This window comes from Trichosurus vulpecula, chromosome 1 (genome assembly GCF_011100635.1).
Source record: "Trichosurus vulpecula isolate mTriVul1 chromosome 1, mTriVul1.pri, whole genome shotgun sequence".
NCBI lineage: Eukaryota > Metazoa > Chordata > Mammalia > Diprotodontia > Phalangeridae > Trichosurus > Trichosurus vulpecula.
Window position 1 is genome coordinate 137,862,616 of NC_050573.1, and position 67,035 is coordinate 137,929,650.

At 39.5% G+C, this 67,035-nt stretch overlaps 1 protein-coding gene and 2 pseudogenes across 1 annotated transcript; 2 read left to right on the plus strand and 1 right to left on the minus strand.

The window, feature by feature from the left end:
* The first annotated feature begins 38,250 nt into the window (after positions 1–38,250).
* Positions 38,251–48,736, plus strand: ABRA (actin binding Rho activating protein). Its single transcript, XM_036742766.1, has 2 exons — positions 38,251–39,023; positions 47,144–48,736. Exons 1-2 carry the CDS (start codon positions 38,305–38,307, stop codon positions 47,619–47,621), a joined length of 1,197 nt encoding a protein of 398 aa, XP_036598661.1. The 5' UTR covers positions 38,251–38,304; the 3' UTR covers positions 47,622–48,736.
* Positions 48,737–56,031: 7,295 nt separating this feature from the next.
* On the plus strand, positions 56,032–56,646 carry LOC118833598 (annotated as a pseudogene).
* A 9,042-nt stretch (positions 56,647–65,688) lies between these two features.
* LOC118834319 lies at positions 65,689–66,395 on the minus strand (annotated as a pseudogene).
* Positions 66,396–67,035: the final 640 nt, after the last annotated feature.

Sequence of the window (67,035 nt, forward strand, 5' to 3'; positions counted from 1 at the left end):
CATCAAAGGAGAGACTGGAAACCAGTTCTCTCTAACTTCCAAGTCCAAGACTCTTTGCTCTATACCCTAATGCCTCATAGTCAGCATGAATCAATCCTCTAAGATCTAATTGTGACAATATATGACAAAATTGACTTTCTGAGCCTACAAAGGTGAGGTGAATCGCTTCCATTTGAATTGTCTTAGGAAGATTCTGAAGCTCGCCTGGCAGGATAAGATACCAGACACTGAGGTCCTTTCTCTAACTAAACTGCCAAGCATTCAAACTCTACTGCAGAGAGCTCAACTATGATGTGCTGGCCATGTCGTTCAAACGCCAAACATACATTTGCCTAAATGACCATTTTATGGAGAGCTCAGACCAGGCAAGTGTTCACATGATGGTCAGAAGAAGCAGATACGAGGACATCCTCAATGTCTCTTTTAAGAACTTTGGAATTAAAAAAAAAGAACTTTGGAATTGATTGTGTGACATGGAAGACACTGGCACAGGACCACTCATCATGCTGTGCCCTCATCAGAGAAGGTTCTGTGCTCTATGAGCAAAGTAAAATTGAAGTAGCTCAAAAGAAACGCAAGATATGCGAATTTAGAGAACCTACCCCGAATGTTCACGTGGACTATTTGTGCCCAACCTGCGACAGGGCATTCCAAGCTCACATTGGTCTGATCAGCCAGTTGGACACGCTGTAACTTGACTCTAACTTAGTGATGTCATTTTGGTCCTCTTTGAGAATGATGGGCAACAACCAAACTGAATTGCAAAGGGCTCTAAGATCTGAGGGTAGGGATTGTCTTTTGCCTCTTTTGTGCCCCCCAGCTTAGCACAGCTCACTTAATAAATGTTTATTATATTTAAGTGAACTGTGTATGAGTGAGATAAAGTGTTGTCTATTCCCTTTCAAATAAAGTACTAGTCTACATTAAGGGAAGTGACTTCATTGTCTAAACAAAGTAACTATGTAAGCTGTTTATAGCTTGTTAAAAGGTCAGCATATGAATTCACATGCAGACAACTTAGACACTGAAAGTTCAACACAGGGTAAAAAAAAATTAACTTATCAACCTACTTCTTCAATAGGGCTGAAGCTGGGGGCAGGAGGTAGGGGGCGAAGCGGAGAGGACAACTGCTCAAAGAGAAAAGGTGGGGGTATGAAGGAGCGGGGAATTGAGGGATCCAAATCATAATGCAAGTGAAGGTAAACAAGAAGAAAGCCTGGGATAAGAAGCCAAAGTTTCTCATAAAGACCAAAATCCAAGGGGCTTCAAGAGGAATGAGAAAAACAAAGGCTAGAATGAAGACATTAAGGGTCAGATGGCCAGGAGCACCAGGAAAATGACTTATGTGATGCAATCCACTGCTCTTAGTAGAGAGTGGATAGTGAAGGCACTAATAATAACTTGGCTGAAGACAGGTTTTTTGGCACTGCAGCTAAGCCTCAAAAGAACCTGGGGACTCTGCTCAGAGAGGTTAAATAACTACCCCTGGGGACACACAGCTAGTAAGATTTTAGTAGGGAGTGGAAAACGCATAAACCTGTCATCATATTCCAGATGAAAAGAATTCAGAGGTGTCAGTTCCAAGTTCTTAGTAATGATGATTCAACAAACCATGAGTGTCAGTTTCCCCATCATGTTACAGAGTACAGAATTTCAAGTAAGAAGACCTAGGTGCAGACCTCAGCTCCTCTACTGTACATACTACTTGTTCAACATCGGACAAGTCACTTGTGCTGGATGGACCTTAGTTTCCCCAACTCTAAAATAAGGGGGTTCGATTAGATGATTTCTAAAGTCTCTTCCAGCTCTAAATCCTATAACCCTCTCTGCTCCTAGTAAAATGCCATAGTGACCATGTAGGTTTCAAAGCATACTGAAGGCTTATTTTATCTCGCATTGGCAGGATCCACACATGCTCCCATAGTGACTCATCACACTCGTCATCCAGCTAGGTCTCTATCTCTTCCTGGGGTTAAACTTTAGCACAGTGAAGTTGCATTCCTCCACTCACGCTTCATCAAGACTTCCATGTGGGATAGAGGGTAAAAAAAACATTCATCTTGTCTAACAATGACCACTCGCTTTATTGAGCAGCATAGCTTGCTTCTTGCTAGTTCATCAAAACACAGTTAAAAGGTGTATACATAAAAACTCTATTTGGCATAAGTTGACAGTTTGATACACATATTAGATGATAGGTTAAAAGACTTATACAAATGGGTGACTAATACGTAGACATGTAGAATCTCAGGGCTGAGACCCTAGAGGTCATCTAATCCAACCATTTTATTTTGCTAGCAATGAAACTAAGGACCAGGGAGGTTAAGGACTTACCAAAGGTCACACAGATACCCAAATGATCCCATGATCTCATTAATCTGGTTGTTTCCTTCAATGATACAGATCACAATGCACCATTCCTGCCCACCCTAAATCACTCTCAACAATGTCCTCTCGTAATTTCACTACAAAAAGTCCGCTCAAAAGACTGGCTGCCTTCCTCCCTTCTTCCTGACATAATAAAGACAGTAGTGGAGCCACTCAGTCTGCCCATCAGTCGCCGTGCCTTGCTCTTAGCACATAAACTGCTCATCTTTTCAATCTCAATGGCATTTTTTTTACTCTGATTTTTCTTCCAAGTCCCTTATTTATGATATGTGGATGCTTGCTTAGATTTTCCATTTCCCCCTCCTGCATCCTCTATGTGATACTTACTTTTAATTCTTCAGAAGCTTCAGTGTTCCATGACTTGCACCTATACAACACTAGTAGAATATTGGTATTAAAATAGGGTGCCTTTTTTCAGAGAGAAGTTTGGGATGATTAAAAAACTGCAATTTCCTTAAGGCAATCCAGCCTGCTAGCTCCTTGTGAGCTTGTTGGCTATTATGTGTACTCCTTTCTCCAGGAAAAATCCTATACATTAGGTTGTCTTGATTCCTTTCATACAATTTCAAAATGGGATGAATGTTGAGACCTATTTCCTAGAGAATAGGAGTTGTTTCATTCACTGTCTTTGCATCCCCCAGTGCCTAACATCTCTGCCTGACATATTAATAAATGCTGATTGGTTGATTAATCTCAAGTTAGCATCTCTGAGAAAGTCTTCGAGACCAATAATAACATTTGTAGTGTTCACTGAGTTCTCAGCTTCCTCTTTCGAGAAATTTCAGCCTTGAAATGGGAGCCATTCCATCACATGGGAAGTTTAAGGTAGATCTTAACTTTACTATATAAAATGTTGCCTTAACCATTAGTGTGAGATTTATTAGTACAGAAATAGAGAAGTCCGAACCATCCTGGTGAATTGGCAAGCTGACCTCTTATCAGGCCACTCCCTACTCCAATGCATCATAGGATTTATTTAGCATTGCTTGTCTTTGCTTATTTTCCAAAGAGCCAATGGGCAATGTGATTCCTGTGTGTTTGCGGCCAATTTCATCATTGTTTGTAAAGCCTGTAACTATGTCACTAATCTCTGGCATCCTCTAAGAAGTCATCCTGAAAATATTCCTGCCCTTCTCTAAGGGCATTTTAAAGTATCTGTGGTGCCTGGACTTCTTTTTCAATCTCTGTTTCCTGTACAGCAAAAGATTTAACAGCAGACATTAAAATCACTTGCTGATTTTTTTCTCTTACTTTTTTCAGTAGTTTCCTGGCCAATATTTTTAGAAAAAGCACTACTTGTACCCAGGTCTCATAATATTGCACAAGAGGGCACAGGCCTGGTCAGCGGAGGGGCTGATCTTAGATTCCCACATTGACCATGTTCCTGAGGCAAATCATTTGACCTCTGAGTTTTTAACTCTATAAATCACTTGCTGATCTCACTGACCTTACTTACATAGGAGGAAATGATCATCTTTAGATCTCTGAAGCCTTCACATAAAACCAGGAGAAGTACTATTTTCAACCTTGCAATTCATTTTTTAAATTCATTTGACCAAATATTCCTTGACCACCTCATCTGCAGGAAACATTGTCCTTTTTTATTTAATATATTTAGTTGTCAGCATTGATTTTCACAAGAGTTTGAATTACAAATTTTCTCCCCATTTCTACCCTGCCCCCCACTCCAAGATGGCATATATTCTGGTTGCCCTATTCCCCAGTCAGCCCTCCCGTCTGTCACCCCACTCCCCTCCCATCCCCTTTCCCCTTTCTTTCTTGTAGGGCAAGATAAATTTCTACGCCCCATTGCCTGTGTATCTTATTTTCTAGTTGCACGCAAAATTTTTTTTTTTGTTTTTGAACATCTGTTTTTAAAACTTTGAGTTCCAAATTCTCTCCCCTCTTCCCTTCCCACCCACCCTCCCTAAGAAGTCAAGCAATTCAACATAGGCCACATGCATATCATTATGTATAACCCTTCCACAATACTCATGTTGTGAAAGACTCACTATATTTTTCTCCTTCCTAACCTATCCCTCTTTATTGAATTTTCTCCCTTGACCGTGTCCCCTTTCGAAAGTGTTTGTTTTTGATTACCTCCACCCCCATCTGCCCTCCCTTCTATCATCCTCCCTTTTTTATCTTCTTCTTCCTCTTTTTTTCCTGTGGGGTAAGTTACCCAATTGAGCATGTATGGTATTCCCTCCTCAGGTCAAATCTGATGAGAGCAAGATTCACTCATTTCCCCTCAGCTGCCTTCTCTTCTCTTCCTACAGAACTGCTCTTTCTTTCTACTTTTATGCGAGATAATTTACCCCATTCTATCTCTCCCTTTCTCCCTCTCTCAATATATTCCTCTCTCATCCCTTAATTTGATTTTATTTCTTTTAGATATCTTCCCTTCATCTTCAACTCACCCTGTGCCCGCTCTCTCTCTCTCTCTCTCTCTCTCTCTCTCTCTCTATATATATATATATATATATATATATACATATATATATGTATATATATGTGTGTGTGTGTGTGTGTATATACACACATACATATATACATACATACACACTCACATATACATATATATACATAAACATATATATACATATATATATGATATATGCATATTCCCTTCAGCTACCCTAATACTGAGGTCTCATGAATCATACACATCATCTTTCCATGTAGGAATGTAAACAAAACAGTTCAACTTTAGTAAGTCCCTTGCAGTTTCTTTTTCTTGATTACCTTTTCATGCTTCTCTTGATTCTTATGTTTGAAAGTCAAATTTTCTATTCAGCTCTGGTCTTTTCACTGAGAAAGCTTGAAAGTCCTCTATGTTATTGAAAGCCCATATTTTGCCTTGGAGCATGATACTCAGTTTTGCTGGGTAGGTGATTCTTGGTTTTAATCCTAGCTCCATTGACCTCCAGAATATCATATTCCAAGCCCTTTGATCTCTTAATGTAGAAACTGCTAGATCTTAGGTTATTCTGATCGTGTTTCCACAATACTCCAATTGTTTCTTTCTGGTTGCTTGCAGTATTTTCTCCTTGATCTGGGAGCTCCGGAATTTGGCAACAATATTCCTAGGAGATTTCTTTTTGGGATCTATTTGAGGAGGCGATCAATGGATTCTTTCAATTTCTATTTTGCCCTGTGGCTCTAGAATATCAGGGCAGTTCTTCTTGATAATTTCTTGAAAGATGGAAGCATTGTCTTAAACCTCTTTACCTATATCATGTCAACCAGAACCTAGCACTAAGTTCCAGAATCTCAGGACTGGCATCTCAGAGGCCATCTTAATAAAAACAGGGCCTACAAAAAGAATCTTCCTCTACAACCTACCCCATAAGTATTTATCCAATATTTTGTTTAAAGTATATGTCTGTACTCCCTCCCCAGGCAGACCATTCCACCATCAGGGGACAAGTAAAACAAATCTAAACTCTCTTCACACTGCATCCCTTCAAATACTCGTACATAACTAACATATGCTCCTCTTTCTAATCCCCACCTCCAGCCAAGTTCTCTCATCTCCAGTTGAAACATTCCTAGTTGTTCCAACCAACCTTCATGTAACGTCGTCTCCAGGCCCTTCACCATTCTAGTTAACCTTTAGTTCTACACCTTAATCTTACTAAAGTGTAGTGCCCAAGAGTCAAGCATAATTCCCTAGACAAGCTCTCTCCATGGCAGAGTACATACAGAAGGATTTTCACCTCCATAGTCTTGGACAACCTACGTCTCAAATTCAGTCGAAGATTATATTAGGTGTTTTTATCTGCTGTGTCGCACTGCTGGGTGTCTATAGTATACTGGATAAAATGCTAGGTGGTATCCTGGATAAAATGTTAAACCTGGAGTCAGAACAAGCTGAATTAAAGTCCTGCCTACAACATTTAATAACTGTGTGACCCTGGGTAAGTCCCTTGACCTCCCAGAACCTCAGGTTCCTCATCTATAAAACAGGGATAATAATAGCATTTACCTCACAGGGTTGTTATGAAGGCCTAATGAGAAAATACATAAAATATTTTAATTAAAATCACAAAATAAATGCTAGCTATAATTACTACATTAAATTCCTACACCATTTGCACATTGACTGCTATCTAGCCATGTCTTTCCCATCTTGTAATAATGAAGTTGATTTTTTGAACTTATATTTATAAGACTTTTACATTTGTCCTTACTAAATCTTATCTCATTAGATTTGGCTCAATAGTTTTGCCTGTCAAGATCTTTTTAATCCTTTAATTTTTTCATCCAACATGTTGCTATATCTCCTCTTCTCTCTCTCTCAATTTTGTCTTTCTGCAAAAATAAAAATCCATCTAGGCATTTATCCAAATCAATTGGCACAGAGTCCAACAAAAAGCCCCAAGGCACTCCATTGTTGACATCAAACCATAAATGGCAATTTTTTGAGTCCAATGTCTGAACTAGTTTTGAATCCAATTGACTATACTATTGCCCAGTCCACATCTCTCCATCTTTTACACAAAAATTACATAAGGGTCTCAGACAACTGATTTTCCAAAGTCTAGTAAAATTATATCTAAGGTTTTTCTCTAGTCTACCAATCTGATAGCCCTATTCAGTGCAAAAATAAAAGGAAATAAGTATTATCTAGCACGACCTGTTTTATTTAATTTTTTTATTTAATCGATGCCTTTTCTTTTTTTATACCATAGTAATTTCCATATCTATGCCCCCTCCAAACCTCCTTCTTTTAACCAACAATGCCTGACATGACTGTGCCTGACAATATATACAGCATTGTATTCCTACTGCACCCTCTTCTACCCTGAGAAACAAAGCATAGATCATCACCTATTCTCCAGGACCAAGAAGGATCATGAATTTTATGAATTCAGCAGCCTCTTGGAATAATTGTAGTCATTGTGCACATCAATTTTGGGGTCTGATTTTTGCACTCCACATTAGTTCAGGTAGGGCAACACTTATTTTTGATGAAGCTATGTGTTTCTGATCATCATTTCCTTTTCTCAATGTTCACTAACAATCCCCTTAATTAATAAATTCTGAAGTTTTACCAGGAATCTGGCAAAGGTTGAGATAATCAATGCTTGTGAAAATAATATTTTAAAAGAAAATAACACCAAATAGCATCTGAATTCTAATTAAACGAATTGGCTATTCTTGAGCATCCACATCAAGTTCTAAGATAACCATTGTTTTTTCTTCCTCATCAGAATTGTTTCGCTTTGTTTCTCCAGAATTTCATCCTTCCCATCCCTTCTTGGCTGACTCCTCTTGTAGAATTTTAGTCCATAAGATTCTACCTATCCTGTCTCTAAGGCTTTGAAATTCATTCTACTAAAATCTTGGATGCATATCAGTTAACATCAGACTGTCTCCTCACTGCTCATCAGAAAATTAAGAGGTTTCCTAGCTGTGAACCTACCACAAAAGAGAGCTTCACAATACTCTTTTGTCTGAAAGTTACAAACTAGAAATTGTAAGGACTTCATCATGTTTTGAGTATTGCTAAGGTTTACAACCATAACTAGCGAAATGTGGGAGAATTAAATTTACAGAACTTGGGAAATTTTTTAATAAAGACTTTCACTGAATAAGGTTGGAAAGCTTATCATTTTCAAGTCAATTGATTTTCTTTAAAGCTGACATACCCTCTCCCAAGTCAGGAAATAATACTTTCAATTACTAGCAAGCAATGGAAAGTTTTGGTTTCACACCTAGGTCCAAGCTAATGAAAGTACACTCACATGGTTTAGTTTGCTTATTGCCTTCAGTGCATTTAATTATATTGATGTCATGTAGATCTGGTCTGTCTCATCCCATTGGACAAAACTTCTTGAATGATAGCCACAGAATTACATTTTGCTGTAGCAAACAAAACAAAAGAAAAACACTGGAAACAAAGTGAATACACATCAAATGGGGAGTGGCTATACAAATTTCAGCACATGCATCTAATGGTGCATTGTTGTGCTGCAAGAAACAACAATTTTGAAGAATTCAGAGAAATATAGGAAGACTTATATGAACTGATGAAGAGAATGATAGCCATAATAGCCACAAAAGTATAAAGGAAAAATATGCTAAACTACATTTGAATTCTAATTAAGTGTAATGGTTAATATTGTTCCAGAAAACTAAAAACAAAACACCCTCTTCTTGAAAGAGACAATAGAATATAGGGTACAGAATGAAGCTTATGTATTCTACCACAGTCACTGTGCTGGTTTGTTGTACTTAAAACTTTTTTATTATTACAAGAAAGGTTTCTATGGAAGAAGAATTATTGAGAAATGACAGTCATGTAAAAAATAATCAATAAAACATTAAACAAAACTTCCTGAAGAGCAGATTGTTACTATTATCTATCAAGACCCCACAATGTCTAACATGACAGTTTACTATATATAGGTGTATATGTACAGATATTTATATGTTACTGTAATATTATACTTACATATTATACATAATCAACTTTATGAATATATTTATGTATGCATATTCAAGAAGATAAACAAATCCCTGACCTCCCAGACTTTACTATCTAGGATTTCTTTAAAATTTTCAAAGTATCATTTTCTTTACTGTAATTTTTTTCCAAAATATTCCATCCAGGCCTTAGGCTGTGTCTACACACATAGATCAAGTTGGCCACATTCAGATTTTGGAGAGGTAAAGGAGGTTCAGTCAAATTCAGCCAAGCAACATTATTGTTCTTTGTGATAGCAAATTTCTAGTGTGGCTGTGTTTCTCATTTTTCAACCAGTTCCTTTGGCGTGGTACACACAAAGACCCAGGCCCCTGACATGATTCCTAAAACAATATTTCTACTTTTTTTTCTTTTTAGAAAGCAAAGCCAGTTACTTTTGAATGGATGAAAAATATACGCCTGATCATTCCCCCTGAAATGCAAATATAGGAACAGAGAGTTTTCAATATACTGATACTTGCTTCCTCAGCATGGCTGGGATGAGAATAAACCCATTTGCATTGACAACAAAGCTTAAGCTATTTTAGTTGATAAAGGAATGAGGAGTTAAAGCATGGACCATGGGAGATAAAACTGCTTCTTTATCACACTATTTAATGGCTTAGAAAAGGTTGCTGAGGGGGGAAGGCAAGGTTGTGGGGATTTGGCTCCATTTACCAAGGATGATTTATGATAGTTCCATTGTAAGGGGACCATGTTTGTGAACTATTTGCAAAGCACCAAATATGAATACCTTTGGCATAATGGGAGAAAACTCTCATGAATCCACATCAAGTTTGAAAACAAAGAACGACACCAACTCTGGCCCCCAACTCTAGGTGTCTCAAAAGGGCAATTTAATTAAATGTTTCTGAACCACATTTTAAAATATAATATGCAAGGTCAACCCAAGAGAAAGACTAATGGAGGAAGTTATTGACAAAGACGGACAGGGACATTCAGAAAGATGTGGCCAGTGGGTTGCCATAGGTATATGAAGCGTCTTGCAGGAACTCAGGCATGACAAAAGAAAGGCTAGAATTTGTTTCCCATCCTAATTTTTATTGTCATTACAAGTGCCCTCCTGACTCTCTTTTTAAATGCTTAGAGACTCGCTATTGTCTACATATTATTTCTACCTATATCAGGAGTAATATTGGTCTATAGTCAGGACATAGTTTCAGCCACTGAGGAAAAAAGATGATGGTTTCATGATCAATGGGACCCTTCCCAAGTAAAACACAGGAAAAAGAATCAGAGAAGGGACGTCTTGGGAAATGTCTACAGGACACAGTACATCTTTTAAATGAACTTTTGTTTTATGTCAGGTAACCTGTAGAGTGAGTAAAATCCATATTTGGGTCAACATACCTGCAGTGTAGTTGCATTTATGAATTTTTTCCAGGGATCCCAATCTGTGATTTCATCAATATGCATATGAGAAGTCTTTCCACTAATGTAGATCAACCACTCATCTGCAGCTATCTAGGCTACGTGGCACAGTGGATAGAGCACTGGACGTGGAGTCAAGAAGACCTGAGTCCGAATCTGGCCTCAAATGCTAACTAGCTATATGATCCTGGGTAACTAATTTAATCACCCTCAACCTTAGTTTTCTCATCTGTAAAATAAGGATAGTAATAGCACCTACCAACCAGGCTACTGTGAGGAGATATATATATATATAGATATATATGTATGAATGTATACATGTATATGTATATATGTCTGTGTTTGTATATATACATATACATATAGATGGACATATCTGTAAAGTTTTTTGCAAACCTTAAAGTGCTATAAAAATTCTAGCAATCATAATTATCATCATCATTGTCATTGTTATCATCATCACCATCATCCTTTAAGAGTACCAGAGAAGTACCTGAAGTTTTCTCCAACTGCTCTAGTAATAGTAACTTATGTCTACTCAAGATCCATTTCCATTCAATGACTTTTATTCATTTTAGAAATGCTCTTGAATATAAGCCAACCTGCTCCCAATGTTTTTTCCCCAGATGTGGGTGGTCTGGACCTGCAATTTTATCCTTCTGGAAAACAACATGTGTGAACACTCATTGCAGAGATGCAGGTCAGTAATTCAGCTATAACCAAGTCTTGGAGTTACCTGGGACATTGAGAGGTTAAACAACTTTCCTCTAGTCATATAGTCCACATGTATCAGAAGCAGAATTTGATCTCAGGTTTTCTCACTCCAAAGCTAACTCTGTATCCACTATACTATACAGGTGTCATATAAAGCAAATACACGGTCACTGAAAGATTCTGTTCCTTCTCCTGATGTTGCTAAGAATAGGAACTGACAAACATATAGTGTTTTAAGGTTCACTAAGCACATTATCTCAGTCAAGCCTCAACAACAGACAAATGAGAATGATGAAACCAGTTGTGGTTATTTTCTTCTCCAGAGATTTTTTAAACCTCTAAGGATATAAACCAGTTAAGCACATCTTAGCATTTTGTGCCTACAGTGGATTCATTCACCTGGTTTCACATTCACATAGTTCTCACACCACCTTTTATTTGAGGCAAAGTTCCTCCTCCTGTCCCTCCAGTGTCAGGGTCACTTTCATTGAATTCAGTTCAAGAAACATTTATTGGTACTAGCTGTCTGACCCTGAGCAAGTCACTTAACCCCAAGAAGAAGAAGAAGAAGAAGAAGAAGAAGAAGAGAGGGTGGGGGGAGGGAGGGAGGAAGGAAATAAGGAAGAAAGGAAAGAAGGAAGGAAGGAAAGAAGGAAGGAAGGAAGGAAGGAGAATCTATTAGGTAGTGTTTTTTGCAAGGCACTATACTAGCGAATGGGGAGTCAAAGATCAAAACAAAACAGTACCTGCCTTCAAAAAGCTTGTTGTTGTGGTTGTGGTTGTTGTTGTTGGTATTGCTGGTCCTTCATTTTCTACAAAGACCAATGACATCATGAATTAGTGACGTCTTGACTTGCAAGTGTATTAGATTTCAGTAAGGCAGAGTTGTGCAAATCACCTGCCTCATTCGCTCTTCCAGAGTCATCAAAGTCTAGTGGCAAGACAAACAAACGTCAGGGCTACTGGCAAGGACCTGAGATGCAGTGGATGACCTTGGCATCTTCGATGTCTTCTCAAGCCCTAAGTGCTCCACAGAGCCTGCTTCTGCCGCCTTTATAACTGTTTGGAACAAATTATTCTCATCTGCCCATTCTTCCAAGAGAAGTCTTCCTATGCCTCACCGACAAGTTGGACACCTGTCAACTACCCTCAAGCCCGTTTAGCCCATCTGTGGATACAGTTACCAGGGTGTGGCCAGTGGGTACTACAGCTTCTTGGGGCCACATGTGAGAGCTTATGATTGCAATAATAAACTGGTCCCAGAAGGTGGAAGAGGGTTTGTGACTAATTCTTTCCCACTAAAGGAGCTCCTATCTCTGGACCCACAACATATGAACCTGAGTTCAGTCCTAGGGGAGCCTGACTTTCAAAGAGAGGAATCAGGCTCTTTTTCTCATTATCTCTAGTTGTGCCTCATACTAGAGGCCCCAGGGAAAATCACTTAAAGCTAAGGTTTGGCTCATACTTGGAAACAAAAAGATAATCAATGTACAAGGCACATTAGGTATAGAGAATCATTTATTTCTCCAAACAAAAGAAATGATTAAGATGTAAAAGATGCACATTAGGTACAGAGAATCATTTATTTCTCCAAACAAAAGAAATGATTAAGATGTAAAAGATGCATAAGCACTTATTGACAAAGTTTTAAAGTATACATAGTAACCCATAATTGCTATTATGTTCCCCCAGGAAGTTGATACTCAAAACAATTAAAATGTTAATAGGACTGCTGAAGAAGCATTACATCTTCACCTGCTCTGAACTGTGTGAACAACTCTGGCCAGCCAGGCCAGGTCTTATCATCCTTTTGTGGTCAACTCCTCTTCTGAAAACTACTACAGTAGTTACAAGGAGCTCCTCCCACAGTGGAGGGGACCCAGAGGCTTCCAAACTCTGCAACTTATGAGGTTATTTCTTAGGCTGGAAATATCCCTTCCAAGATTCCTGCTTAGTCACGTAAACACAGGGAAAGAAACACAAAGCAGAAGAAGGAGCCATGTCCTTGAGATCTTCACGGGGACTCATCTAGCCAAACACATGGTCTCACTGCTATGTATAAATAGTCGCCCTTGCTGCCAGAGTGAGGAAAGAGAAGAAATCCTCTGCACCGGCTTATTGGCAGTCCTTGAGAGTCACCTGCCACATGATTTATTATTTTTAATATATAATATGTTATTTTCCCTTAATTACATGTTAAAATAATTTTTTTAGCATTTGGAGTTTTTTTTATTAAGTTGTGAGTTCCAAATTCTATTCTTCCTTCCCTTTCTTCCCTCCCTGATGTGGCAAGCAAACAGGTATAGATTATACATGTGCCACATGTTTTAGAGGGAGGAAGACAAGAATAAGCGCAGAAGCTGTCTCTCCTTTTAAATCTGACTGAGGCAGTGAAGTGGCACGGTAGTTATAACACTGGACCAGAAGTCAAAAAGACCTGAGTTCCAATTCTGTCTCAGATACTTGCTAGCTATGCTGACCCGGAGTAAGTCACTTAACCTTTACCTCCCCCAGTTCAGTCATCTGTAAAAAATGAAAATAATAATAGTAGAACCTACTTCCGAGGGTTGTTGATAAAATGCAATATTTGTAAAGTGCTTTGAAAACCTTGAAGTGCTATATAGATGCCAGCTATTATTATTATTACTGATCGTCAGCTCCGCTTGTAGGGCCACTAGATTGTTAGGCCTGAAGTCAGGAAGATTCATCTTCCTGAGTCCACTGGCCTCAGACACTTACTAGCTGTGTGATCCTGTGACCCTGAACAAATCACTTAACCTGAAAAAATGAGCTGGAGAAAGGAATGGGAAACCACTCCATTATCTTTACCAAGAAAACCCCAAATGGGGTCAGGAAGATTCAGCAGAACTAGACAACAATGGTTCTACTTGGCTTGGTGGTCAATCTTCTCCGGTATATCCCCTTTCCCTGCTACTGCCACAGGGACCAAGGGATTAGGCATTACCCCAAAGTACCATGTCCTTCAACACTCAGCCAGAGCCAATGTGGCCCACCGGAAGTGACCTAGGATCTGGCCAAGCTAGGAGCTCACTTGTTTACCCTTGTTACACCTTCTCTTGGGGGGAAACAACTTATTTCCCAGTTCTGCCATTTACTACTGTGTCAACAACCCGACTGGCAGCTTCTGTGGGGGTATAAGATTCACCCACAGCCAACACCCAGAAAGCTGCCAACAGCACAGGTTCTTTCAATCTGCTTAATTAAGGAAAGCAAGGTGAAGGGGTTGACAAGCTTACTTTTAATTCAAATATCATTCAGTTAGTTCAGGGGAAAAAAAACCAGCACCCTGAACTTCAAAACAAAATGCAAATTACAGACATCAATAGACTTTGTCTGATTCAAGTCCCAACAGATAGTTACCACAGTTCAACAAAGTTTCAACATCCGGATTTACAAGCTGGAGGGCTCCTTAGCTACAGCTGCCCAGAGTCTCCTCATCAACACCATCTCCAGAGCCCCGCACCAATAGCTCTGTCCTCCCTTCTTATATGGCTTTAGACATCATCAGACATCATCTGAATCACCAGAGCTCAGGCTCTGGTGATTGGTTCTTGAGTTGGCCCCTCCCCTTAGGACCCTGGGATGTTCACATCCACATGGATTACATTAATACCTAATGGGGTTTGGGCCTGGGGCTTAGCACCTAGTAAAGCTCACTGAGATAAATTGAGTCACTCAAAGAAAACAAAGGCCATTCTGGTTACATTCCACCCCTTGTTCTAGGATACATAATCTAATCAGCCATGTATCCTAGAACATACATTGTGATCCAATTACAAAAGGAAACTAAAACATATCATTCATAATAAAGCAAAACATATCATTCAGTGACATTCCCAAATATTGGTTTACAATTCAAATGTGACCCACCCCAAGGTCCCAGCAAGATAATTTCTTCAATCAATCATTCCCAAAATAATTGTTAACTATTCAAATGTCCACCCCTAGGTCAAAGCAAGTTAATCTCTTAAGCTCATAAAGTGTCCAAAGAAAGTGCTTCTTCAGCAGCACACTGGCATCGCAGGCTTCCACGTGGCACCCAAAGTCCCAATTTCAAAGAAAGAGTCCAAACAAAGTTCTTTTAAGGTCTGTTCTCCCCATTAAGTTCCAGTCCCCAGTTCCAGGTCTGGAGGGTCTGCTGGGCAATAAAGCCAACAGGGTGGGGTCCCTGGGAGTCCAAGGCACTTCCCCCACCCCAACAAAAACAAATCCATGCCGCCCTCCTGGATCCCAAGCAGCCCAAGCTGAAGGGACCAAAAAGGCAGACTCAGTGCCTTGCTGCAAAGTTTTCATCTTGCCCCAGGGCTGGATTTCAGGCTCCTGGGTTCCAGCTCCAGCTGGCCTCACCTGGCTTCTCCTGGAATCCTGATGTAGGTGGCTCCCCATCTTTGTGCTCACCTCACCAAAGTCAGCTGGAAAGCAGCTCACTGCTCTCACCTTTCCAAAGTTCTTATGCAGGCAGTCTCTTGGATCAATATTTTGGCAGCCACTGTCTGCTTCTTCTTTCTCCTCACCAGCCCCTCCTGCCAAATCTGTAGGAAGGCCATTCTCCAACTCTCCAAGGCCATTCTCCACTCCTGTTTCAAAACTCCATATACAATATAATCTCAAGACTTTCACCCTTTCAGCACAGTCCTCCAGGGCCAGGCTTATCAGCTTAAGCCCTGGGAAGAAGGGATTATCTCCTGTTCTGGGCCCCTGGGAAACCATGCCCAGCACTTCCACCAGCCTGTTTTCCTTCAGGACTTCGTTGCTCCTGAGGCTGCACAGAACCATAGCCACTCCAAGTACAAAGAGCAATCCAAAAACTGGGAAACATTCAACCAACCTAGTACCCCAACACCCCATGCTTCCTTGTTAAAGCCAGATCCTACCGACTACGCCATATGTGTCAACAACCCGGCTGGCAGCTTCTGTGGGAGTATAAGATTCACCCACAGCCAACACCCAGAAAGCTGCCAACAGCACAGGTTCTTTCAATCTGCTTAATTAAGGAAAGCAAGGTGAAGGGGTTGACAAGCTTACTTTTAATTCAAATATCATTCAGTTAGTTCAGGGGAAAAAAAAACCAGCACCCTGAACTTCAAAACAAAATGCAAATTACAGACATCAATAGACTTTGTCTGATTCAAGTCCCAACAGATAGTTACCACAGTTCAACAAAGTTTCAACACCCGGGTTTACAAGCTGGAGGGCTCCTTAGCTACAGCTGCCCAGAGTCTCCTCATCAACACCATCTCCAGAGCCCCGCACCAATAGCTCTGTCCTCCCTTCTTATAGGGCTTTAGACATCATCAGACATCATCTGAATCACCAGAGCTCAGGCTCTGGTGATTGGTTCTTGAGTTGGCCCCTCCCCTTAGGACCCTGGGATGTTCACATCCACATGGATTACATTAATACCTAATGGGGTTTGGGCCTGGGGCTTAGCACCTAGTAAAGCTCACTGAGATAAATTGAGTCACTCAAAGAAAACAAAGGCCATTCTGGTTACAACTACTGATCTGATGTTTGCCAAATCCCTTAGCACTACTGTGGTGTGACTTTACCAGTAAAAATAAGAGAACTAGGCTAAATGATTTCTAAGATTCCTTCCAGATTTAAATCTTTGACTCTATGTACATAAAATAAAATATGATATAAATAAAAAGGTAATTTCTGGGAAGATGGGAGACATAATATAAAGGGAAGTTTGTCAATAGTAGAATGTGAATCCAAAGGGTACAATGGGAGGGGATGGAGGATCAGGAAAGGAAAACAGATGAGACCATCTTATGTCCACACTACTATACAAATGATGTGAGGCTCAGTGATGATGGTATTATTTGGGGGAGCATTTGGGGTGAGGAAGGATGGTATTATTTTGAAGAACTTATAGGGGTGGGGAGGAAGTATAGACTTGTCATTTTCTCAGAATAAAGAATTGCCTCAGTATTGGTCACAACTGTTCTGCAACTCATAATCTTATAGAGCTTCCTGGGGCATTAAGAGGTTAAGTGACTAGTCTGTGTTCATACAGCCATTATGTACAAAAGAAAACTCAAACCCAGATCTTTCTGACTGGTTCAACAACCTTACTATCCCCTACACCAGAGCTGTCCAAAACACAGCTCGCTGCCCACAGTGGGATTTATGTGGCCTGCCTACAAGCATAGAAATTTACATAAATGCTATAGTAAAGGAAGCCGACCTACCACAGAGCTCTTACTAAAATGGCGAATCAAAATATATTGTCTATTGTGTCAATAAAAACCTAAGGTTGGACAGCTCTGCCCTATGCCATGCTGCTGCTCTATGGTGATAAGTTTTTGCTCTGAGAACAGATAAAATTTTTAGTTGATGAACTAAGTATTTCTACTAAATGGAGAAATTTGCCATTTATTTAAACATCCACAAGAAGATATTTCACCAAATAGAGTGAGTCTCTTCTTCAGACCTACTGTAAAAAGAATTATTTCAGGTCTTTTGTTATTCACAAAAAGGTCAAAAAGTTGAAAAGAATTTCTGTGGCAGTAATCTCTCCAAGACAGGATGCTGCTATCTGCCTCCTTTTAAAATGCTGCTCAGATCCTCACAACTTAAATTTAGCTCCATGACAGCCTCCCCCTTCTCCCTGTGAGGTACAAGTCGTTTGAGATGACTGACAGATGTTAAATGAAGATACCTTGCCACATGGCTCTCTTTGGCTCTTAGAGCAATCGCTAATCTCTAGGGGGGAAAAAATCTGAAGATAAACCTGACAGGGCTTTCTGAAATTAACATAGCTCAGACCCCCTGCTAGTGTCTTAAGCCTATTTGTCTTCCTAAAAGTGGATTTCCAGTTGCCTGCCAGCCAGCTTCAAGAGTTTTTGAAAGAAAAGCCAGTGATTCAAGATCCCTGAAATCCTTGAGTAGTTTCCTTTGGCTATTTGTGGAAAGTTAAAGCAGAAGGGGAAAGATAAATGGTTCCCTTGAAAATTAAATATTGATGTGACAAGCTGACAACTTCCTGGTCCAAATTGCCGCATGTGATAACAGCAGTGAGCTCATTTCTTCAGAGTGGCTGGTCGGGACAAAGCTGTCCGTCAGAATATCGATAGGCACATCTTGCAGAATAAAGAAGGCAAAAGTGGAGTGTAATGTGATAATCAAATGAAGGTCAGTTAGAAATCCTAGCGAGAGAATTGGGAAAATACAGTCTGAAGCTACGTCTCTGTCCCCTGCCTAGATAATTTGGGATGCAGCCGTGGGAGCATAAAGAAAGCTGCAGAGAGTGACAGTTGTAGAGATCAGAGACTTGCAAAATCATGGACACAGAAGGCACCTTGTTGGCCATCTAGTGGAACCCTTATTAGAGCAAGAATCTCTTTTAGGACTAATGGTCATTCAGCCTCTGCTTGAAGCCCTCCAATAAGGGGAACCCCACCCCCACATCTAAGGCAGTCCATTCTACTTTTGGCTGGCTCTAATCGTTAGGGAATTTTTCTTGACATCAAGTCTAAATTTGTCTCTTTGTGACTTCCACTCATTGCTCCTGGTCCTGACCTCTGGGACCAAGTGAAAGCAATCTAATCTCTATATCACGTTGTCCCTTCAATATTAGAAGGCAGTTATCATGTTCTTTCTAAGTGTCGTCTATTTCAAGCTAAACATACCCAGGTTTTTCAATCAATTTCCATGTGGAATAAATGTGAGGCCCTTAACCATCTTTCAGCTTCAGGGAAACAGGGAACCTGGGCACAGTTCCATGGTGGAAAAGAGTATTTGATTGCCAGGCCAGGAGAGCAGTGATCAAAATTTACACAGCCCCAGAACTGGCTCAGAGAGCAGCAGGAGGAAAAACCTGAAGATTTGGACGCTGCACTCTCTACCCCGAGAGCAAAGCCCAACTTTAACATAGTGTTAAAAGTCAAGAAAATAGGATGGAAAATGAACAAACAACAACACAAAAAGAATCTGACCATAGAAAGTTATTATAGTGATATGGAAGATCAAAACACAAATGATGAAAAGTGTCCTCAGAACAGTCCTCAGGCCTGACTGAGGATGTTCTTTGAAGCCCCATATGTGTCTAAGAATAGAATTAATAACTAAGATACATACAGCATCCTCTGTCTCTGTCCCTTGATATTCAAACTTACATTTCCCACCTCTTTTTTCCCAAGGACTCAAAAGATCATGGAATCATAGAGTTAGAATGAGAAAACCATCAAGTTTAATCTCTTCCTTTTACAGATGATGAAACGGAGAACCATAGAGAGGTTAAACAACTTTCACAAGGTCACACAATTAGTGAATTTTGAACTTAGGTATTCAAGACCAGTGCCCTATCTATTACACCACATTACCTCATCAAAAATTGCTGCCTTACTGACCTCCTGACCCATTTATGCCCTTGTGTTCCATAGGTGCTATGAGAGCAACATACTTAACATAACATTAAAAGGCAAAAACCTAAGACCTCTGATCACTGGTGCCACATGCATTTAGATGGGACCTGGTAAATCAGAGTAACTACATCATTATATCCAATTATAACCCAAAAGAAAAACATAACCCTATGTTAAAGTAGGACTTTGCTCTCAGGGCAAGGGGAGGAGGGGCACTGTCCCAATCTTCAGGTTTTTCCTCCTGCTGCTGTCAGAGCTAATTCTGGGGGTTATACTCCCGTAAAAATAGTGTCAGGAATACTAAGCACAGAATGAGTGGACTAGCTGAGAACAATGAAAAGGGTTAGGGGAAGGTTGCTTAATCTGTTCTGAGGGAAAGCAAAGGCCTAAAAGATTTCCAACCAGTGGAATCAGTGATAACAACAGAAAGTTGAAAGAAGGCAGAACTGTTCAAGTCTTAATTTGCTCTTTTTGCCAAGTATAATCACATGTGGACTGGAAAGAATAAAGCAAAACATGGCTAATAGAAAGTTGAAATCTAAAATAAGTAAGGTAATAACAAGAGTGCACCTAGCAGCCAAGGAGAGCACCTAGCAGTTGAACTCCCTTCCAGGTAACTGTGATTCAGAGATGTCACCTCCCCCTTTTACCTACTTCTACACTCCATTCTTTCATCTTCATCTACCTGCACCCAATCCCAAACCAGTCACTGTCCTCCTCTGACATCTATATTCACTGTGCCCTCCTAGATTTCTTCTCTTAAGAACCATCTGCTCATATCTTTAGACCACTTGTGAGCTAGGGAATTGTTCCTAATCTTGGCAATTTGAATATATCACTCTGCATCTTAGAAAACAGACCTTTATCATAGAAACTTGCTGCTAAGATATTTTTCCCAGGTAATTGTTACCTTTTAATATTAACTATCGGATTTTTGTGCAAAAAAAATTTTTAATTTTATGTAATCAACACTATTCTCTACAATGCCAGTTGTTCCTTCTCATTGTCCCTTTGCACATTGGGCCAGCAGGATGAATAGGCATATTTCTTGCTGCTCACTGCCATTTCTGGAACTTTCCCACGCCACCATCATGTTGTTGCTTCTTGTCCTTTGAGGTTCACTTATCTGTCCCTATCACCCTGTCCAGACCCTTTGTATATTAATCTACTGATTTCCGGGTCATTCCTTTCTTTCTCAAGTAGTTCAGTGCTTGACTCACAGTCTTTCTCTCCCCACTAGCCAATATCCTCATACTTGAGGCTATCGATATGCATGTTGATATCCCTTCAAATATAGTGACCTACCAGTTCATCAATAAATGGATGAATGAAAGTGAACTGAATCAAATGAACAAAAAATATTTACTGTGTGTTTTCTATGTAAGCTCCTTGAGAATGGTTGTCTTTTGCCGTAGCACTGAGCATAGTGCCTAACATATATTAGGCACTTAATAAATGCTAGTTGATAGATTTACGACTAAATACTGAGGATACAAAGCTCACATTCTAATTGGGGAAGATAATACAATATAGAAAGGTTCAGTTATGGGGCAGAATAAAAGTCCCAATGTTGCTTTTTGACTCCATCTTCACTATATCTCAACCACTCATAGGAATGGTCATATCTTAGATAGCATCCTAACTGTGCTACCTGTATGAAAACCAAACTCTGAAACTATCCTCTCTGAGCATAACCTTGTATTCTTCCATCTCTCCCTTTGCTCTTTCTTTATCTTCATGGTTCCTGTCCCCTTCAAATTCAACACCTCTTGCTCTGGTATTTTCTTCCCTATATATTCTTGACCCCTATAGTTAACCAATTTAACCACTCCCAAATCATCTACCCTTGAATCCCTTGCTGTCCTATCCCACTTCATAATTTGCCAAACCTTAGATCCAGGTCCCCTCCTTCAACTATTTTCTCCACTTCTACTCAAGCTCCCTAAAGTCCAATCTAATACTCATAGGAGTACCTCATTCCTTCATTCCTTACTTCCAATTTTCCCAAGAAAATGGAAGCCATTTGTTGTGGACCCCCTCTTCTCCCCTGCTTCTCTCCTCAGCAAAGTCCATGACATTGTCACCTTACTTTTCCTTCTTTGCTCAGGTCTCTGAGGAAGAGATGGCTTTTCTCTATATCAAGGCCAACTTCTCTACTGACAAATTGGATCCTATCCCTTCCTACCTCCTCTGGAAGGTCACCCCTTCAGTCAACCCTGTTCTGCTCCTTTCGCCCCACCCTCCTCTTCAATCTTCCTAACAGCATGTTTCATATTGCCCACAAACACACCCAGGCTTCCCTAGTCCTTAAAAATCTTGCTTGGCCCTGTAATCCCCTCACATTATCATCCTATATCTCCTTCCTTTCACAACTCAATTCCTAGGAAAAAAGCAGTGCATACTCATTGCCTCTGCTGTCTTAATTGCACTCAACTCTCAACTCCTTGCAGTCTGGTGTCCTACTTATATTTAATTAAAACTGCTTAATTCGGGCAAAATAACCATATGATACATTATTTGTTATATCTGATGACTTTTTTGCAAATCTTATCCTTCTTAACCCCTCATTTGCTTTTGTCATGTTTAACTATCTTCTCCTAAGTGATCTCCTCTTGACTTACATGAGAATGCTTTCTGCAGGTGTTCCTATTACATTCTCATCACTCCTCAGTACTCTTTGCTGCAACAATCTTTTCTTCTCACATCCTAACCATAGATATTCCAAGGTTCTTTCCTGGCCCCTTCTCTCTTCTCCCTCTCTATTTTCTCAATTGGTGAGTTCATTAAGGCCCATGGATATAATTAGTATCTATATATAGATGATCTATGTCTATATTTCTGTTGTTCAGTCACTCTTCAGTTGTGTCTGATTCTTCATTACCCCATTTGGGGTTTTCTTAGCATAGATACTAGAGTGGTTTGCCATTTTCTTCTCCAGTTCATTTTACAGATGAGGAAACTGAAGCAAAGAGTTAAGTGACTAGCCCAGGGTCACACAGCTAGTAACTGTCTGAGGCCAGCTTTGAACTCACAAAGATGAGTCTTCCTGACTCTTGGCCCAGCACTCTATTCACTGCGCCACCTAGCTGCACCGCTCATGTCTAAATATATATCCCCAGTCTTTGTCCTAAATTCCATTGTACATCAAAAATTGACTTCTGGACATGTTCATCAGGATATGCAAAATGGAACTCATTATCTCCCCCAAAACCTTAATAATTAATCTCCTTGCTTTTAGTTTCTCCCTTTCAAATATATCCTCTGTACTGACTCTAAAAGAATCTCCCTATAGCTCAAGTTAGAACATATGACTCCTCTACCCAAAAACCTTTAAGGCCTCCCTATTGCCTTTAAGATAAAATACAAACTCCTGAAATTATATTTAAAACTTTCCACAATATAGTTCCCATCTAATTTTTTAAATCATGAATGGTTTCCAGATCATAACATAGACAGATAGGTTGAAGGAACTGATGATATCCGATATACAGAAAAGGAGATTTAGGAGGAGAATTATTCAAAATATTCACTATTTGTAGGGTTTGAAGGGTTATCATGTGGATAAAAAGATTTGACTTATTCTGCTTAACCTCAGAGGTTAGAACAAGGAAATGTATAGAAACAGATTTTAAGTCAATGTAAATGCGGCAAGGTTTTAGGAGTTGACCACCCTTACGTGTTTCCATGTTTCCTCCATTGGATGGTCACCCCTAAGCCCATACTATTGAATTGTTACCACATTCATTCTCATTAGCCCAAATTCTAAGGTACACCAGGAGTATCTTTGGATATTTTTATTAATTATGAAAAATGCAAATGAATTATTAATAATTAATTGGTTAACTTTGAGTTTCTATCCTAGTGTTTTAAGTATTATTTGTTTAATAAGCTGGAGAAATCTTTTTCCATAGATATTTGCTCATTCCTCTCTCTTCTCTCTCTCATAAATAAAATTATATACACATACACACACATATATACATATAGTTGTATATATGTATACATGTGATATATGTATTATATATGTTATATATGTATGTATATTTATGTATAAACCCCTAATCTCCTAGGCTTAAACATCATAATTACTAGGTATATATATAAAATTTATTAATAGGATAATGAATAACACAGACATAAAATTTTATTTACATTACTTTAACTGTGAGAAAGATCACTGCCACAATCACCTTCACTTATTACTTCTAGTCTTGACTTCTCCTCACTTCTGAAAAACAGACCCATCATTCAGTTTCTCTGAAGAGTGGCCAAAGTCTCTCTAGGATACTCTTCCTATTTTTCATAAGTATCAAAGTCAAACTCAGTCCTCTCAGAAATTTTTTTCTGTCCTCTAACAGCCTCTCTCTAAGCGATGACAGGTAACTTTTCAGAACAGCAGCTCAAACTCTTCAATCTCCTCATAGCCTCCTCAAGAAATTCACTTTAATAATGTTCCTTCCCAATAAAAGGGTTAAAAACAGTTCAATCAGGAAAGAAATTTTCTTCATTCTCTTTATTCTCTTCCACTTTTACCCTTAATAGACTCTCTAGAATGCCATAATGTCATAAACTGCCAGCCTACCATGAACTCCTCATAGAAGGATAGTTAAACTGCTACTGTCCAAGATTCCAAAGCTTTTTGAAGAGACAGTAGCAATTTCTAGTCTTGATAAGCAAGGCTATTGAAACTGGTACTACACAAAGAATGGTATTGTAAAATATAATAGCCGTCCAAATGCTGCCTCAGGATAAACACTTTTTGGTGAGGCTATATGTTGCAACAATTTGGCTAGCAGCTGCTGTGGGGGTGAAAAACCAGCACAAGCCCAACAACAAGAACACTGCTTTTTGATCTGCTTTACTGAGGAAAGCAACGTTAAGAGGTTAACAATCTTATTTCAATCCAACATACAAATATCATTCGCATAGTTCAAGGGAAAAAGCCAGCACCCTGAACTTCAGAGCAAATACAAACAAATTACAGATATACATTATAAACAGACCAAATACAATTCATAGTTACCAAGAAGGCATAAATATCTGGGTTCACAAGCTGGAGGGCTCTTAACTACAGCTGCCCAGGGTCTGCACATCAACACTCCTCCAAGAGTGAGAGCCCCAAGCAAATACCTCTGTTCTCTTTTTTTATACAATCTTTAGGCATCATCAAATGTCATCTGAGCCACAAGAACTTACGTGCATCCTTTTGGCTCTGGCCTTAGCAACTCCCCTTAGGTCCCTGAGGGCTTCACACCCACATAGCCTTAGCACCTAGTAGATAGGGGTTTGGGCCTGGGGATTTGCACTTAGTAAAGCTCAATCAAAGACCCTTAATTAATTTATCATTCTAAAACAGTAAGAAAGTCCCATCTTACTTACCAATGTACTATAGAAAAAATTCTTGATTGGTTAGAGCTCTGAGGTCATTTTGAACTATCAAGTTTCTGTGTGACTCTGTAATACTACTTCACTCATGTACTCTATACTCCAGTCAAGATGGTTTACTATTTATGCCTCAAACTTCGAATTTTATCTCCCATTCCCATGCCTTGGCACAGGCTGTCCCACTACAATGGCAAGTAAAGGGGTACTTTTTGTTGTCTTTTGTTTTAGAATGCTCCTCAGCACTAAGGCCATCAAGTGCCTTTAGATCTTGCCTTTATTTCAATCTAGAGTCTTTGAATCAGGAGTCTTTGATGACCTGCTTAAGTCATGGGAAGGCTTAGGACACATGGGTTTGAGTCTCATGGTTGGGACACCCTCTGATCCTGAATAAGTGTATATGTACTCTGAGGTTAGCATTTTGCTTGGGGGATCACTTATTGGAAGAGCATTCCTGTGATTTCACCAGATGAGATTCTGGGTAGCTGTTAAGGAACCCCCTGGCTTGAAAACCCAGATGTTAGTACTTCTCTCTCTGGTAACCTGTATATGTAGCTTTGGTCAGACAGCTAGAAGCCTGCCTGCTGATTTGTGTTATTTGCTCCATTTATATAATTTCTGCTTGTAATTTCTGTTTGTGTTTTCTCTGAAGTTCAGGGTGCTGACTTTTTCCCCTGAACTAAATGAACGATACATGTATGTTTAATTAAAGTAAGATTGTTAGCCCTTTAAAGTTGCTTTCCTTAGAAAAGCAGATCAAAGAACCTGTGCTGGCAGCCCTCCTGTGTGCTGGTGTTATTGGCCTTGCATAGCCACAGTAGCTGCAAGTAACATCGTTGTTACACCCCCATTCCTGGAATAGCTCTCTTCTTATATCCATCTTTTATGATTTCAAAGCTCAGTTTAGGTTCTACTTTGTGTACAAAACCTTTGCTAAGCCTCTCAGTTGTCAATCTTCTTTCCTTCCTCAGACAGCCCTGTACTTACTTATCTGTGTCCAAATTCCCCCACCCTCCTTCATCCCCAGTGGAATGTAAAGGCCTTGAGGGAAAGGACTGCATTGGTTTTGTCTTCTTATCTTCAATACCTAGTAAGTTCCTTCTTGTAATAAGTGCTTAATAAATGTTTGAACAGGTAAATTGAATTGAATTTTCAGTAAACTAGGAAACACATCATCTGCAAAGAATGAGGGAGTAAAAATTAGGCCTTAGAATCTGAGAGGCAAAGGTTTGGAACAACCAGTAGGGAGAAGAAGCTAGAAAAAACAAAAATGGGATCCAGCCGAGGTTAAGTATGGTGAAGTTGTGGTAAAAGCAATGGCCACAGTTGTGTGACTTTTCCCAAAGTCTCTAAATAGCCCTGGAGTAGAACTGAAGAAAAGGAGACCATGATGAGGAGAAGGAGGAGGAGGAAGAGAACATGGAGGAGGAAGAAGAGGAGAAGGAGAATAAGAAAAGCAGGAGGAAAAGAAGAGGACCAAGAAGGAGAAGAAAGAGAAGGAGAAAAAGGAGAGGGCAAAGAAGAAGCAGAAGAAACAAGCAAACTATTTTTATAGGACTTGTCAACTGACAAATGAAGCCAGGAGGGAGCTGATAGACTGAGAAAGGTGGGAAGTTGCAGTAGGATGAAAATCAGGTACAGTAGAAGGTAGGAAGAAGAGAGAAAGTTTAAATAATTAGGATTAGAGATTAGAGGGATCTCCAAGCTAATGATCTTAGAAGTGGAATGATTTTGATTGATCACAGGGCTCCAGGTGTTATGATGGTGATTGATCAAAGTGGAGTGGGATGAAGGTTCCCAAAGATAAAAAGATTGAGGAACTAGAGGGGTCATTAATACTAACTGAAATACGAACAAAGTGCTTTAATTTTAAATCTCCCTGCTGCTGCAAGGATAATACAAAATTCTCAGTTTAGCAGTTACAGGCCTATGCAGTCTGGTTTCTTCCTCCTTTGACAGGTTTAGTTCACATTATATATTCCCTTTTATGTACTCTATGCCCTGCCAAAGTGGCCTACTCAGTGTTCTGAGGATTCAACATTCTGGCTTCTGTACTTCTGTACCTTTGCACAGACTTCTCACCTCTGCCTCTTAATCAGCTTTTGCTTTCTTCAAAGTTCACCTTATGTTCCAACTCAGCAAACTTCCCTTATCCCTTTGTTAATGTTCTCTTCTAATCAATGACTATCCGCGATCCCAAGGGAGAGATGACAAAATATGGTGATAGAGATATGATGGATTTAGGGCACAAAATGAGACCACACACACACATATGAATTGTATATATGCACAAATACAAATTCCCTTGTTGATATATATGCAATATATAGTATAGGCTGTATTGTACATATAGCACAATATATATGTATGTGTATAATACACATACACATATGAATTGTATGTATGCATAAATACAAATTCCCTTATTGATATATATATATGTAATACATATAGTACAGTATATGTGTAGATGTAGATATAATATTATGTGTGTATATATATGTACACACACATATCTGTGAAATATGTTTTGCTTGACTTTGCATATTTGTTACTGGACATTTGTTTTCCTTTTCTTTTTTTTCTAATAGGTTGGAGGTGGGAGGGAAAGGAAAGGCATTTCAGTTCATTTTTTAAAAAACACTTAAAATATCGAGTTGCATAAGAGGATTACAGACAGGTATGGAGTGCTGCACAGACTTTCAGATGACATTACCATAATATTAATTTTGCTTTAATGATTTTGCTTTGTTACAAGAGAGCTGAGTTCCTTAAGTACAGAGATTTATTATCATTTTTACTTTTTATCCCCAACACAGGATCATAGATGTAGAAGTAGAAGGGACCTTAGAGGCCACTGAATCCAATCTTCCCATTTTACAGATAAGGAAGCCAAAACCCACAGCAGTAAATGACTCCCCAGCATCCTACTGCCAGTAAGCGTCTAAAGAAGAATTCACTTCTTCCTGAATCCCCAAACATGTTCTACCCATTATACCACACTTCCTCTATATCACACAGCATGTAGGAAAGTGTCTTGAAAATAGTTAATAAATGCTTATTGAATAAATTGAATTGCTTTCTTCCTGCCTCATATACCTTTAGAGAACCCTGCAAGGGGTGATAGGTTTCTGAAGAAATATCAATAAATTGACCAAATATCAAGGAAAGGACTAAATAAATTGACCTCCCATTCAGTCCCTGCCTAGTGCTTATTATCCTTCAACCCCACCCCACACTCCACCCCCACCCCTAAGACCAGCTCACCTAGTCCTGGACTCTAGCTCAAACTCCCTGACTATTATTCACAACTGACCCTCCCAGCAGTCTTGTTTTTCTCCTTCTTTTAAATGAAGATGCCTTTGCTTTCCATATATCCAGGGCTGTATCTGACTACTGTCAGTTGTTCCAACAGCCCTTGGCTCCAGGCCCCAATCCTTCCCTCAGTGTGACCTTCCCTAACCTTGTTACTCTGGGATTCCCTAGTTGCTCCCATGGAACCCTACACTGGGTCCTCCACACCATCTAGGCTGCTTTGAAAATTATCATGAACATATCCTGAGGGCTAGGAAAAGACACTGAGGAATGCCAGAGTCATTTAGTAGCTACTGCCAAGATCATCTGTTGACAACCACAGACCTGTGCCAGCAGAATGTGTTGCTTCTGGAAATGTCCTATTAACACTTTGCTATCCTCATTCATTGCTTCTTCTTCCTTCTATGTACAGAATAAGTGCCTTCTTAGTTCGATACAGTCTAATTCAACAAACGTTTATTAAGCAGGCATTGTTACACACTGAGAATGCAAAAAGATCAAGAAAATTGCCTTGGTTCTCAAGGAGCTAAAATTCTGCTGAAAGGAAACAATCTATACAAAAATAAGGATATAGAAAAATATGTATATATATATATATATATATATATATACATTTATGTGTGAGAGTATATATATATATATATATATATAGAGAGAGAGAGAGAGAGAGAGAGAGAGAGATGTATATAGATATAGATATAGACATAGATATATACAAAGAAAATATAAAGTAACAAGGGGACAGAGTACAATTTAAAAAATCAGCCAATAAGCATTTATTAAGCATCTGCTAGGTACCAGGCACTCTGCTAGATGCTGGGATGCAAAGGCCAAAATTTAAAGACCCTACTTTCAAGAAACTTACATCCTGATGGGGGAGAAAAGCCCAACTATAAGTGCACACACACACACACACACACACACACAGGCACACATGCAAAACAGGGTAATTTGGAGCCATTAGAAGCTGGGGGACTAACTTTAAAAACTCATGCAAAAGGTGGCTCTTGAGTTGAGTTTCGAAGGAAGCAAGGGTACCAAGAGATAAGGTTAAGGAAGCAGTGCATCCCAGCCATGGGGTACAAATTATGCAAAGGCAGGACGACTGAAGAAATAACCAAAAGGACAGTCCGGCTAGACCATAGAATGTTTGAAAGGAAGAAATAATAATAATCATAACAATAATAACTAGCATTTGTATGGTGCTTTCAGGTTTTCAAAGTACTTCACAAATATTATCTCATTTGAATCTCACAAAAAATACAGGATATAGGTATAATTACTATCCTTCTCATTTTACAGATGAAGAAAGTAAAACAAGTGAAGGTTAAGTGATTTTCTCAGTCACACAACTAGTGTCTAAGGCCAAATTTGAAACTCAGGTCTTCCTGACATTATCCAGGACAGTATCCACTGTACCTCCTACCTGTAATATATGTAAATAATATGATAGTGTTTAATAATAATATATTATCTAAATGCTATTTTTTATCATTAATAATAAAAGGTGCATTGTGTGACAAAATTATCGTGCAATATATCATATAATAATCACAATTATAATAATTGTGAATGTATGATAACATTGAAAAGGTAGGTTATAGCCAAGATATAAGAGGAATGCCCAGTGGAAAAATGTGTGTTTAATTCCCCTGAAATAAGAAACCACTGGAATCCACTAATTAGGGAAAGAACATTCTAAGAAAATCATCTTGGAATCTGTGAGGAGAATAAAATGGAGACAAGAAAGACCTGAAGTTGGGAAACCAAATAGGAGACTACAGCAATAATTCAGGCAAGAGATGATGGGGACATGAACAAAGGTGGTAGCTATATGAATGTAGAGAAGAGGAAGGAGACGAAAGATGTTGGGTAGGTATGATTAATGATGATGATGATGATGATGATTATAATAATAATAATAATAAATAATTAGGTTTTATAGTCCTTTAAGGCTTGCAAGACACTTTGCCTATGTTATCTCATTTGATCCTCACAATAGCCCTCTGAAATAGGTACTATCATTAACTCTATTTTACAACTGAGAAAACTGAGGATGAGAGAAGTTATGATTTGCCCAGTCACATACTAAGTGTATGTAAGCTGGATTTTAGTGTGCATATGGTGGATTTTTGTCATTCTTTCTTAGATATTAGTTCTCAGGTTCCATGACCACAACAATCTCTAGTTCCAGAATCATAGATATTAGTTCCTAGGCTCATGGCTTGTAAACATCTCCGCCACACTTGCACAGCATTATATAATGATAAATAATATAAACATTTGTGTTAAACTGGTAGACACCTACTGTGCATGCTCTATGCTAAGTCATCATGATATTGCTAAAGTTAATGTAAACTTGTGAAGCTATTGCTGGCAAATTGCCTTCTTTGTCTATTTTCCTTAAGTAGGCATGGTCAGTAAGTGGGGAATAGGAATGACCAAGGGTAATGTGCATGTGAACTTGCCTCAACCGGCCCTCATTGAGGCTTAGGGAGGAATGCACAAGCTGGAATGCTGTACATTCTTTGATCAGCTCCCGTCAAGGCTTGGGGGGATTTGATAATGTGTGTTAGTCTCGTCTGGCTCCCATCGAGACTTAGGGGACCTAAGGAGTTGTTAGCTCCTACTACATTCTCGCTAGCCCCTGAGAGAAGAGTAATTAGGGAAGGCTGTGGGAGTTGGTGCTCCCATTATCAGCAACCACTCCTTTTAGAAGATTAGAATAAAGTAAGCTTATTTAACCCCTCATTACTTCTCCATTCCTGTCTTCTTGTCTGCCTGGATCAAGAGTGAACCTGTGCTAGAACACCTACTAGTACTACCAACTTTCCTGTGATTCTCCCACCTAACAAGTGGCATAGTCAGTGTTATCTTTGTTACCATAAGTAAATGTCTGAGGCAAGATTTGAACTCAGATCATCCTAACTCCAGGTCCAGTGCTATCTCTACTGTTCCACCTAACTGACATCTTAAAGATTTGACAACTGCTATAATATATAGGTTAAAAATGAAGAGTATAGGTTGACACTGAGGTTGTTTATCTACGTGACTAGAGGATGACCATGTCCTCAACAGAAACAGGACATTTTGGTAAAGGGGTGGATTTGGGGAAGAGATAAAGAGTTTAGTCTTGAAAATATTAGTTGAATATGCATATGGTATATCCACTCTGAAATGTACAGTAGGAATTTGACACTGTGGTACTAGAGCTCAAGAGAGAGACTAGGAATGTATATCTGAGATTCATACATCAAACTTCTTAAAGTTAGTCCATTTTTTGAAGAGAGGAGGAAAAACCCAAAAGCAAAACAAAACCAAAAAAACAATTCTTCCAAACATAAGCATGTGTCTCCATTGATTATACCACCCACTTAAAAGTAACGTCCTTTCATTATTGTCGGGGGCGGAGCCAAGATGGCGGCTGGTAAGCAGGGACTAGAGTGAGCTTCGTACCCGAGTCCCTCCAAAAACCTATAAAAAATGGCTCTGAACCAATTCTAGAACGGCAGAACCCACAGAACAGCAGAGGGAAGCAGGGCTCCAGCCCAGGACAGCCTGGATGGTCTCTGGGTGAGGTCTATTCCACACGGAGCTGGGAGCTGGGAGCTGGGAGCTGGGAACGGAGTGGAGCAGAGCCCAGCCTGAGCGGCGTGGACCATCCAGACCAGAAGCCGGGCGGAGGGGGCCCTAGCGCCCTGAATATGTGAGCTGCGGCAGTTACCAGACCCCTTGACCCACAAACACCAAAGACTGCGGAGAAGGTTAGTGGGAAAAGCTGTGGGAGTGGAAGGAGTTCAAGGTTTGGCTTCCAGCCCCGGGGGCAGCGGAGGTGGGGCAGCTACAGCTGTTGTTACTTCCGGCTCCAGGCCCACCTGGTGGGAGGAATTAAGTGGCAGACCAGAGCAGGAGTGCAACAGCCTGCTGAAGATCTAAGCCCAGTCTGGACTGGGGGTTCTGGGGAAGGAGTAGTGTGGGTCTGACAGAGCTGACACCTCCCCTCCAAACGTGGAACATAGAACTCGTTAGTCTACAAGCAGTCGTACCCCACTGAAAAACTCAAGGCTCAAGTTAGTTGGTTGGGAACATGGACAGGCAGCGAAAACGCACCCAGATTGAGTCTCAGACTTTGGATTCTTTCTTTGGTGACAAAGAAGACCAAAACATACAGCCTAAAGAAGACAACAAAGTCATAGAGCCTACAACAAAAGCCTCCAAGAAAAACATGAACTGGCCCCAGGCCATAGAAGAACTCAAAAAGGATTTGGAAAAGCAAGTTAGAGAAGTAGAGGAAAAATTGGGAAGAGAAATGAGAAGGATGCGAGAAAACCATGAAAAACAAGTCAATGACTTGCTAAAGGAGACCCAAAAAAATATTGAAAAATACACTGAAGAAAACAACACCTTAAAAAACAGACTAACTCAAATGGCAAAAGAGCTCCAAAAAGCAATGAGGAGAAGAATGCCTTGAAAGGCAGAATTAGCCAAATGGAAAAGGAGGTCCAAAAGACCACTGAAGAAAATACTACTTTAAAAATTAGATTGGAGCAAGTGGAAGCTAGTGACTTTATGAGAAATCAGGATATTATAAAACAGAACCAAAGGAATGAAAAAATGGAAGACAATGTGAAATATCTCCTTGGAAAAACCACTGACCTGGAAAATAGATCCAGGAGAGATCATTTAAAAATTATTGGACTACCTGAAAGCCATGATCAAAAAAAGAGCCTAGATACCATCTTTCAAGAAATTATCAAGGAGAACTGCCCTGATATTCTAGAGCCACAGGGCAAAATAGAAATTGAAAGAATCCATCGATCGCCTCCTCAAATAGATCCCAAAAAGAAATCTCCTAGGAATATTGTTGCCAAATTCCAGAGCTCCCAGATCAAGGAGAAAATATTGCAAGCAGCCAGAAAGAAACAATTTGAGTATTGTGGAAACCCAATCAGAATAACCCAAGATCTGGCAGCTTCTACATTAAGAGATCGAAGGGCTTGGAATGCGATATTCCGGAGGTCAATGGAGCTAGGATTAAAACCTAGAATCACCTACCCAGCAAAACTGAGTATCATGCTCCAAGGCAAAATATGGATTTTCAATAAAATAGAGGACTTTCAAACTTTCTCAGTGAAAAGACCAGAACTGAATAGAAAATTTGACTTTCAAACACAAGAATCAAGAGAAGCATGAAAAGGTAATCAAGAAACGAAATTGCAAGGGACTTACTAAAGTTGAACTGTTTTGTTTACATTCCTACATGGAAAGATGATGTGTATGATTCATGAGACCTCAGTATTAGGGTAGTTGAAGGGAATATGCATATATATATATATATATATATATATATATATATATTTATATATATATATAAGTGAATGTGTATGTATGTATATATCTATGTGTATATATATGTGTTTATATATATATATATATATATATATATATATATATATATATATATGTAAAAGAGAGAGAGCAGACACAGGGTGAGTTGAAGATGAAGGGAAGATATCTAAAAGAAATAAAATGAAATTAAGAGATGAGAGAGCAACATACTGAGAGAGGGAGATAGGGAGAGATAGAATGGGGTGGATTATCTCACATAAAGGTGGCAAGAGGAAGCAGTTCTATGGGAGGAGGGGAGAGGGCAGGTGAGGGGGGAATGAGTGAACCTTGCTCTCATCAGATTTGGCCTGAGGGGGAATACCATACATACTCAGTTGGGTATCTTACCCCACAGGAAAGAAGAGGGAGGAAGATAAAAAAAAAATAAAAGGCGGGGGGGGGATGATGGAGGGGAGGGCAGATGAGGGTGGAGGTAATCGAAACAAACACTTTGGAAAGGGGACAGGGTCAAGGGAGAAAATTCAATAAAGCGGGATGGGTTGGGAAGGAGCAAAATGTAGTTAGCCTTTCACAACATGAGTATCCTGGAAGGGTTATACATAATGATACATGTGTGGCCTAGGTTGAATTGCTCGACTTCTTAGGGAGGGTGGGTGGGAAGGGAAGAGGGGAGAGAATTTGGAACTCAAAGTTTTAAAATCAGATGTTCAAAAACAAAAAAAAGTTTTTGTATGCAACTAAAAATTAAGATACACAGGCAATGGGGCGTAGAAATTTATCTTGCCCTACAAGAAAGGAAGGGAAAAGGGGATGAGAGGGGAGGGGGATGATAGAGGGGAGGGCTGACTGGGGAACAGGGCAACCAGAATATAAGCCATCTTGGAGTGGGGGGGAGGGTAGAAATGGGGAGAAAATTTGTAATTCAAACTGTTGTGAAAATCAATGCTGAAAACCAAATATGTTAAATAAATAAATTTAAATTTAAAAAAAAAAGTAACGTCCTTTGTTAGGTAAGAAAACTTCTTGATTGTCAATAAGTCAGTATCAAATGTGAACAAGACTTGTATGCTATTGTCTTAGAGACTTGGTTCTGCTCTAATAAATTTGTATAAAAAGAAGGGTCTATCTATATAGAACTAGGTAGAGATCTCAAGAGTATGGACTTGTCTATCCATAAATATTCTAATACAATCTTCTGATTTATTACCCAAATGTTTCCAATAACCTGAATCTTACCTCAAGTAGAAGGAGGTCAGGGAAAAACTAGAGATAGATATAAATATAAATTTAGGCAGAGAGCTCAACCTCTGCTTAAATGTTAGGAATCTTCCTAATTAGGAGCTTGGAACAATCGTAATTGAACTCATAACTTTTCATCTAACCTGAGCTCCCTAAAGACACAGAGGAGGGATCCATGTGAATCTTTGGTAACATTATATTACTTCTGTGCTTAAAATGAGCTAATTGTTGTAAGAGGTTGTTGCATAAAGTTGGAATTAATCAGATCCTGAGTTAAGCTTTTGAGAAATCTCTGGGTATATTGGCACCACTCACCACCTTTTCCCCCTACGCCATCCAGTGCCAATCTTTATTCCCATGGTCTGCCAAGTAGGGTGGGGATAAGCAGTAGGCAGTGAATACTCTGAGATATATTTATATTCCATGTAGGAATGCTAAAAGTTTCATATCATGGATTATCCCTTCAATGTCTGAATGTTTAAAATTTCTTGCTATAGAACCGCCTCATGGTAATCAAAAGAAATTTGACTCTGCACTGGTACTACTCACTTAACATTATCAGGGAAGGGAAACAGGGCAGCCCTGGAGCTACAATTTTCCCCAGCTGTTTTCATCTGAGAAGGTAAATGGGAATCATTATGAAGATTAGAAATGTGTCAGCTATTCCTTGTAAAAATAACTGTACATCACAGTCACAGGTAATTACCCACCATGCTGTCTTTTGTATTCCAATCAGTCCGGCCTGGTTTTCAATCAGTATTGTCAATAGTTTGTCATCATTATTAGATGAGGAAGGAAACGGATAGAAAAACTGATCTTGCTTGGCTTATGCTGTCAAGTCATTCAGATTCTGGGAGATTTTTCTCTATGTGGGTACAACAAAACTGGAAGTGCTTTTAATGTAAAAAGGACTTGTCATAGGATCATAAGTTTAGAGCTGAAAGGGAGCTCAGGGGCCATCCAACCCAATGCCCTCATATTCACAGATAAGAAAACTAAGGTGCAGGAGGTTAGAGGAGTTGCCCAAGGTCATATAGCTGGTAAAGTACCAGAGGTAGAATTTAAACCCATAGCTTGCCTTCCTGTCATACCCCACAGCTTTATCTTTCTAATTATTTTTATCATCATTTCATTCTTATTTCATCTTCATCATAATCATCAATTTCTTCAAAATTCAGTCAAACTCTCCTTTTTGCTAGTCTTCATGTACTCTATCTCCAGTTTCTGTGCCTTTGCATTGGCTGTCCTCCCTGCCTAGAATGAAGTCCTTCTTTTCATTCACCTCTTTGAATCTCTCACTTCCTTTAAGACTCAGCTCAAGTACTGCCTTCTCAATGAATTCCTTCTTGATCCCCATAGCTGCTGGTGTTCTCCCTTCTTAAAACTACTTTTTATTTATTTTGTAAATATTTATGTAATTTACTACCTCTTTAATGTCTGAGGCTGAGTTTTCTGCTCAGAGTTCTAAGAGAAAGAATTACTGACCCAAAATTGTGAGACAAGTTGTTGCCAGATTTTTAAGATAATAAGCTATATGTAGTAAAATGGGGAGATTAGGATTGCAAAGCTGTTTTGCGGTTTAGGGATAAATATAATTTGTCTGATTACTGGCAAGATAAGATAGGGTTATTGGTTACTAATGGTAAAATAAGTTGAGGCATTTGTGGAGAAAACCCAGAGTCTAAATCTAGAAAGATAAAAGAATGGAGAAAGAAGTAAAAGGATAGACTTCAGAGCTGCATCAGCTAAGTTTGAAGGTGGAAGTGATAAGTACTATAATCATGATTGAGGAGTACATACAATCAAGCAGAGGAGCAAATTGATTGTAGAGAATCACAGAAGTCATTCTCAGATTAATTTATTTGACTGAGACATTATTACCCAGTAAGGCATTAGTCAAGCACAGCACTGATCAACTCAGTTTAGCAGTGGAAGTGTCTATTCAGAACATAAACTACATTCTTTTAAAAAAATGTTTCTAGACAGTTTTTGAGGCAGAAGGAAGACACTGAGGTTCACAGTTATGAGTTACTCGAAGATTACTTTTCCTCATTCCATGTGCTACCTATTGGGTTTCCATGAATGTATAGTCACTCTTTTGCCCAGATATTGAGTGCATTGGTGGGAGTGTGAATTGTAATATACTTATTATTCATACATGTGTTTTAATATATGAGTACCTATGATGCTATTATTATCTTTTTTTCCTTTCCTTACTTCCTTTTTTCCTTTAAGTAATATTTAAAACCTAAAAGTGTCAATATTGTGAATGGCTCATTGTGCAAATAGAAATGTATTGGTGGGGGCTCAAGAGTTAACACGGTGATTAGGGGAAGTATATTCCCTCACAACAGAGTTAGTCTTAGGACCCTGAGAGAATTTGATTGAACCATCTGTTGGTTGTCTTTCTTTAGGAACCTAGATCTGATGGTATGAGATCAGGCTAGTAATGTAGGTATCTACATACTCCAGGTGAGAGGTATGAGGTGTTACCTAGTTTGTAGCTCTCTCACACACCTGTTATATACGTTAATGTTGTCCCCCCCATTAGAATTCAAAAACCTTGAGAGCAGGAAGTGTTTCATTTTTGTCATTGTACCCTCAGAACTTAGCATACTGCCTGGCACACACTAGGCACTTAATTAAAGCTTGACAATTTCTTGATTGATCATAAACATCATTTTTTTTCAGTCCATCCTCTTCAAGAAGTGAAATGATAGATTTCCCCCCCAAAAAAAACTAGGTGAAGAGAGGGCATATAATTGAAAATATAAAATATAGATGTAACCAGTTCCCCTTCATGAGTATACTCATTTGCATTTCCTTGATTAGGTCAGAGAACAACTGTTACATAAAGCTTTTTAAAGATTATATTAGTAATTCAGTCTCCCAGTTCAGGAAGGCTAAAACATGTAGCTAACATTCTCACCATCTTATGTAACTGAAAAATTTAGAAACATTATAAAGTTAAACTGAGAACACTAAGAAAAGGAGAGATGATGTCTGGGAACTTGAATTCTACCTCCAAGTTAGGACACTTGGGCCAAAAAAAAAAATCCTACCTTCTAATGCATATCATCTCTATGACATTCACACATTTAATCAGCTTCCTAGCCCTTGTTTCCTCATTGGTTAAATTCAAGGATTAGACTAGATGATCCCCAAGGATCATTCCTACCCTAACATCCTATGATTCATAGATTCTTTAGCAGTTCTCAAAAGGCTGAAAACGAAAGGACAGGTTTCATTTTATACTTATCCTAAAAGGTAATCTTCTAATATTAGTGGAGCAAGATTTAAGGGAACGGAAATCATGATTAACTACTGAGCAAGTGCAAGGTCAAAGAGCACATGCAGAAGAGATTATCAGATCTCATAATTTCCACTGGGGCTCTTCATCCCTCTATGTCACCAGTCTTCACCATCTGTAATATCCACCTGCCAGGATGAATTGCAAGCCAGGGTGGTTTAAAAAAAGAACCCTGTCACATCTAAGGCACTGTATCTTGGAGAGAAATGCCTGACATAGTTTCCATCGTCACCAGATCCTCCTTCCCACCCCACACATTCTACTTCTATTTAAATCCCAACCACACTATTGTGTTTAATGTCATTCACTCAGGGCGATTGACAGGACAAAGATAGGAGAAGAGAGAAAGAAGCATGGCTCCTGAAGAAAAACCAAAGGAGAAGCCAGCTCAAAGAGCGATAAAGAAGATCCGGACAGCCTCTCTAGTTATAAGTCTAGCTCGAGGCTGGCAGCAGTGGGCCAATGAGAATAGTACAAGGCAAGCCCAAGAACCTCCAGGGTGGCTGCCTGGTGGGGCTAAGGAGCCAGGTGAGTCACCCAAAGAGAACAAGAATACAAAACCATTAGGGTCCCTCCAGGAAAAACAAAGTATAGGAGGAGGTCAGAGGTGCCTGTTGGCAAAGCCATTTTCAAATGGAGACAGGGAGTGTTTAAACAACCTAGCTGATGATGAACCTGGGGAGACCCACATTAAAAGGAAGGAGGTAACCAAAACAGTGGTCAACAAAGTCTATGAGAGAGGAGGGGACATGAGCCTTCTCAGCTGCAGATACGAGAACGATGGGACCAACTCTGAATCCTGGCAGGAAGGAAAAGACTTGGATGACATTGACAAGATCCTGAATAGCCATACTTCTCCAACCAGGAGGAGGAAGTGCTTGAACCTGGTCTCAGAACTGACCAAAGGCTGGAAAGAAATAGAGCAAGAGGAACCTTCTAGTCGAAGTGATAGCATAGACACTGAGGACAGTGGATATGGAGGGGATTCTGAAGATCGGCTAGAGCAGGAAGTCAACAAGCAGGAAGGAGACCACGTGACTGCAGCCAGGATTAAACGACCCATGCCTTCCCAGTAAGTGAATTCATGCTACACTAGCATGGCCATTTTTTTTCCCCTGGAAAGAGACTCTCTAGGTCTACAGCAGACAGGAGAGTGCTATATTTCTCTTCTTTCTTTATTCCTTCCTTCCTTTCCTCTTTCCTTTCTTCCTTACTTCCTTTCTTTCTTCCTTTCTTCCTTTCTCACTTCCTTGCTTCCTTCCTTCCTTTCTTTCTCAATGAGACAAAAGCTGTTGGTTCTGAGATAGGCCCATGAATTAAAAATGCATGTTTTATTATGAAATAGAGACAGCCTAGTGGATAGAAGTCTTGCCTTGGAAACAGAAAGATCCAGGCTCAACCTCTACTGCTGATACATTAATACTGATAGCTATCATTTAGAAAGAACTTTAAGGTTTGCAAAGTTCTTAACATGTGTCATTTGGTCCTCACAACTCTCTAAGGCGGGTGCTATTATAGTCCCCATTTTACAGATGGGGAAACAGGTAGGGAGAGGTTAAGTGCCTTTGCCTGGGGCCACCCAGCTACTAAGTGCCTGAGGCAAGCCTTGAACTCAGGTCTTTCATGACTCCAGGTCCAGTACTCTATCTACTGTACCACCTAGCTACCTTACATAAATAGGCTCTGTGACACCAGGCAACTCACTAAACCTCTCAGGGCCACCAGGGAACTCTCTGCCTAAAAGTTTCAGGCCAGTTATTAAGTTTCATGAGTGAAGGGAATTTTCATGCAGAGAATTCCCTGCACTGATAAAACACAGCCTTAGAGGAAATATAGGTACATGCATACACATACACACACACACACACACACACACATATATAATATATATATATATTTATAACATGTGCATATATAGTTTGCATATACATCAATTCTATTTCACATATGTTTAGAGCTCCAGAGTTTTGAGAATACTTTTCTCACAAGCACCTTGTAAGTGAGTTAGGTAGTCTAAGTATTATCTCCTTCTTACAGAGCTGAGAACATTTAGATTTTGTAAACTGTTCAGTGCAGGATCTTAGGCTCATCTGTTTCAAGGTGGACAGCCCCCTGGTCCAACTCTTTCATGACAAGGTCCAAAGAGGTCAGTGCACTCTGTGCCCAAGGTCATCCAAGGATTGAGTGCCAGCCCTGCAATTCAAACCCAGGTTCACTGAATTCCAAACCTAGCACACTTTCCATTGCATTAAATTGTTAGGTCTCTTCACTCCAAACCTACTGCTCTTTTTTCCACACCATGATGTCTTTGGTCTGTGTTCCCTTAAAGACACATTTTTGTTGTTGTTGTTCAGTTGTTTCAGTCGAATCTGAATCTTCATGGTCTCGTTTGAGGTTTTCTTGGCAAAAAATATTGGACTGGTTTGCCATTTCCTTCTTCAGTTCATTTTAAAAATGAAGAAACTGAAGCAAACAGGGTTAAATGACTTGCCCAGGGACACACAGCTACTAAGTATCTGAGGCCACATTTGAACTTGGGAAGATGAGTCCTCCTGACTCCAGGTCCGGCACACTATCCTCTGTACAACCTAGCTGCCCTACTATTGTTGGGTTATGTTGAATTCCGTGACCCCATTTGGGGTTTTCTTGGCAAAGATACTAGAGTAGTTTGCCATTTCTTTCTCCACATCGTTTTACAGATAAGGAAACCGAGGTAAATAGGGTTAAGTAACTTGCTTAGGGTCCCATAGCTAATAAGTATCTGAGGCCAGATTTGGACTCAGAAAGATGAGTATTCCTGACTCCATGCCTGGCACTCGATCCACTGCACCACCTAGCTGCCTGTAAAAGACCTATACATACCACTTAAAGAAGTGCCCACAATATTGGGTTTCTGCTTTCTATTTTGAGCCAAGCCTCTAATCTACATCCTCAGGAAAGCTAAAGCCACCTGTATTCATTCTTAATGAAGTATGTGATTCAGCTCAACAATTCCTTACTGAAATACCTCATTCCTTTGGAGAATGGCAAACAAGATGCAGGAGGCTGTCAATTAACTGGGGAATACCTGCCCTGCCTCTGACTTATTCTATAAAATTGCTCAAGTAATATCCACGGGGCACAGAATCTCTACGAGATTTTACTTCCTTCCAAGATAGTAATGTACTTTTTTTGCTGACTGCTTTTAGGGGTCTTTCCCTTAATGGAATCACAGAGATGTACATTGGACCCTTTTGTAGAAGGAAATAAAATATTTTGCTCAGTTCTTAAAGAGTAGGAATAGATCTGTGATTTCATTGGTCTAAGAAATTCCTAGGCAAGAAGGTTCCCTCTACCAATGCAAGTCCCTCTGTACCTTATAGTCTTAGAAAGTTGCCCAGAGTACCAAGAGGTTAAATTACTTGCACAGGGTCATAAAGACATTATATGTCAGGGATGGGATTTGAACCCAGATCTTCTTCGCTATAAGTCCAGCTATCTTCTATACCACATTGCCTCTCATGTTGTTTGTTGTTCAGTCATTTTGATCACATCTGACTTTTTGTGACCTCATTTTGAGGTTTTCTTGGGAAAGATACTGGAGTGGTTTGCCATTTCCTTCTTCAGCTTCTTTTAAAGATGAAGAAACTGAGGAAAACAGGGTTAACTGATTTGTCCAGATTCACATAGCTAGTAAGAGTCCAAGGCCGGTTTTGAATTGACAAAGATGAGCCTTCCTGACTCCAGTCCTGGCACTCTATCCCAAGTTCATAGACTTTTAGAACAATAACACAAACTTATGTTTCTTTAATGATTCGTAGTTACGGTGTTTTCTTCCCATACCCTTATGAGGTAAGTGGGGGGAGATACTATTATTACCATCTCATGGTTGAAGAAATTAAGGTTGGGGGCAAGGTTTGAGGACTCACCTGTGGTTACCCAAATAGTGTCTCAGGCCGAATTTGAATCCAGGCCTCCTAACTACCAGTCCAACTAAACTATGAACAAAGCCATTTGGTTTATCAAAACTGAAAGACCCAATTTTAGCAAGACCCTGGATATACTAGACATTTTCCAAAAAAAAGAATCAGGTGAAAATTGTTTTGTAATCAAGAAAAATACCTTTTATTTTAGTGCAACTCTTCTATTTTACATTTCAGCTCTGGGTTCATAGTGGCTCAAAATATGGGAAACACACACCCACCATTTATGTGATCTCACTAAAAGTTTAATGCTCTGAAGAAACATGGAGAACAAAATATATCACCTTATTTTATGTGGATACCTAAAGTTTCACATTTTTAAAAGTTTAAAAAAAAGAATTTTCATTTCTATATCCCACCAAAGTTATGCTTTGATTTCTCATCATCGGCACAGAGATGAGCCCAGACTCTCAAAGGCAAGGCCACAAACTTAGGCTCTTACTCAGCTCAAAATGCATTGAAAACAGACTCATCAAGGAATTCTGTGTCTGTCATGCTGAGGACCAGTCTAGCTGAGCTCAGAGATATTTAGTGATCATCAGAAAGTTGGATACTAACTTTTTTAGTTAGGTGATGATCTTTTTTTCCAGCCCAAACAATCCATGAGAGGCAGTGTTGCTTAGTGGCTAGAAAGCTTGCCTTGCTCTGATATATACAGGTTTTGTGACCCTAGGTAAGTCACTTAACTTCTCAGTGCATCAGATGCTGAGTTTCACAGAACATACCAATCAGCATTGGAAGAGGAAGTTTGACCAGGAGTTCCCTATACCAGTAAGACCACAAGGCTAGTCCTACCCTACAACCCATGAAATTGTCTACTAAGGAAGACATGCAAGGGTGGCTATCTGTATCAGTGGAAAGAGCATCACATTGATGGACTCAGCTCTTTTTGACCCGTGAAAGGTGTATGAATACCAAGGACAGAATCAAGAGCTATCCCCAAGCCAGGAAGATCTGGGTTCAAGTCTAATACATATTGGCTGCATGACCTGGACAAGACATCTTTCAGCATTCTCAGCAATTCTCTAAGACAGAGATTCTTACCCTGGAATCTATGAGGTTTTAACACATCATTTTTTATAAGCATATTTTAACATAGTTGATTTCCTTTGGAATCTTATATACTTTTTTTGCAGTTCAGAATGTGTTTCTGAGAAAAGGTCCATAGACTTTACTAGGCTGCCAGATTAAGTACATGAACACACACACACAAAAGTTAAGAACTCCTGTTCCAAGACTATTGGCCAGGGATCCAACCTAAATTGGTAGATAACAATTCCTTTTACCAACAAAATCATAGGTGTAGACCAAAAAAAACCCAAAAAAACTGTAAATACAATTAAGCTCAAATGCTCAATACTCTCACATGCTTTTGGTCTATAAAGCTATGAAAAGGAAGCAGCTAGTCTGGTGGAAAGATCAGTGAACTGAGAGTCTAGGGACATGGATTCTAATCTTAACATTGCCACCAGCTCAAAGTATGAACTTTATAAAATCTAACTTCTCTGAGTCTTGGTTCTATCATTTATAACATGAGAGGGCTGGCAGGGATCGCTACCCTTGCTCTTCCAATTCTAATATTTTATAGTTGTATAAGATCTGGATTTTCCCCCTTTCTTCATATTAATTTTGGATAGCATAATCAGAGAAAAGACAAAGTCAGCCCTAATACAAGGTCTACTATGATTTGAATAATGTAGCCAGTATGACCCAATTACCACTACTTTTTTCTTGTGTCTGAGATCTATGCAAGAGCACTGATTACCTTTAATGTCTTTCCTAGCTTCTCTATTCCCCATCCTCTGCACCCACCTCTATCCTTAATGAGAACATGTGGTACTAGAAATCAGTTTATATCAGCATCCCTGAATGTCAGAGGTAATTCTAGGCCAGTCCAGGCTGCTTCTCCAGAAATCTAAATTCCAAGACTGCCTATTGAGACTCTCACATGGTGTTTATAACCAAGACTGCTGGTGCCTACAGCTGGGAGCAGGGAGCCAGCTATGTTAAGAGATCGACTTTGAAAAAAAGCTTTCATTTCCAGGTCCCACCAGCTCCATCTCTCAAATAAATGGAAATAAATCTAAGTGCTATTGATTATCTGAGGGCTTTATAAATTTAAAACATCCAAGTAAGAAAAAAATAGGTTTAAGGTGGCTGAGGCTTTCCTCAGGTTGTAGACAAAAACAAATCTGTCTCGACACAGTTAATGAAAGAGAAGAGATGCTGTCTATGTCTTCCTGCATCCTCCTCCCTTTTCCAATCACAGCATTCAGGTGAACTGGTCAAATAGGTAGTTTGACAACCACCCTATTTAAAAAGTCTATTCCCCCTATGAAGATAATTGGAATTTAAAGAAAGCAGATAGAGACCAAAAGCAATTCTATTAAATAGTGAAATTTTAGTATTGAGTGGAGAGAATTCACTTTTCTCATTTGTTTTATTCTAGTATGTTTTAGCATCCTTCTATTCACATTAAATTTCCATTATTTCTTTTCTAACCAAATATGATTCTCACTTTTCCAACCAAACTATCTCCCTACTGACTGTCTAAATTATCACCTTATTCCCTGTTAAAATTCTGACCAAAACCAGGTTAGGATCCAATTTTCACTTTTCCCTCTGCTACCATGTTCTTCCTAACTTTTTCTTCACACTTCCATTTTTCCAGTGACTCCCACAGGTTTTCTGTACTTTTGCCTCCACAGGTTTTTAGAAATGCCTTGTTTCTAAGACTCTCCTGCTGGGATTTTAAATAAAGTCTCTTTGCTACTGGCCAGGGCTGTTTTTCTCCATCTAGCTATTTTTTCTTAGGAAAACTCAATGGAGAACATGAGAAGAGGTCTGTCCAGATGGAAAGGAACTAACCTGTTTTTCTGAAGACCAGACTATGTATTTTTTAAACAGTTTCCTTTGGTTTTCATCTGCTTTCTTGTCTGACTGGGGAGGAGGAGGGCAGGGAGTGGAAGAAAGGGCCATATCTGTGATCCTGTGATTCACTATAGAAATGAATAAACTAAGGTTCAGGAGAAGTTAAATGTAAGGTCACACAGCTAGTAAGTATCTGAATATTAATCCAAAACTCCTTACTTCAAGACCAGTCTTCTTTTAATGTTATAAATATATAAAACTGTGCCTTCCATGTGCTATTCTTCCAAATCAGTTTCATAATCATTATCTCTGATATCCTTTTCGAACTTCCTTGGACAGTCACATCTAGGTGCCATTCTGGATGGCGTGCAGCACTCGGGAGTCAAGACTACCTGAGCTCAAATTCTTCATACTAGCTGTGTGACCCTGGGCAAGTTATTTAACCTTTCTTAGCCTCAGTTTTCCTATCCACAAAACTGGGAATAATAATAGTACCTACCTTGCTGGGTAGTAAAGAAGATTAAATCAGATAACACTTGTAAAATATTTTGTGAACCTTAAAGCACTATGCAAATGCTAGATAACCATCAAGTTAAAGCAAGAACCCTGAACTCAAACACATATGCCTCTAAAAACGTGGAATTATTTTGAGATTGTTAACAGCAAAGAATTTTGAGAAAGGAATGAGAAGGTTTCTTGAATGAATAAAGCAATATCAGAATTCCAAGATTTCTTTCTTGAAGTTTCATAATACAGCACCCTGCACATAGCAGACTTTTAATGCACGCTTATTGGCTAATTTAGAAAAATCTTGGTTATCAGAGCCTGTGACATTAGGTGACTGAAGAAACTATTTTTGTTTAGATTCAAAAAGTCATCTTGAGTTATATAGGCCAATTCCCTGATTCTCAATGTTTCGTGGTAATTTTGATTGTTTACTATTTTATACAGACTCAGTATTCACAATTTCAGTCTCACTGTTGTTTATAAAAGGGAAACTGTATCGAGTCTATTAGCTGACCAAGAAAAAATATAATAAATCTCTAATTATTGAGTGGAGGAAAGTCATTTTTTCCTCAAATCTTAAGAGACTATGATTTGGACACTTGTAAAATATATTGTATGTAGCAAATTCAATAATTTTAATTTTTGCAAAGGGAAAAAAATAAGTATGAAAATAGAGCACTGGATAGAGGTCTCATGGTTTGAAAAATTCAACCCTAGATTTAGTGAAAATCTGCCATCTAGTGGTTATCATTCTCATTTTGACAGAGATAAAAGTATGAGTATTCATATTTGGCACTACAGTGTCAAATGGAATGAAAATATCAACGAAATTACACAATCCATTCTTTTAAATAAATATTTATTAAGATCTGTGCATGACCGAAGGATGGTTTAATTGAATTGACCCCAAGGTCAGTCGTTATTCAGGCATCTTTTCAGTCATGTCTGACTCTGACTCCATTTGAGGTTTTCTTGGCAAAATGATAATGGAGTGGTTTGCCATTTCCTCCTCCAAATCATTTTATAGTTGAGAAACTGGAGCAAACAGGATTAAGTGACTTGCCCCCATGGCCGCACACCTAGTAAGTGTTGGAGGCCAGATTTGAACTCAGGAAAAGGAGTCTTCCCGACACCAGACCCAGCACTCTATCCACCTAGCTACCCTTAATTTGACCCAAACCATTCCATTAAATGAAACAAATACTCAAGACACATTTATTGTTGTCACTGAGCAAATAAGAATTGAATACATAACTTAGAGAGTTATTTCTGTCTTTTCTAGGGTTGTCTGCATAGTTCTTGTATTGATTAGTTTTCTGGTGCTTTTTGCTGGTATCAAAATTTTGTTTTATGGTTAACAATCTAATATCCTCCAGAACAGCATTTGTATTTGCTGGTTAAGCTTTGGGGGACTGATGATCATGAATATTACAAACCAGTGATATATGTACATGTGTGCACCCTGGATTTGAAAAATCCAATAAATCTTTTTTAAATTTAAAAACAGACACAGTGAAGGGAAGTTACATAATCATTTATGATTACAAAAGGACTCCTCTCAAAAGTCATAGGATCATGACATTTTGAGATGGAAAGGACATTAGAGGCCAATGAGTCTAACTTCCTCATGTTATAACTGAGGCACGGGGAGGTTAAATGACTTGTGCAGGTCCTTTAAAAGTGATTCCATTTCTAAAATAGATTTACATATAAATTTTCAAAACTGCATTTGCCTTGTGATTCTTAAATAAGTACTGCAGGGTGAAGAGAGGGAAGGGGATTATCATAGAAGACTTTTTTGATAACTTTGATATCCCTTGGTGTTGGAACTATTTCCTTTCTCACTTTTCAGGGCAAGCCGGTTTGCAGAGAACCTCAGCAGCAAGGCCCAGAGGAGATACAGCCAAGTGAACAGCATGAGGGGGAGATGGCAAAAATGGGCTGATGAGCATCTGCAGTCGCAAAAGCTGAATCCCTTTAGCGAAGAGTTTGATCATGAGCTGGCCATGTCCACCCGTCTGCACAAAGGGGACGAGGGCTACGGACGCCCCAAAGAGGGAACAAAAACTGCTGAACGGGCCAAGAGAGCAGAAGAACACATCTACCGGGAAATCATGGATTTATGCTTTATCATCCGAACCATGGCCCGCCATAGACAGGATGGCAAAATCCAAGTTACTTTTGGGGAACTCTTTGACAGATATGTACGGATTTCTGATAAGGTGGTGGGCATTCTTATGAGAGCCAGGAAACATGGACTAGTTCACTTTGAAGGAGAAATGCTATGGCAAGGCCGAGATGATGATGTGGTGATTACACTCTTGGCATGATCTTATAGCCATATGAGTGAATCACAGGATCCATCTTATCTTGATATTAACTACAAATGGAGGAGAGATGTAAATGCAAGCTACTGAGTATCAGACTTGCAAATATTAGATTATTTATTTTCACAACTTTGTGGTAATTTGGATCCACTTTCATCTAGGAGAAATCTTGGGACATTTGAGAAAATAGACACAAATGGTTAATATTATTTAATAATGCCACTTATATTTGAATGGCTATTTTTATCCAAATGGCATAAGCCACTTTCTGATCTAAAACCACTGGCTGTTTAATGCAGAAGTGTCGATGAGTGTTAAGCAAAGGTATAAATAATAAGGATTAAGAATACTCACAAGAGGAAAAGGCCAGGAATGCCACAAACAATAGCAGAAATAGCAAGAAGACCAGTTTACAATTCTATCATTCCATCATCTCATTAGATCCTCAAGATTACTCCTCTAAGCAAGTAGTACGAATATCACTATTCCAGATGAGAAAACAGGCTCAGAGAGGTTGTGGTTCAGCCAAGCCCACACAGCTAGTACTAATGGTAAGGTGAGACTCAGACCCATTTTTCTGACTCCAAGTCCAACACTGTTTCTAGAACCATAAATTTTTGAAGTGTGTCCATTTTTTTTTGGTACCACTGAAGGATCTCTTGTTAATAGTGGTTAAAATAAACCTAAACTTGATTTAAACTATTTTATGTATATTGTTTTCTAGGAATTATAGCACCCTACGGACCCTAAAGTCATTAAATATGATCCTGACATCCTTTGGGGCTCCCATTATGAGCTCAGGCTGCTGGGCAAGCCTCCAGGAGTCTTGCCATGCTCCTTCCACGTGGCCTACTCATTGGGTGCCATGTCTCTTGCACACTTTCCATTATTTGATGTTTAGGACAACAGGGGTCAAATACCCAACAGGGACAGGATAATTCCTCAATCCAATTCAAAAAACATTTATTAAGGGACTACCATTTTCAAGGATAAGATATAGCGACAAAACAGTCCCTGCCCTCAAGTTTCATGAGTTCCCGGAGCTTATGGCTCTATAGAAATATGTGGATCATGATATGTATTATAATAATATGTACATAAAAATTTGTGAAACATCAGTAACATCTTGTGATTTCATTGCAAATGACCGAGAATTTTTTCTTCTGTTCTGCCTCCAGAAAATTTGACAAAAAAAAAAGATTAGTAAAAAAGTTTTTAAAGTTAAACTTAATTTAAACTTCTATTTTTTCAAGAAACATTCTCAAAACAATTTAAATAGAGAAATGACCCTGCCTTCCTAATGTCAAATAACAAAGCTTTAAAAATAGCACTCAAACAGCAGGACAAAGACAACTTCCAACAGCATTAGTTCATGGTGGATGTTTCTTTGTTAATGTAGAGAAATAATTTCATATATCATCTCAAGTTCCAGGAATAAAATGGAAAGAGGGCATTTCCCTCCTATAAATGGAGCACAAATGATGACAAGTGAAATATCTATCACATGAGGAGTGGAACTGATGACATGATATGTGGGATTAGGTAATTCTTCAAGATTTAGCAAAGGTTACTGAGGAGGCATCTAAGACTACCTTCAAAGTATAATTTCTAGTATGAATTAAAATATTTCATAATTACAAGGACTATGTAATCACAAGATACTTCCCTTTGTAACAATGACCAGTCAGCAATGTAATGTGAGCACACAGGCAGGGGAAAATGCCAGTCTGAGTCAGAGATTTCTGAGGGGTTATTTATGTCTTTCTGCTAAGGAGGTTCTCTTTCAAACTGAAAGTTCAAATGTCTTCTTAATGAAGAAAAGGTGTACATTTTTCTTTCAATGGAGTTTGAACAAAACAAAAATTATTACAAAAAATTTTTAACGTGTGTGTGTTTAATAAGATCAGCAGAATGTACCATTCTACCCCAATGATAAAACTCATGTCAAACTTTAGCAGCAAAATATCCAGGAATAAAGACTGTTTTTCAACACATTCTTGTGTTTCTGTGTTTCAATTTGTGGATAAAGCATATATAAAGAAAACTCCATATAGTCACCTTCTTGCATGAGACATACTGCAAAGTTAGAAAAATATTGACTTATTTGACTTCTTGTAATGCCCTTCAGGTAAGCAAGCTTTGGTAAAGGCTCCTAATAACTAGAGAAGACCTCTGTCTTTTAGTACCTGGATTATTAATGTATGGCCAATTTAAAACATAATTGTTTAGGATACCATGTAACTGAGACGAAGGTTATTGTTTGAAGCTTTTATAGGTAACCAGATGGTTTGGGTTGAGTATGTGATTCACAGATAGACTGCAGTCCAGAAGCCAATTGGTTGCATTTCTACTGTTGGTCAGAAGGGATGCCAAATGAGGGTGTACGTATGGGTATGGATAACTTAGTGGAAACCAATCACTATGGTTGAGAAATGCAATTCGAAGTATATTGAGTTCAAGGCTTCACATTAAAAGAAGCATAAGCTAGGACGATAATCAGGATGGGGAGGTCTTTCAAAATCATATCATTGAGATCTGCCTGAATAAAGTAGTGATGCTTAACCTGTAGAAGACTTGGAGATTGGAACGTGGCCTGGGGAACACGTTCTCATCATTCAATTTATTAGAAGGGTTATCATATGGAAGAGGGATTACATTTATGCTGCTTTGTATCAAACTTCAAACTCAGCATGTCTAAAACTGAACTTACTTACTTTCCCCCCCTAAACTTGTTTCATCTTTTGACTCCATTCTATCTTGTCATTTTGTTGTTGGTCAGTAGTTCCATCGTGGCCAACTCTTCATGACCCCATTTGGGGTTTTCTTGGAAAAGATACTAGAGTGGTTTACCATTTCCCTCTCCAGCTCATTTCAAAGATGAGGAAACTGAGGCAAACAAGGCAAATGACTTGCCCAGGTTCACACAGTTAGTAAATGTCTGAAGCTGGATTTGAATCCAGGAAGATGAGTATCCTGATTCCAGGTACAGCACTCTATTCACTGCGCCATCTAGCTGCCCCCTAATTTGTCACTAGCAATACAATTTATCCCATCTCCCGTATCTATAACCTTAGAGTTATCTGTAACTCTCTCCTCTACATTACCTCATAGTTGTAGAAAACATATCTGTTGGGAACCATGTGTTTCCAACAGTGACTAGCCAGCAATAGAACACTTTCATTTGGCTTTGGTTTCCCTACGAATTGGATTTAATCATCATAGGTATCAATCACTCAATTAAGCAGTATTTATTAACTGCTCGCTATATGAAGACACTGTGCTAAGGGCTGGGGATTCAAAGAAAGGCAAAAGCAGTCCTTGCTTTCAAGCTGCTTACGCTTTAATGCTGGAAATAGCAGGTATATAAAAGGCACATACAAGACACATATGGAGTAGGTGGAAGACAATGTTATAGAGAAAGGCATGGCAGCTGGTGAGGCGAGAGGAGGTGCACAAGAACTAGTAAAGCCTTCTTCTGGAAGGTGGTGTTTCAGCTGAGTCTTGTGGAAACCCAAGAATTCAAATAGAAAGTGCATTCCAGGCATGGGGGATGACTGCTGTAAAGGTATGTTGATGGGAGATGAAAAGTTGTGTGTGAAGAAAATCAGGTAAACCAGTATGGCTAGATTGTAGAGTGCATAAAGGGGGAGACTGGAAAGGGAGGAAGGGGCCGGATTCTGAAGAGATTTAAATGTTCAAAAACGTCTTTATATTTGTTCCTGAAGCCCCTGGAGTTTACTGAGAAGGGACCTGACATGGTCAGAACTATGCTTTAGGAAAATCACTTTGGCTGCTGCTTGAAGGATAGATTGAAATGGGGAGACATCGAAGGCAGAGAGACTTGTTAAAGTCTATAGCAATAGTTCAGGTGAGAGGTGAGAAGGACCTAAACTGGAGGATTGACTGCGTGAATGAAGAGAAAAAGATGTTAAGAGAGATGTTATAAAGGTAGAAATGAAAAAAATTTGATGAATGGTTATATTTATGGGGAAAATGAGCTTGAGGAGTTGAAAATAACATCTAGATTTTAAATCTGGGTAACAGGGAGGATGGTAGTTTGTTTTGTTTTGTTTTGTTTTTTAGTTTTTTGTCTCTTCTTCCACTTTTTAGGAATTTTTTTTCTTTTTTGTAATTTATTTTTTATTTTTAGTTTACAACACTCAGTTCCACAAGTTTTTGAGTTCCAAATTTTCTCCCCCACCCTCGCCCCTCCCCACCAAAGACAGCATGTAATCCAGTATAGGTTCTACATATACCTTCACATTAAATTTATTTACACAACAGTCAAGTTGTAAAGAAGAATCATAACCAATGGAATGAACCATGAGAAAGCAGAAACAAAACCAAAAAAGAAAGAAAAAAAAGAGCAAATAGTTTGCCTCAATCTGCATTCAGACTCCATAATTCTTTCTCTGGATGTGGTTTTTCCATCATGAGTCTTTCAGAGCTGTCTTTGAACCTTGTATTGCTGAGAAGAGCCAAGTCTATCAAAGTTAGTCATCACAGATACTGTGTGTCTGGTTCTGCTCCCCTCACTCAGCATCAGATCACATAAGTCTTTTCAGCTTATTAGGAAGTCCGTCTGCTCCTCATTTCTTATAGCACAATAGTATTCCATTAAATTCATATACCACAACTTGTTTAGCCATTCCCCAATTGATGGGTATCCCCTTGATTTCCAATTATTTGCCACTACAAAAAGAGCCGCTATAAATATTTTTGTACATACTGGTCCATTTCCCACTTGTGTGATCTTTTTGGGATACAGCCCTAGAAGTGGTATTGCCAGGTCAAAGGCTATGCACATTTTTATAGCCCTCTGGGCATAGTTCCAAATTGCTCTCCAGAATGGCTGGATCAGTTCACCACTGTTTCAACAATTCAGCTAGCAGCTGCTGTGGGGGTGAAAAACCAACACAAGCCTGACAACAAGAACGCTGCGAACCCTGGTTCTTTTTGATCTGCTTTACTAAGGAAAGCAACGTTAAGGGCTTAAGAATCTTATTTTAATCCAGCATACAAATATCATTCACTTAGTTCAGGGGAAAAAGCCAGCACCCTGAAGTTCAGAGCAAATACAAATTACAAACATCAACAGACAGACCTTGTCTGATTCAAATCTCAATGCATAGTTACCAGAGTTTAACAAAGTCCCAACATCTGGGTTTACAAGCTGGAGGGCTCTTAACTACAGCTGCCAAGAGTCTCCATATCAGCGCACCACCAAGAGCAAGAGCCCTAAGCAAATAGCTCTGTTCTCTCTTTTTATGTACTCTTTAGCTGTCACCAAATGTCATCTGAGTGACCAGAACTTAAGGTCTTACTATTGGCTGTGGTATTAGTAACTCCCCTTAGGACCCTGGGGGCTTCATGCCCACATAGGCTTAGCACCTAATAGCTAGGGGTTTGGCCCACTTGGGAGTGAAGATGTAATCAGACCTCCCTTCATTGGCCCCACCAGGAGCCCCACCTTAGTTACCAATGCAACCACTCCACAAACAATGTAACAGAGGATGGTAGTATTTTTGACAGTAATGGAGTAAGTTTGGGAAAGGAGAGGGCTTGGAGAAAATCTAATGAGTTTTCCTTTGGATATTTTGAGTTTGAAATACTTATGGGACATCCAGTTCAAAATGTCCAATAAGCTGTTGGCAATGTAGCCTAAAGCTCTGGAAGAAGCCTAGGGCTGGTTATATAGATCTGGAAATCATCTGCATGGAGATGATAATTGAACCCATGAGAGCTGATGAAATCAACAAGAGACAGCATAAAGAACAGGGAAGAGGGTGGATGCCCTTGGTGGATGTCCATGCCTTAGGGCTGTGACATGAAGATTCAGGAAAGGAGCCTGGGGAGTGTCAGACACATAGGAGAGAAACCTAGAGGTGGTTGCATCAAATACCCAGAGAAGAGTAAGTCTCCAGATGAAAAGGGTGATCCACAGTGTCGAATGCTTCAAAGGAGACTGAGAAGGAGTGATCAGATAGGTAGGAAGAGAACCAGGAGAACAAAAGCCTGGAGAGAAGAGAGTATCAATTAGAAGAGGGTGATTGACAGTGCCAAAGTCTACAGAGAGGTCAGGGAGGATGAAGATTAAGAAAAAGCCATTAGATTTGATCATTAAAAGATCACTATTAATTTTGGAAAGAGCAATTTCAGTGGAATGATGAGGTAAGAAGCCAGATTGCAGGTTTAGAAGAGGGAGGGGAAGTAGAGGCACCAAATATGAGTAACTTTTTTCAAAAGAAAGAGAGATATAGAGTCGATAGCAAGGAATTAGGCTCAAGGGAAGGTTTTTCTGAACAAAAGAGACATGGGTATGTTTGTTAGAGGACAGGGAAAAATCCAGTAGATAGGGAGAAAATGAAGATTAGAGAAACTGAGATGGTAGTGAGGTGAATCTGCTAGCATAGAAGGGGCAGCATTTTGGCTATCTATCTTCCATCTCTTTCTCTCATCACATAACCAGTTCATCTTCTCTTATTATACAATTTCCTGATTATAGCTTTTACTCCTGTTCCTTTGATGTTCCTCAGTGATTATACATTGCAACCTGCTCACACCTACCCTCTATTTCTACATTGCCTTCCATGCAAGAGTATACTCATAAATATTAACAACCAGCTCTCCAGAAGGAAAAAAAAGCATTACATACTTTTAAGTTTAATACAAATTGACATTTCCTCCATCACTTTGTTACATCTAAACAATAAACAAAATAATAAATCAATCCCGATTTGTAACATTTGCTGATTTTTGAGGTATAAATGTTCACAGTGAAAATTTAACAACCAGCTCTCATGAGCATACCCCTGTATAGGTTGGTGAGAGAAGAGCACACTCTGGCCCCAGCCCCAGGGCAGTGAAGGTGGTGGTGGCAGCATCACTTGGAGCTCCACGCCCACAGACAGTGGGGGATCAAGCACCTGATCAGAGGGGTTTATAGGGATCTCTTTGCTGGCACTGAGGCAGGATTCTCTTGCTTTGCCCTGCTTAGATCTGGGTCACAGTCCTGGGTGGTGGTCCTGGGGTGAGGAGTGCTGGCATGGCAAACAACACCTTTAAAAATAGACTAACTCGAGGGGGCAGAGCCAAGATGGCAGCTGGAAAGCAGGGACATGCCTAAAGCTCTCCCCCAGGACCCTCCACACCTATAAAAATAGCTCTGAACAAATTCTAGAACTGCAGAACCCATAAAATAGCAGAGGGAAGCAGGACTCCAGCCCAGGCCAGCCTGGATGGTCGCTGGGTAAGGTGTATCACACGGAGCTGGGAGCAGAGCAGAGCCCAGCATAGGCTGCACCCGGACCAACCAGACCAGGAGCTGGGCAGAACAGGCCCTAGTGCCCTGCATCAGTGAGCTGTGGCAGTTGACAGACTTCTCAACCCACAAACACCAGAGACAACAGAGAAGGTTAGTGGGAAAAAACTGTGGGGACAGAGTGAAAGGAGTTCACGTTTCAGCTACTGCCCCAGGGGCAGCGGAGGTGGTGCAGCTACAGAACTACAGTTGCAGTTGCTTCCAGCCCCAGGCCCACCTGGTGGGAGGAATTAAGTGGTGGATCCAAGGCAGAGTGTAGAGCCTGCTCAGATCTGAGTAGTAGTCAAGGTTGGCGGTTCTTGGGGGAGGAGGAGCACTGGTGTGGCAGAGCTTGCTGTGTAGGAAAAGCCTGAAAACAATAGTGCAGTCCCTCAAACTAGGGACAAAGTACTCTATACCCTACAAGCAGTCATAACCCGACAAAAACTCAAGGGTCAAGTAGTTGGCTGGGAACATGGCCAGGCAGCGAAAATGGACTCAGATTCAGTCTCAGACTTTGGAATCTTTCTTTGGTGACAAAGAAGACCAAAACATACAGCCAGAAGAAGTCAACAAAGTCATAGAGCCTACAACAAAAGCCTCCAAGAAAAACATGAACTGATCTCAGGCCATGGAAGAGCTCAAAAAGGATTTGGAAAAGCAAGTTAGAGAAGTAGAGGAAAAATTGGGAAGAGAAATGAGAGTGATGTGGGAAAACCATGAAAAACAAGTCAATGACTTGCTAAAGGAGACCCAAAAGAATACTGGAAAATATACTGAAGAAAACAACACCTTAAAAAATAGACTAACTCAAATGGCAAAAGAGCTCCAAAAAGCCAATGAGGAGAAGAATGCCTTGAAAGGCAGAATTAGTCAAATGGAAAAGGAGGTCCAAAAGACCACTGAAGAAAATACTACCTTGAAAATTAGATTGGAGCAAGTGGAAGCTAGCGACTTTATGAGAAATCAAGATAGTATAAAACAGAATCAAAGGAATGAAAAAGTGGAAGACAGTGTAAAATATCTCATTGGAAAAACCACTGACCTGGAGAATAGATCCAGGAGAGATAACTTAAAAATTATTGGACAGCTTCTTTTCCCCGGGCAGCGTCAGCAATGGCGGACGGGCAGGTCCTAGTGATCGATGGGCGGGGCCATCTTCTTGGCCGCTTGGCGGCCATCGTGGCCAAGCAAGTCCTTTTGGGGCGGAAGGTGGTCGTGGTTCGCTGCGAAGGCATCAACATCTCGGGAAACTTCTACAGGAACAAGCTGAAATACCTGGCCTTCCTCCGAAAGCAAATAAACACAAACCCTTCAAGAGGCCCTTATCACTTCAGAGCCCCCAGCCGAATTTTCTGGAGGACTGTGAGAGGGATGCTTCCCCACAAGACCAAGTGAGGTCAGGCTGCTTTGGAATGCCTTAAGGTGTTTGATGGCATTCCCCCACCATACGACAAGCGAAAACGCATGGTTGTCCCAGCTGCTCTCAAAGTTGTCAGACTGAAGCCAACTAGAAAGTTTGCTTATCTGGGGTGCCTGGCCCATGAGTTTGGCTGGAAGTATCAGGCAGTGACTGCTACATTGGAAGAGAAGAGGAAGGAGAAAGCCAAGATCCATTATAGAAAGAAAATGAAGATTACAAAACTACAAAAGCAAGCTGAGAAGAACATGGAAGGCAAAATCCACAAATACACAAAGGTGCTGAAGAAGCACGGACTGCTGGTGTGAGTCCAATAAAGTCTATCCTCTACGGCAAAAAAAAAAAAAAATTATTGGACTACCTGAAAACCATAATCAAAAAAAGAGCTTAACTATCATCTTTCAAGAAATTATTAAGGAGAACTGCCCCGATATTCTAGACCCACAGGGCAAAATAGAAATTGAAAGAATCCATCGATCACCTCTTCAAATAGACACCAAAAAGAAATCTCCTAGGAATATTGTTGCCAAATTCCAGAGCTCCCAGATCAAGGAGAAAATACTGCAAGCAGCCAGAAAGAAACAATTGGAGTATTGTGGAAACCCAATCAGAATAACCCAAGATCTGGCAGCTTCCACATTAAGAGATCGAAGGGCTTGGAATACGATATTCTGGAGGTCAATGGAGCTAGGATTAAAACCAAGAATCACCTACCCAGCAAAACTGAGTATCATGCTCCAAGGCAAAATATGGATTTTCAATAAAATAGAGGACTTTCAAGCTTTCTCAGTGAAAAGACCAGAACTGAATAGAAAATTTGATTTTCAAACACAAGAATCAAGAGAAGCATGAAAAGGTAATCAAGAAAAAGAACAAGAAAAAGAAATTGCAAGGGACTTACTAAAGTTGAACTGTTTTGTTTACATTCCTACATGGAAAGATGATGTGTATGATTCATGAGACCTCAGTATTAGGGTAGCTGAAGGGAATGTGCATATATATATGTTTATGTATATATATGTATATGTGTGTATGTATGTATATATGTATGTATCTATATATACATATATATATATATATAAAGAGAGAGAGAGAGAGAGAGAGAGAGAGAGAGAGAGAGAGAGAGAGAGAGAAAGAGAGAGAGAGAGCGGCACAGGGTGAGTTGAAGATGAAAGGAAGATATCTAAAAGAAATAAAATCAAATTAAGGGATGAGAGAGGAATATACTGAGACAGGGAGAAAGGGAGAGATAGAATGGGGTAAATTATCTTGCATAAAAGTAGCAAGAAAAAGCAGTTCTGTAGGAAGAGAAGAGAAGGCAGGTGAGAGGGAATGAGTGAATCTTGCTCTCATCAGATTTGACCTGAGGAGGGAATACCATACATAGTCAATTGGGTATCTTACCCCACAGGAAAGAAGGAGGAAGAAGATAAAAAGGGGGGGATGATAGAAGGGAGGGCAGATGGGGGTGGAGGTAATCAAAAACAAACACTTTCAAAAAGGGATAGGGTCAAGGGAGAAAATTCAATAAAGGGGGATAGGTTAGGAAGGAGCAAAATATAGTTAGTCTTCACAACGTGAGTATTGTGGAAGGGTTATACATAATGATACGCATGTGGCCTATGTTGAATTGCTTGACTTCTTAGGGAGGGTGGGTGCGAAGGGAAGAGGAGAGAGAATTTGGAACTCAAAGTTTTAAAAACAGATGTTCAAAAACAAAAAAAAAGTTTTTGCATGCAACTAGAAAATAAGATACACAGGCAATGGGGTGTAGAAATTTATCTTGCCCTACAAGAAAGGAAGGGAAAAGGGGATAGGAGGGGAGTGGGGTGACGGAAGGGAGGGCTGACTGGGGAACAGGGCAACCAGAATATATGCCATCTTGGAGTGGGGGGGAGGATAGAAATGGGGAGAAAATTTGTAATTCAAACTCTTGTGAAAATCAATGCTGAAAACTAAATATATTAAAAAAAATTAGATTGGAGCAAGTGGAAGCTAGCGACTTTATGAGAAATCAAGATAGTATAAAACAGAATCAAAGGAATGAAAAAGTGGAAGACAGTGTGAAATATCTCATTGGAAAAACCACTGACCTGGAGAATAGATCCAGGGAGAGAATTTAAAAATTATTGGACTACCTGAAAGCCATGACCAAAAAAGGAGCCTAGATATCATCTTTCAAGAAATTATCAAGGAGAACTGCCTTGATATTCTAGAGCCAGAGGGTAAAATAGAAATGGAAAGAATCCATCGATCACCTCCTGAAAGAGATCCCAAAAAGAAGACTTCTAGGAACGTTGTTGCCAAAATCCAGAACTCCCAGATCAAGGAGAAAATTCTGCAAGCAGCCAGAAAGAAAAAATTTGAGTATTGTGGAAACACAATCAGGATAACACAAGATCTAGCAGCTTCTACACTAAGGGATTGAAGGGCTTGAGATATGATATTCTGGAGGTCAAAAGAGCTAGGATTAAAACCAAGAATCACCTACCCAGCAAAACTGAGTATCATGCTCCAAGGCAAAATATGGACTTCCAATAAAATAGAGGACTTTCAAGCTTTCTCAGTGAAAAGACCAGAGCTGAATAGAAAATCTGACTTTCAAACACAAGAATCAAGAGAAGCATGAAAAGGTAATCAAGAAAGAGAAATTGCATAGGGGCTTACTAAAGTTGAACTGTTTTGTTTACATTCCTACATGGAAAGATGATGTGTATGATTCATGAGACCTCAGTATTAGGGTAGCTGAAGGGAATATATATATATATATATATATATGTGTGTGTGTGTGTGTGTGTGTGTGTGTGTGTGTATAGACAGAGGGCACAGGGTAAGTTGAATATGAAGGGATGATATCTAAAAAAATAAAATCAAATTAAGGGATGAGAGAGGCATATATTGAGACAGGGAGAAAGGGAGAGATAGAATGGGGTAAATTATCTTGCATAAATGTGGCAAGAAAAAGCAGTCCTGTAGGAAGGGAAGAGGGGGCAGGTGAGGGGGAATGAGTGAATCCTGCTCTCATCAGATTTGACACTCAATTGGGTATCTTACCCCACAGGAAAGAAGGAGGAAGGAGATAAAAAGGGGGGGGGGATGATACAAGCGAGGGCAGATAGGGAGAGGAGGTAATCAAAAGTGAACACTTTCAAAAAGGGACAGGGTCAAGGGAGAAAATTGAACAAAACGGGATAGGATAGGAAGGAGCAAAATACTTAGTCTTTCACAACATGAATATTGTGGAAGGGTTTTACATAATGATACACATGTGGCCTATGTTGAATTGCTTGCCTTCTTAGGGAGGGTGGGTGCGAAGGGAAGAGGGGAGAGAATTTGGAACTCAAAGTTTTAAAAACAGATGTTCAAAAAAAAGTTTTTGCATGCAACTAGGAAATAAGATATACAGGCAATGGGTCATAGAAATCTATCTTGCCCTACGAGAAAGTAAGGGGAAAAGGGATGGGGGGAGTGGGGTGACAGAAGGGAGGGCTGACTGGGGAACAGGGCAACCAGAATATATGCCATCTTGGAGTTGTGGGGAGGGTAGAAATGGGGGGAAAATTTGTAATTCAAACTCTTGTGAAAAACAATGCTGAAAACTAAAAATATTAAATAAATAAATTTTTAAAAAATAGACTAACTCAAATGGCAAAAGAGGTCCAAAAAGCCAATGAGGAGAAGAATGCCTTAAAAAGCAGAATTGGCCAAATGGAGAAGGCAGTCCAAAAGCTCGCTGAAGAAAATAATTCCTTAAAAATTAGAATGGAGCAAATGGAAGCTAATGACTTTATGAGACACCAAGAAATTATAAAACAGAACCAAAATAATGAAAAAATAGAAGATGATGTGAAATATCTCAATGGAAAAAACCACGGACCTGGCAAACAAATTCAGGAGAGATAATTTAGAAATTATTGGACTATCTGAAAGCCATGATCAAAAAAAAAGAGCCTAGATATCATCTTTCGAGAAATTAACAAAGAGAACTGCCCTGATATTCTAGAATCAGAGGGTAAAATAGAAATTGAAAAAAATCCACAAATTGCCTCTTGAAAAAGATCTCAAAAGGAAAACTCCTAGGAATGTTGTAGCCAAATTCCGCAGTTCCCAGGTCAAGGAGAAAATATTGTAAGCAGTCAGAAAGAAATAATTTGAATATTGCAGAAACACAATCAGGATAACACAGGATCTAGCACCTTCAACATCAAGAGATCGAAGAGCTTGGAATAAGATATTCTGGAGGTCAAAAGAGCTAGGATTAAAACCAAGAATCACCTACACAGCAAAATTGAGTATAACACTTCAGTAGAAAATATGGATATTAAATGAAATAGAGGACTTTCAAGCATTTTTGATGAAAAGACCAAAGCTGAATAGAAAATTTGACTTTCAAATACAAGAATCAAGAGAAGCATGAAAAGGGAAACAGGAAAGAGAAATCCTAAGGGACTTATTTAAGTTGAACTGTTTACATTCCTACATGGAAAGATGATATTTGTAACTCATGAGACTTTTATCAGTATTAAGGTAGTTGAAGGGGAAGAAAAGATATATATATATATATATATATATATATATATATATATATATATATGGATAGATAGATAGATAGACAGATACACACAGAGGGCACAGGGTGAGTTGAATATGAAGGGATGATATCTAAAAAATAAAATTAAGGGATGAGAGAGGAACGTATTAGGAGAAGGAGAAAGGAAGAGATAGAATGGGGTAAATTATCTTACATAAAAGAGGTAAGAAAAAGCTGTTACAGTGGAGGGGAAGAAGGGAAAGGTAAAAAGGAATGAGTCAACTACACTCTCATCATATTTGACTTAAGGAGGGAATAACATACACACTCAATTGGATATCTTACCCTACAGGAAAGTAGAGGAGAAGGGGATAAGAGAGGGCAGATTGGGGGAGGGGATAGTCAGACGCAAATACTTTTGAAGAGGGGCAGGGTCAAAGGAGAAAATAGAATAAATGGGGGCAGGATAGGATGGAAGGAAATATAGTTAGTCTTTCACAGCATGGATATTATGGAAGTGTTTTCCATAACCACACATGTATAACCTATATTGAATTGCTTGCCCTCTTAATGAGGGTGGGTGGAGAGGGAAGAAGGGAGAGAATTTCAAACTCAAAGTTTTAAAAACAAATGTTAAAATTGTTTTTACATGCAACTGGGAAATAAGATATACAGGCAATGGGGTATGGAATCCTATCTTGCCCTATGAGAAAGTAAGGGGGACGGGGATGCAGGAGTGATAGAAGGGAGGGCAGACTGGGGGAAGGTGTAATGAGAATGCATGCCACCTTGGGGTGGGGGGAGGGGAGAGATGGGGAGAAAATTGGAACTCAAAATCTTGCTGAAATGAATGTTGAAAACTAAAAATTAATTAATTAAAATTTTTTTTAAAAATTATTTTAGACAAATACTAAAACTTAAATATATAATAAGAAAATAAAAAGAAACATTATAAACTTAAGTACAAAATAAGAAAAAAAAATGTCATATGCACAGCAGAACCTAAGAGAGGATTCAAAATATATAGCAATAACTTATCATTTCAAGAAAGCTTATATATTAAACATTGTGTGTCAGGTTGAAAGCTTTGCTTCCTTGTAGGTTTTCTTTTGTCCTCTGCCGGATTGCCCCAAGAGGACGCCTGTTCTGCCCCTACTTTTATTTGTTTTCACTGTTCTATGTTTGCTTAGAGATGCTATTTTATCTCTGTTGTGCAGGAAAATCTTGATAGCTTTAAATTTTCTGACTGTATCAAGTAAGGCAATAGTCACAACATACACGAAAATTGTGAATATGCATGCATAGTTCTGTATCGCAAAATATAAGAGACTCTGTATAGAAGGTAGAAGGAGTAAAACATTTATTGAGACACCAGAGAACCAAGTCCCAAAACCAGTAAGTGCAATCCATCATAGCAGCAAAGACGTTAGTGCACAATATCATAGCAGCCCCCCTGCTGGGGCCTTCTCACAAACACTCCCAAATCCTATCTCACTCCTTCCCTGTGTCCTTCTCCTAAGGTTCTAACTTGCTCTGAGCATTTCCTGCCCCACCCTTCCAGTTCCACTCCTTCAGCAAGCTCCTCCCACCACATGTGACTCAGGCTTCCTATGACATAAGCAGGTCACATGGGCCTATTGACGGGTGGAAAAGATCTTCAAATTTACATTACCATTAGACTGACCTACTCCACCATCTTCCCAGAATCCTCTCTGACAATTCTAAGTATAAAAGAAAAGTTGTAAGAAAAACCTTCACTAACTTCCCATTGCCTACTAAAGTAAAAAAAAAAAAAAAAGAATCTGACCTTTCCAAAGCAAGGTTCTTCCCAATCTGACTCTAAGCTTTCCAGCCTTATCTCATAAAACTTTGGTTCACATAGTATGCCTTCCACCCAAATGAGTCTTTCATGGTTCCTATGTTCACATTCTGCTTTCCTACTGCCTCCATGATTTTGTTTTCATTTTTTCCCCAGCCTGAAATGGACATCTACTAACCCTTCAATCTCCTGTTGGGAGACTGGGGTTGCTGAAATCCCTCCTTTTCCTTCAAGGCCCAATCTAAGTGTGGTTTAGTCATTTTTCAGTTTTGTCTGATTCTTCATGACCTCATTTGGGGTATTCTTGGCAAAGATACTGGAATGGTTTGCCATTTTCTTCTCCGGTTCATTTTGCAGATAAAGAAACTGAGGCAAACAGGGTTAAGTGACTTGTTCAGGGTGTCTGAGGCCAGATTTGAACTCAGAAAGATGTGTCTCCCTGAGTCCAGGCCCAGTATCCACTATACTATATAGCTGCCCTAATCCAAGTGCTACCCTTAAAATAAATATGATGTCATTATTCTTTTCCTGACCCCTTCCTTCCCACTTCTCATTTTTCCCCAAAACAGTCAAGTTTAAAATTTAAATTCATATTGGAATTTTCTCTAGAGTTTATGTTGGATCTGTTGTTATTTCCCTAATGTCTCGCACATAATTGGTGCTTGATACATAATAAATTGAATGATGACTGCTACAAGGGGACAGTGTTCATTTGGGTGTGGAAGGAATACTATCTTTAATACTGGTCTACTAGGAACAAAACTTAATTAGAACCACAGAACGTCAGAGTTGGAAGGGACTTTAAAGGAGATTTACAACCAGCACAGAAAGAATACCGTCTATATCATACCTTGCAAGTCGAAATCCAGCCGTTGCTTAAAGATTTTCAGTGGCCACTACTACTTTTTTTGTGGCAGCCCATTTAACTTTCAGTTGGTTCAAATTGTTAGGGAAGCTTTTCCTTTTATCACCCCTTGTATTCTCCATCCACTGCTACTAGTTCTACCCTTGCAAATCAACTAAAATTCCCTCTTCTACATGACAGCCCTTCAAGGCTTGGGAGGGGGAATCTGTGTGTGCCTCAACCGGCCCCCATTGAGGCTTGAAGGGATTTAGGGGATGGACAAGTTATGCCTGTCTTGATTGACCCCATCTAGACCTAGGGGTAGTTGCCCTCCCTTATCTCAGGCCCCTGAGAGAAGGGTGATTAGGGAATGCTGTAGGAGTTTGTAGTGCTTCTGTTATCAGCAATACTGTGTTAGACAAAACTAGACTAAAATAAAACTTATTATTAACCCCTTTGAAGCTGTTTTCCTGTCTGACCAGATCATGAGTGAACCTGTTAGAGGCTGGAATCTGAAACCTCCAGTGCCTCCTGTGTATTATCTGTCTAATAGCTACCCTTTCCAAAAAGTCAGTTATCTGCACGTGGATTAAGGGTCAATAAAAATTATTTTGATAGTCTCCTTTATACTAATAGAAGAGATTTTTTTCTTTCCTTTGGGGCAAAAAAGGTCAAAATTTCCCTTCATACACACACACATACATATAGATAGATAGGTAGATAGATAGATAGATAGATAGATAGATAGATAGATAGATAGATGGATAGATAGATATATGTCATGAATTTCATTTTTATTTTTTATTCCCAAGATAACACAATTGTAACTTCTTCTATTCCAATGGCAAATCTTTCAGGCGTGGGGAACCTGTGGCCTCAAGACCACATGTGGCCCACTAGGTCCCCAGGTGCAGCCTTTTGACTGAGTCCAGATTTTACAGAACAAATCCTTTTATTAATGGGATTTGTTCCTTCAAGTTTGGATTCAGTCAAAAGACTGCACTTGAGAACCCAGAGGGCCACATGTGGCCTTGAGGCCACAGGTTCCCCACCCCTGCTTTAGATCTTCAACTATATATTATTTTGATAGCTAAGATACATCCCTTACCTTTTTTTAATTTGAAATTCAATTTTATTTTCAGATTCAAATTTTCTTGCACCTCTGCCCTTCCCCCATTGAGAAAATGATGTCTCAATTTGCAATCTGAGTTCATTTCCTGTCTGTCTGGGAATTGCTATCATGTTTTATCATGAGTTCTATGGAATTGTGGTTAGTCATTTTGATGATCAGAGATTTTAAGTTTTCCAAAGTTGTCTTTACAATATTATTGTTATTGCAGAAATTGTTCCCTTAGCTCTGTTCACTTCACTTTCTATTAGTTCATACAACTTTTCCCAGATTTCTTGGACATTATCCCCTTCATTGCTTTTTTACAAAACAATAGTGTTCTATCGCATTGATATATAACAACATATTTAGTCATTCCCCAATCGATGATAAGCCCCTCTGATTTCCAATTCTTTGATACCACAAAAAGAGCTGCTAAAAATATTTTTATACATATGGAAACTTTTCCTCTTTCTTTGATCTCTTTGGGGTTTAGACCTATTAGTAGTATTGCTAGGTTAAGAGAGCACCCACGCTTTTTTTTTAGTTTCACTATTTTAATAACTTAATACAGACAAATCCTTAAAAATTACTGTTATTAATAATACAGAACAGACATGGCTTTTTTTTAAAGGCAGGGCAGGGTAGGAGGGGCCATTTCCCTTGAGAATTTCACACACATTAAAAAAAATAGAGACTATTTATTGTGAACTGAAGTCCTTAGAAAACAAACCCTTAGGGTTTGAAATATAGACTAAAAATTTAAAATTCAGGAGTGGGGTTCAAGTTCAACCTTGTGTCCATTTTCCAAACTTCACCCCTTCCACACAAAACCATCCTGATTTTTTTCAAACCTAGAAGGAAAAAGGTAGGAGTAGGGATGAGGTAGAGTCACATTTGAATTCCAAGTCCACAGCTCTGTCAGCCTCCACTTCACATAACGGGAGACTGAAGGGGGAAGGTGTTATAGAATCCTAACCCCTCAGAACGCATTCAAAAAGGAAGTATAAAGAAGGTTCTTTTCCAATGCTTCTGTTCTTCTTGGAGGCTAGGGGCTCCTGGTCCTTCATAAGTGAGAAGAGCAGAGGGGCACACAGGTCCCTAGTGTTCCAGAATAGGTGGGGTCACCATGGGTCTCTGGCTTCACCACCTCTTCCTTCCAGTTCCAGCCCAAGACACTTTCTTTCATTTGAGAATCATCTCATAAAGTCTCTCCAGCCCAGGCTGCAGCCCCAGTCCATCCACTGCACTGCAGCCCTGGGCTTAGGTGAGGGTGGCAGTGTCCAGCTCTTTGAGGGCTAGCTGCTTCTCCACTTCTGCTCCACTCAAAGCCCCAGGCTGGTCCTGCTTGTTGGCCAGCACCAACACAGGCACACCTTGGTTGTCTGAGGCACGGCTGATCTGGTGGAGTTCTCTCTTTGCCTCTTCCAACCGCTCTGCCTCAGTGGCATCCACTACAAACACCATTCCATCTGTTCGCCGTGTGTAGGATTGCGACAGTGGCCGTAGCTTCTCCTGCCCCCCTACATCCCACACCCGAAAGGTAATGGTCCGAGATCCTCCCACAGGCCTTCAGATCTTCTCTGTATTGAAGCCCTTGGTGGGTACACTCTGGACAAACTCCTTGAATTTGAGCCGGTACAGTAGGGAGGTCTTTCCTGCTGAGTCCAGTCCGATGAGCACCATGTGCAAGGCCTGGAAGTGGGGCAGGAATACAGAGGCATTTGGTGCCATCTCTGTAAGGTGGTTTCCCATGGTATGATGGTAGCACCCCCTAAGGTAGCTTGTCTTATTTCTCACTGACTCAGGGCAATGCTGGAGACAAAGTTTCTTAGCAAGATTATGAGGTCGGAGCTGGGTTTATCTTTCTCCAGCTACTGGGGAGAACCATGCTCTCCCAGCCTGGGTCCGGGTCCTTTCAGGTCCGGGCCCACTCAGACTGTAACACTCTGGGCTGCCACTCTGCTCTGCTCAAGCACCCATGCTTTTATAGCTTTTTAGGCATAATTCCAAACTGATTTCCAGAAAGGCTGGACCAGTTTACAGTCCCACCAACTGTGCACCAAGGTACTTGTTTTTCCACAGCATCTCCAGAAATTATCAATTTTCTTTTTTTGTCAACGTTACCAATTTCATGGCTATGAGATGGTACCTCAGAGTTGTTTTAATTTGAATTTCTTTAATTATTAGTGATTCACTGTTTTTTTAAAAATATGAGTTTATAGGTTGGATTTCTTCCTCCATAAAATGTCTATTCAAAACTTTAGACAATATATCAATTGCAAAATGGCTCTTTTTTTAATATAAATTTAAAACAAACTTAAAGAATGGGCAAGAAATAAAGAGAAGGAAAAGCACAAGAAAATAGGTCGTAATTGTGAAAGAGATGAACTCA

Coding starts and splice junctions, on each gene's coding strand:
- ABRA (XM_036742766.1), top strand. CDS start 38,305: ATGGCTCCTGAAGAAAAACCAAAGGAGAAGCCAGCTCAAAGAGCGATA. Junction 39,024..47,143: donor AAACGACCCATGCCTTCCCA/GTAAGTGAATTC, acceptor CTCACTTTTCAG/GGCAAGCCGGTTTGCAGAGA.